The sequence below is a fragment of the Euphorbia lathyris genome, chromosome 5 (assembly GCF_963576675.1).
Source record: "Euphorbia lathyris chromosome 5, ddEupLath1.1, whole genome shotgun sequence".
Lineage (NCBI taxonomy): Eukaryota > Viridiplantae > Streptophyta > Magnoliopsida > Malpighiales > Euphorbiaceae > Euphorbia > Euphorbia lathyris.
The window spans coordinates 64,395,376-64,467,464 of record NC_088914.1 but is presented as its reverse complement, the minus strand read 5'-3'; the positions used below and the strand labels follow the sequence as shown (position 1 = coordinate 64,467,464).

General features: G+C 38.1%; 2 protein-coding genes and 1 non-coding gene across 4 annotated transcripts; 1 reads left to right on the top strand and 2 right to left on the bottom strand.

Annotated features, from left to right (window-relative positions):
* Positions 1-9,894: 9,894 nt before the first annotated feature.
* Positions 9,895-10,002, bottom strand: LOC136231654 (small nucleolar RNA R71). The gene has a single exon (XR_010690024.1). It is a non-coding gene; the product is annotated as a small nucleolar RNA R71 (small nucleolar RNA).
* Positions 10,003-45,073: 35,071 nt separating this feature from the next.
* Positions 45,074-50,878, bottom strand: LOC136230565 (kinesin-like protein KIN-14R). Its single transcript, XM_066019670.1, has 18 exons — positions 50,470-50,878; positions 49,840-50,135; positions 49,539-49,710; positions 49,369-49,439; positions 49,099-49,282; positions 48,850-48,959; positions 48,647-48,746; positions 48,477-48,563; positions 48,206-48,382; positions 47,848-48,121; positions 47,509-47,670; positions 47,189-47,404; positions 47,075-47,112; positions 46,810-46,973; positions 46,382-46,699; positions 46,148-46,222; positions 45,995-46,063; positions 45,074-45,874 (listed from the first exon to the last, which is right to left on the bottom strand). The coding sequence occupies exons 1-18, from the start codon at positions 50,663-50,665 to the stop codon at positions 45,380-45,382; spliced, it is 3,204 nt and encodes a 1,067-aa protein (XP_065875742.1). The 5' UTR covers positions 50,666-50,878; the 3' UTR covers positions 45,074-45,379.
* Positions 50,879-70,500: 19,622 nt separating this feature from the next.
* Positions 70,501-71,358, top strand: LOC136230448 (germin-like protein subfamily 1 member 7). Of its 2 annotated transcripts, none has more exons than XM_066019512.1 (2): positions 70,501-70,628; positions 70,823-71,358. In XM_066019512.1, the coding sequence occupies exons 1-2, from the start codon at positions 70,520-70,522 to the stop codon at positions 71,356-71,358; spliced, it is 645 nt and encodes a 214-aa protein (XP_065875584.1). In that variant the 5' UTR covers positions 70,501-70,519. The 2 variants fall into 2 exon arrangements, with proteins under 2 accessions (XP_065875584.1, XP_065875585.1); XM_066019513.1 differs by having other exon boundaries at positions 70,520-70,631; positions 70,817-71,358.
* The last annotated feature ends 731 nt before the right edge of the window (positions 71,359-72,089 follow it).

Genomic DNA, 72,089 nt, shown 5'->3' with positions numbered 1-72,089 from the left:
ATTCTCTATTCATATTATAGCACAAGATATAAATGAACTAGATTAATGCCTTTATTAATGTGACACAAATACATTTTATAAGAACCAATGCCTATGAACTAGGGCACACCAACATCTCCCTCATCGGTCACTAAGGTCCGGTCTCCCATTTCCAAAGATTCTAAGTAAGTGATATTAACCAAGTGTCCTTGTGCTAACATACAAATAAGCATTAAGCAACAGGAATCATTAATAAAGAAACCCCAATATGTGGTAGTTTTTGTGTACGTCCACTACGACATATACTGATTAGCTATTTTCGTTACGTCGGAGCACCATCGTGCCATCTTTGGTAACCATAAAATAGACCCAATCTTAATCTATTCTTTAAGCATGCTAATAACACTCAATCATGGATAGAAATACTTCATTCATTGATAAAAGATACTTACAGTCGCCATTTAAATGGCTGGCTAAGCCTGCAGAAAGAATTACTCACTCATTGTCATGAGTGAACAGCTTGGTCTTCCCAAGAACATTCTTCCGACGGAAAATAAAAGTAGAAAATAAAACTGGTGGTGGCGGCAATGCCGAGGTCTCTCTTATAATAACATTCCCTTCCTATTTATACTCCTTTTACATCAACCCTAATTACAAGGGTAAAGAGTCACAAAAAGGTAATTAAAAACAAGGACAAGTAAACAATCCTCCTACACTTGGCACAAGATGGAAAGATGTCTTGCTTTCCACGTTTTCTCTCTTTCTCTCTCCTGTAGCTTGCTCGACCCGCACGTTTATCCGTTTCCTTCCAAATGACCCGTTAATGCCATTGTTTAAGCTATTCTGTTCTACTGAGAGGCTATGAGTGAGGGTTCCTGCTTCGAACTGTAATTTCTGCCTGTTTCTTCCATTTCTGGTTGAAAATTAAGACTCTGAAGCTCTTTTCCATGAGTGATCATCCTCAATTATTTGATCTTTTTACTCTCATCAAATATCTATAATAGAAAGCCAAAAGTCAGCGGATGCAAGTCACACAGCCGGAGCTGAGTAGAATGCAACTCAGCTTTAAGAAAAGAAATGTCTTCTTCAGAAAAGCTTGAAGGCGAAGCCGCTGAGTCAAGCTGAGTAGTCGTCAGGTCAGCGTCAATGATCAGTCAACTTAGAAGACAAGGTCTGACAAATTTTCTGAAATAATCAAAAGTCTCAGAAATCTGTCTGGAAGACTTTTTCGAGAAAGAGCATGGACCTTCTGATATTTACTAGAAGACAAACCTGGCGTAAGAAGACAAACCTGGCTCATGTCGAAAACAGAGGACAGGATTGGCCTGCAGCACTGAGTGCTGACCAAGTGATGACGAATGAAGACCGTTTCCCCACAACGGCTATTTCGGGATTCAAATCATTGGCGCCTGAAAGATCACTATAAAGAGACCATTCCATCACTTGAATCAAACAAGACAGACGAGCATATCTTCATCAAGTCAAACTATTGAGTGAATACAAATTAGAAGCTCTGTCAAAAAGAAAAAGCAAGCTCTTACACCAACTTCCAATCATTGTGTAAAAGTCTAGAGTGATTTTATTCATCTAAAGTGTTCTTCACTCAGTGAGAACAAGTTTTGTATCATTTGTAAAAGGTTAGAAAAGCTGAGTACTCGGTTATAGTACTCAGAGGTAGAGAGAGGCTGAGTACTCGGTTATAGTACTCAGTGGTAGAGAGAGGCTGAGTACTCGGTTATAGTACTCAGTGGTAGAGATAGGATTGAGTAGACGAATAGAGGATGGTACTCTCGCATACTCAGTTGCTATTGTAAAAGGTTTGTGCTTTACCTTTAAAGAGCTCAATAGAGGATTGAAAAAGCTCGGAAGGATCCGGGGACTAGACGTAGGCGGAGAGGCCAAACCAGGATAACTCTGCTGAGTAACTTTTAACCCTTTCTCTTGATATATATATGTATGTGTTGCTTGCTTAACATTACTCAGTAAAATAATCTGTACACTCTGAAGTTGAGTAATTTGAGTGCTGAGTTGGAAACTGACTTAAGTGTTACTTCCCAACTCACGACTGAAACAGCTCTAGTCAGTGTCTGTCTAAAGCTGTCTTACACTATACTCAGTCGTGCTAATCTAAAACTGAGTTAAAGCATCAAATCTTAAATTAAGTCAGCATTAATCTTAAAAAGTTATAATAGTTCCTAACCCCCCCTTGGAACTAACTCTACTACGTTACACGGGACCAACCGTTTTTTTTATTATTTGTTCTATTGGCAATTTGAATATTGATAATGCATTATATGATTTAGGAGCAAGCATAAATCTGATGCATTGTTTAATTTATAAGATAGTAGGTTTAGGAGAACCTCAACCTACTAAGGTGTCACTTCAATTAGTTGATAGCTCAATATGATACCCTATGGGATTTGTTGAGGATTTTCTTATGAAAGTTGATAGAGTTATTTTACCCGTACATTTCATTGTCATGGACATGGATGAAGACTTACATGCACCTATAATTTTAAGTAGACGAGTTTTAGCCACACGAAAAGCTTTAATTGATGTTCATAATGGTTAACTAATTTTGGAAGTCCATGATGAAAAGGTTGTCTTTAAAATGAATGAAGATATGCAACGTCCTTCTCCAAGTGATGATTCATGCTATTTTTATACAACTGATGAAGTTATGTTTCAATATTGGCAGGAACAAACAGAAGAAAAATCAGAGGTGAATTCGAAAAAACAATCGAGTTTGGGAGGGGAATGATTATGTGGATACACACAACTTGTTCTTAAAACTTTCAACAATTAGAAGGCTTTCACACTTGTCTCAATCCCTTAACTTAACCCTACATTTCTTTTTCTCATCTTGATCCACTATAATGTAACTTGGGCTCAGAAGAGGGAAGGCATGAAACAACCAAATAAACCTTCAATTAAAGATCCACCACAACTTGAACATAAACCTTTACCTTCCTATCTCGAGTATTCTTATCATGAAACATAAGACAAATTACCTATCATCATTTCCTCTAAGCTCACTGCTAATAAAAAAAAGTAACAGTTACTAACTATTTTTCGAAAGAATAAGAAAGCTCTAGCTTGGAAAATTTCTAGAATTAAATTCATTAGTCCAAGTGTGTGTGTGTGTCCATAGAATAATTATGGAAGAAATTCATAAAGAAAATGTTCAACCACAAAAGAAGACTCAATTTAAACATGAAGGAAGTTGTTAAGGTTGAAGTCATCAAACTGCTTGATGCTGGAATCACTCATCTAATCTTCGATAGTGTTTAAACAAGCCTTGTCCAAGTTGTTCCTAAGAAGGGAGGCACAACTGTAGTAAAAAAAATGAGAACAATGAGTTGATTCCAACTAGAAGAGTCACAGACCAGAGAGTTTGCATTGATTATTGCAAATTGACTGATGCAACAAGGAAGAACCATTTCCCTTTTCCATTTATAGGTCAAATGCTTGAAAAGTTGGCTAGTTATTCATTTTATTTTTTTCCTTAATGGGTATTCTGGTTATAATCATATTCACATTCATCCCTTAGATAAAAAAAAGGCAATATTTACTTGTTCCTATGGCATGTATGCCTATAAGAGAATATCATTTGTTTTATGTAATGCACCTGAAATATTTCAGAGTTGTATGATGGAAATCTTTCCTGACATGATTGACTTGAGATATTCATTGATTTTTTTCATAGTTTATGGGAGAACATTAACAGATTTTTTGAAAAATTGGAAGTTTGTGCTAGAAAGATGTAAAGAATTGCCTATCTATTTTTGAACTAGAAAAGTGTCAATTCATGGTGAATTAAGCGATAATACTTGGGCATAATTTTTTTTTGAAAAAGGCCTTGAGGTCGATAAAGTAAAGATAGAGGTAATTTAGCAGCTTCATGCTTCATGTTTCATGATTACTGAAGGATGTGAGAAGTTTTCTTAGGCATCTAGGATTTTACTGAAGGTTTATTAAGAATTCTCCAATAATTCTCTTGAATGAACATTTGTGGGATTGTGAAGGGTCCTGACCATCTGGATCTAAGTTTTCTAGGGAACAGTTTGAGACGTGACTAAACAACAACAATTGTTGACATGGAAATAACTCATTGACTTGACTGTGTTTATAATGCCACCTTTTTGTTTTCTATTTGTAAAAATGGTTAGTTTTCAAATGAGAACAACCCAAAGTCTTCCAGTTCATTCAATTGTAACTTTTTATGGTACCATGTTGCATGTTCATCAAAGTTAAGAAAAGTTAAAGCTATAAGGTTTACATTCTAATTCAACAAGAAAATGACAAGCTTTGCTAAATAAAAGTCTATATGACGACATCCTTATAGGTGTTGGGCAATGTGTCCTCTAGACAATTTGTTTTAGGATATTCTATTTAATAAATATTGTTTTGGTTTAACATAGTTGTGATTTGAAATTACAAGGCTATAGTCTTTTATCACATCATAAAGATAAAAGGTCCATAGATTATCATCATTGCATATGGTGTTCATATAATATAAAGTGAGATGAAACTTTATTTTATAAATTAAATGATAATAATCTTAAATAAACCCAGGTCAATGCATTATACGATATGACTAGTATAAGGTTGTAAACACTTGCATGTAATATATTTCATGTTTTGAATAGGCAGTTGATCTCACAAGTTGTAGGTATACATATGCTTAAACAGTTGCATGGATGTTATGAATGTGTTCATAAGCATTTAAGATCCAACATGAGATTCTATATGGATAAAGAATCTTGAATGGCACTAGTTAATCTCATAGTATTTAGGTGTAACTAATCCCTAGACTTAAATAATCATCATTGTAATCTTGAACAATGAACTGTAATACTTTTACTTTCATCATAACACTCTATAAATAGGGTTAGCTCATAGGAATGATTGGGTATTATATGAAGCAGCTATAAGGTAGTTGAATGATAGATTAAGCATTCATCACTCTCATATTAAGAGAGATATATCTAGACCTCTTGCAGGAGATCTGCCCTAAATCCTTGCAAGTTGATAGATTCCATATTGAAATTGGAAATTTCATAAATCTATCTAGTTTCAACAACTCGACCTGAACAAGTAAACAAATGTCTCATATATGTGATTTCGAATACTCTATGGTCACAAAACTTACCGTCTCGGCTGGAGTGGTTTCTAAAATTGGTGGAGTTTTACTTTGGATATCATGTTTACGATATGAAATATATAAGCTATAACCATAGATTGCACGGTGGATTGGAAAAAGTGGCCAACAATTTGGGTGTTTATAGAGTATGTGGAAATAGTCATGAAGCGGGTTCAGATAGCTTGTTAACTCTCCAAACATTTATCCGATTTGTGTTAGTTTGATATTAATATTTGGTAAATGGACTGTACGTTTAGATTTTAATAGTATATTGAATGAATTTTTTTATATTGTTCTTTATATCTATGATTTATAAAAAGGGGTGTTACAATGTTAGAGTTAACAGATATAAATTTGTTATTAATAGAATATTAAATCTAAGCCACAACTAATTAACAGATTAGCAGTTATAATCTTGTTAGTTAATTAGTTAAGCTTTTTCTATAAATAGCTTTTACTAGAATGAGACAATAAATTTTCCAAAACATCATTTCAAATCCTAGCTGATTTTTAGTGAGATTTTTCACATATGTGGTTCGTTCGCATTCGTGTGGATCATCTCTCCTACTTTGGATGCTCGTTTGTTGATTACAACAACAGTTGTTATTTTAGAGTATCTGATTGAAACATGTTTTCCATCTTAGTGTATCGCTTTGTACAATAGTAGATTGCTTCAAGAGGTAAAAGCGAGTAAACTTCTTGTAAATTAGTTTAATAATTAATAGATATAACGTGACTTGTGGCTTTGTGGAATAAAAGTTTATAAATTTATGTTGTGCATGTTTTGCCTTTAGTACGCCTTTGTTCCTAACAATATGTGTCTTGGAAGTTGTTCTATATGCCCAAAGCAGGGTAAATTACATACGTGGTGTACAACCTTTATCATATTTCACACTTTGGTGTACAACCTTCAATTTTGTACACAAAAGTCTACAACTTTTTTATGACCTCCAACTAAAATGTACATCCAATTGTGAACGGTCAACATAAAGTCAACGCGCCATATTAGTAAATTGACCTCTTTAAAAGTCCAAAAGTTAATCGGTCAACACAAAGTCAATATGCCATGTCAGCAATTTTGACTTTTATGGAGGTCAAATTACTGACGTGGCACATTGACTTCACGTTGATCAGTCATAATTACCGGTTATACACTTTAGTAGGAGGTTACCAAAAGGTTGTACAATTTTGTGTGCAAAATTGAAGGTTGTACACCAAAGTATGAAAAATGACAAAGGTTGTACACCACGTATGTAATTTACCCGCCCAAAGTACATTATCCAAATTTTCAAATCAATCTTTTCAATAACAACCAACATATTTTTCTCTAAGATTCTTTTGATTTCCATGTTCGAGATCTCAACTTGTCCACTGGTTTGTGGATAGTAAGGAGTGGCTATCCTATGGGTAACATTATATTTTTGTAACAAATTTTCAATCTGGGATTGCAAAAGTGAGTACTTTGATTACTTATGATTGTTCGTGGGATACCAAACCTAAAGAACAATTGCTTTAAGAAATGAACAACTAATCTTGCATCATTTGTAGGACTAGCTAATGCCTCTACCCATTTACTCATATAGTCAACAACCACTAGGATATATTTGTTTCCATGGAAACTTAGAAAAAGACTTATAAAATCAATTCCTTATATATATAAAAATATCACAAACCGCAATCTTGTTCAAAGGCATGACATTTTTGGAAGAAATGTTACATGTGTTCGCTAACATTCATTACATTTGGAAACAAACTTGTGTGCATTCTTGAATAAGGATGGCCAATAAAAACTTGCTTATTACAAAACTTTGCATCAGTTTTGGTTTCTCCTCCTGCTTATTTGGTGTGGTAATGAATGACAATAGGGCCATATTCTTCTTATGTTACACAACTTTTTATCATTTGATCTACACAAAGTCTGAACAATAAGTTCTTCCAAAATAATATTTTATATCCGAAAAGAATTTATTCTTTTGGTTAAGAGATAAACTTTTGGGGGTGATTTTACATGCTAAATAATTAGCAATGTCAGCAAACCACGAAGCAGAAATACATGAACAACATAAAGTTTTTCATTAGGAAGTTATCCAGTGTGTCTGCCTGTTCTCTTCCAAATGGGATAAATAATCAACTCTAAGGTTCTTGACTATCTCTAATTTCCATATCAAACCCTTGAAGTAAGAGGACCCAATGAATTAATTGGGTTTTACATCTTGTTTGTAGAGTAGGTAATTCAATGTTGAATGATTTGTAAAAATAATTATTTATGACATAACAAGGTAAGATCTAAATTTGTTGAAAGCATATACAATATTAAGTAGTTGTTTTTCAGTTACCATATAAGTTTATCGAGTCTCCGTCAAAGTTTTACTTGCATAGTAAATAGGTTTGAAATGTTTTTAACCCGTTAACCAAGAGCAACTCCAATGCAAGTGCCACTTGCATCGCACATTCATTCACATATTAATTCCCAAGGGGGAGCAATCAGAACTGGTTTGTTAATGAGCTTGTTCTTTAATACCTCCAATGCATGAATCCATTGTTAATCAAATTTGAATTCAGCATCCTTATGAAGAATATCAGATAAGGGAAGAACAATTTTGGAGAACTTTTTAATGAACCTTCGGTGAAAACCTACATGCCCAATAAAACTTCTCACATCCTTCACTACTGAGGGAATATGAAGCTTCTCAACTACCTTTGTACCTTTGCTCTATCAACCTCAAAGCTTTTTCATAAATTTTATGCCCTACTACTATGCTTTTATTAACCATGAAGTGACACTTTTCCCAATTCAAGACAATATTGTTTTCTTTACATCTTTCTAATAGAACTTCCAAATTTTTCAAAAAATCCATGAATGTTCTCCCATAAATTGAGAAATCATTCATGAATATCTCGATTGTTTTCTCAATACTATCATGAAAGATTGCCATCATACATGATGCGAGTAAAAAGAGCAAATAATTGAGGATAATCACTCATGGAAAAGAGCTTCAGAGTCTTAGTTTTCAACCAGAAATGGAAGAAACAGGCAGAAATTATAGTTCGAAGCAAGAACCCTCACGAACAGCCTCTCAGTAGAACAGAACAGCTTAAACAACGATATTAACGGGTCATTTGGAAGGAAACGCATAAACGCGCGGGTCGAGCAAGCTACAGGAGAGAGAAAGAGAGAAAAACGTGACAAGCAAGACAGCTTTCCATCCTGCGCCATGTGTAGGAGGATTGTTTACTTGTCCATGTTTTTACCTTTTGGTGACTCTTTACCCTTGTAATTAGGGTTGATGTAAGGGGAGTATAAATAGGAAGGGAATGTTGTTGTAAGAGAGATCTCGGCATTGCTGCCACCACTAGTTTTATTTTCTGTTTTTATTTTCTGTCGGAAGAATGTTTTTGGGAAGAACAAGCTGTTCACTCATGACAATGAGTGAGTAATTCTTTCTGCAGGCTTAGCCAGCCATTTAAATGGCAACTGTAAGTATCTTTTATCAATGAATGAAGTATTTCTATCCATGATTGAGTGTTATTAGCATGCTTAAAGAATAGATTAAGATCAGGTCTATTTTATGGTTACGAAGATGGCACGACGGTGCTCCGACGTAACGGAAACAGCTAATCGGCATATGTCGTAGTGGACGGACACGAAAACTACCACATATTGGGGTTTCTTTATGAATGCTTCCTGTTGCTTAATGCTTGTTTGTATGTTAGCACAAGGACACTTGGTTAATATCACTTAGAAAATTTGGAAATGGGAGACCGGACCTTAGTGACCGATGAGGGAGAGACCCAACTCAGGAATATATATCTACTTCACTTAAAGATAAAAGTTAGGCACAGTTGTTCGTTAGGCGTATGGCTAGGTCTGTGCTTGTTCATCTTGAATTCATTTATCATATTATTCGTTTTCTTTGTTTGTGTGTATGTCAAAGTTAGTACTATTCATCAACTCAAGATCTGTATCTCACACTTAAGGTAACTTATTCTTCTCACTAAAGTCCAATCCCTGTGGAATACGACACTTGGTCTTACCAAATACTATAGACGACCTAGTACACTTGCTAGCGTCCGTATTTAACACACCAAGTTTTTGGCGCCGTTGTCGGGGATTGTTTAAACTAAAGTTTGGAAGAATTTGTATGCTTATTTTGTTACCTGATAACCATCTATTTGCCTAGTTTTTAGTTTTCGATTGCTAGTTTTATATGCGAAGAACATGTATTCCTATCCTTCCTATGGACATTGAGATAGAGAGAACATACAGAGGAAGGAGAAGACTACTTAGACAGGCTAGACGCATCAGAATGGATCGCGAGATCGAAATACCAAATCCGAGACAGGATGAGAACCATGAGGAAGGTCATGGTGAAAACGAAAATAACAATAATGGTAACCAGAGGTTGCAGATGAAGGACTACTCCAGACTATCCACTGAAGGCCATTCATCATGCATCGTTATACCAAACGAAGGCAATCGTATGTTTGAAGTGAAGGCTTCAATGATTCAGATGTTACAAATAGCCATGCAGTTTGGGGGATACCCAAATGAAGATCCAAATGCTCACATCCAAGATTTCGTCACAATGTGTAACCCATTTCGTACTCATAGAAATGATAGCGATGAGGTTATCCGGCTCAAACTGTTTCCCTTTTCCTTGAAGGATAAGGCAGAGAATTGGTTGAAGAATCTACAACCGGGGTCTATCACGAACTGGGAGGAAATAGCTACCCTGTTCTTGATGAAATATTTTCCTCCCAGACAAGCAATTAAGTTGAGGAATGAAGTCTCACATTTTTTTTCAAGAAGATGACGAATCCCTATCTGAAGCATGGGAGAGAAATAAAGAACTATTGAGAAGAGTACCGAATCATGGCATACCCATGTGGATGCAAGTGCAGAACTTCTATAATGGAGTGACCAATGCATACAAGATACAAATTGAATCAGTTGCCAATGGAAATCCGGAGGAACTGGAACCTCAAGCCTTGTATAAGCTAATTGAAAGAGTGGTCAATACTAGTTATAACTGGCACTCGGTGAGAGGTGATGGAAAGAGAGTCACGAATATTGCAAACAGTGAGGCAATAACCAAACTGTCCTCACAAATGGAACAGTTGGTCAATACGATGGGAAAGATGAACGTCTCAGCAGTCAACACGTAGTTCTCTGCCCCTATGGAGATACTATCACCCGATGGTTGTGATTTTTACAGTGGACCCTATCGACCTATAGATTGCCTGGGAACCAAACCAGGTGCATCAATGCAAGAACAGTGTGATTTCATCGCTCGCCAACCACCGAATCCCTATTCGAACACATATAACCCAAGGTGGAGAAGTCACCCGAATTTTTCTTGGCAGGATAATCAGAGGCAACCAGCTATGCAGCAGCCTTACAGACAAGAGCACCCACGAACAACATATCCACCGCAACACGGCAGCTCATCTAACCAACAATATCAGCGACAATCAAATGCTCAACAAGAAGGAAAGCCTGATCTAGAGTCCATGATGATGCAGTTTATGAAGCAGACACAATCATCCATAAAGAATCTCAAGACTCAAATCCAGCAATTTGCCATGGCCATATCTTCTAAGGAGAAAGGCGCCCTTCCAAGCAACACTATGACCAACCCAAAAGAAGAAGTCAATGCTATCATACTAAGGGAAGGCAAAGAGGTAAGGGACAGTGGAGAAAAATCTATTGCGGATAAAGAAGATGGAGCAAAGATTAACGATCACACACCTGTGCCTCAACATAGGAAATATAAACAGGTGATTGAAGACAAACCAGACGCACTTCATTATGAACCAAGAGTTCCATACCCAGAACGCCTGAAGCAGTTGAATTGTGAGAAGAGACACAAGAGCTTTCTGGAACAATTGACGAAGTTGCACATCAATATACCGTTCATTGAAGCTCTATCTGAAATGCCTATGTAGGTCAAATTTTTGAAGGACCTGCTGACCAAAAAAAACAAATTGGAAAGTGTAGCTATGGTGCAACTAAACAGGGATAGCTCATCAATCTTACAAGCCAAACAGCAACTGCCAAAAAAGCTCAAGGATCTAGGGAGTTTTTCTATACCTTGTTCAATAGGAACACTCACTATTCAAAATGCTTTATGTGACCTAGGAGCCAGTATTAATCTTATGCCATACTCAATTTATATGCAATTAGGTCTAGGAGAACCAAGACCAACTAAGGTCACTGTCCAGCTAGCGGATCGATCAATTCGATACCCCAAGGGTATAATGGAAGATGTCTTGGTTAAAGTCGGAAATTTCATATTGCTTGTTGATTTTGTTATAATGGAAATCTGATAGGGGTCAAAAACCCTATCTTTGGGTACGGTTTTAGGACGGGTTTTAGCGTTATTTTATGAATAAGCGAGCAATTCTCGCATTTATATGCTTTATGTGACCTAGTAGCAAGTATTAATCTTATACCCAACTTGGCGAGCTGTGATGCGCCTTCGGTAAAGAAGACTCACTAAGGGATAAGTGTACCCCGTCACTATCAAGTAATAAAATTCTGGAAAGTCCAGGTATCGTCCACAGGATTTATTTCTGCAAGTATCGAGTTACTTGGTTTCAGGTGTTATCTAGGCTTAGGGGGTTTTGAGTTGGTTTTTCTTAAGTTAATCTACTCCTAGGTTGAATTACACTACTCCTATCTAAGTTATCTGATTCTAACTAAGTTATTCTATGCCTAATTAAGTTACTCTACCCCTAATTAAGTTAAACTACTCCTAAGTGATCTTTTACCAATGCAATTATCCGAAGGAACATGAAGGGATACGATGATAATGAAAATAGGTTGTTTAGACAACGGATTTAAAACCTAATCTGAGTCACTTGTGTCCGAGGCGATTAACCCGACCTATCCTCCTAAAGTCCCTAGTTCGTGATTCCCTTGTAAGGCCAAAACTAGCTCTAAGGCTCAGCAATTTGGGCTTAATCTTCTATAGGGTCGTCAATCCTATAGGCACTGACTAGGTCAGATTCAGCTCGCAATATGTGCCAACTTAATTTTGGGATTATCGAATGAGTTAAACCAATCAAACAAAGCGTAAGACAAAGATTAAAGCAATAAAACAATTGAAGAAACAAAACTATAATATATATCAAAGATGAAAAGTATTGTCACGAAGTTACAATGAGCCTAGGATTCATAACATGTATCAGAGGCTAGACAGAATGTAAAAGAAGAAAAATCCCTTTCAGGGAACCTGTCTACCAGTGCAAGCATCTTCCTAGCACTTAAGGATGGAGCTTGAGCAATCCTCGGTGAACGGAGCTTCGGAGGTGTCTTCAATGGAGGTTTGAAGGATATGGAGGAGGTGGAGAGGATTTCTCAAGATGAAAAGCTAAGAAAATTACAAAAGATAAAAGATGCTAATTACATTGGAAAAAATCCTATTTATAGGCGTGGCTCGGGCCCTTTTCTTGACCTATTTCGTGTCCTTCTGCAGGTAGGAAGTCGTGGGGCCGATCGTGAAGTCGTGGGGGTGGAATTGGTCTTTTTGACCAATTCCCACAGGTCTACTCGCCGAGCAGGGCGAGCTGCTCGGCGAGCAGGCACTGCTCGTCGCGAGCAGGCACAGCCTGCTCGGCGAGCAGGAGCAGTGCCCGAGCAGTGCCTGGGCAGTGCCTGGGCAGCGTCTGGGTCGTGCCCGGGCTGCGCGCCGAGCAGCGCCTAGGCTGCTCACCGATGCTCAATTCACCGAGCGACTGTCGGGGGTCCTCGAGACACGATTTTTGCCTGAAATTGATCATGTTTTAACCTGCACACGCACATAAACTCCAAACAACATTAGTCCAAAGGCTAAATTGACCCGCCAATCGCTTATTTTGAGCAAACGCTTCGTTTGGTGCGACTTTTGACGGATCAATTAGCTTCAAAAGATAACAGAATTATAATATGCATGCCATTTTGGCCGTATTTGCCTAAATTGATGATAAAACGAGCCTAAACAACGAAAAGTAAATAAAACATTTCCAATTTCTAACTAACTCACACAAAAGCATTTAAATGCGAGAATTGCTCGCTTATTAACTAAATAACGCTAAAAACTGTTCTAAAACCGTACCCAAAGATAGGGGTTTTTGACCCCTATCAAACCTCCTCGCACTTAAAACTTTACTTGTCCCCAAGTAAACTAAAAAAACTAAACCCGCAATCACAAGCAAGGTAGAAAACCTCCCGGTTTGACTAGGTGCTTGACACAATTTCGAGCATCTGTAATTACATGCATTCGGAAATACAAAGTAGAGACACGATATCCAAAAGCCGCATTTCAATTATCATAGGTCATATGTTTTAAGAAAAAGGACACATGTTCAATTAAACGAGCTTGAGGGGATCGCTAAGTAAAACACCTCACCATATGTAGTTCACTCATTTCACACAATTTTAGTGGCTAAAGTGTTTACTCTCGGCTTATGTTCTTGCTTAGGATTACGTTGATTTTGCACGTTCATCCGAGTTCCTCTACTATGCTATATGACTCCGATGATATCAAAAACAGCCTCGAATTGGGGTTGTAATGTGGTTAGAGGGTTAAAGGTACAACAAGGGTTAATAGTTCTAGCGCTAGAAAAACAAAGTTAAAATGGCTTTAGTGAGTATAAAGTGACTGAGCTTTTTATTCGTTATATTTTCTTTGAGACGTTTTGATTTTAAGAACTGGGAGATAGAGTTCTCCTTCTTTTGTTCGTCTCTTTTCTTTTCTACTTTTTTTTCGGATTGCATTGCTCAATCACTTCTTAGCCTTTTGGCTTGCTACTATGATGCCATAAACAAGGATAAAGCGCTAGAAGAAAACAAAGGCTCAATCCGAGCTTTGCAAAAACCAGGTTAAGTAACAAACCAAGTGATGGTTTGCAAAAATTGGGTTAGGACGAAAGAAAAATCTACAAACTACAAAAATATAGGCTCAAAGGAGCTTCCTAGAGTGGATGAAAAAGAGAAAATAAGGTAAAGAAAAGGGTTAATTCTAATGAGGCTGATTTCATCGTCTACCATCTCAAATCATTGCATGTAGGTTCAACACAGTATTAGGTGCAAAATCTGTAATCTTTCCACAAGTCAAAGCATTCACACAAAAATGTCAAGAAAAAGAGCTTTTTGATGTTCGCTCTTGGGCTCAAATTCAACTCACAATTCTTTGGGTTTCAATTTTGTGTTTACTAGTTCTCCCCAAACTCAAGTTTAACATCACATGCCTTCAATTCTTAAGTTATCTACCTAAGTAATGATTTTAGCATTTTTTCAAAAGTAGGGTTTAAATGCAAACTTTAGCTCATGCTTTTACAGATACAAGGATTGTGTCCTACACCTAAACTAGTTGTCATGCAATCTTAGATTCGGTTCTCAGCCCTCAAGGACAAATAACGAAGTTTAGATTCGAAGGAGGTTCACGGTTTTAGGTCCTAAACATGCAAAAACATAAATAAAACCCAAAAACGCTAAACTAAACTAGACACGACGCTACAAAAATTTAAAAATTATACCAATTTTTGTAAGTTTGTCTACCCTTCCTCCTCACACTTAAAATATGCAATAAGTTCCAACATTGCATCTAAAACCATCAAGCGCATGTGCAAAAAGTTAGGGTGGAGAAGACAACTTACTGATTTTATCGCAATCGCCAAAAACTTGATGATTTGCGGTGCCAATTTTTTTTTTGTTTTGTTTTTATTATTATTATTATTATTTATTTATTTATTTATTTTTTTTTTCCAGCTCCGTTCGGGAAAAAATCCGAACCGTTGCTTATCTCGGCCGAGCAGCAGGCTGGGCGGCAGTGCCCAGCGGCGGGCTGGGCGCAGTGCCCAGCGGCGGGCTGGGCGGCACCGCCCAGCTCGCGGCGAGCAGTGCCCAGCTCGGCGAGCTGGGCCTCCTGGGGCCAATTTTTTTTTTAAAAAAATTTATTTTAAACCTGAACACTTAAAAAAATAAAAATAAAATAAAATAAAACTAAACAACTAAACTAAAATATCAATGTATAATAAAAATAAAATAAACCTGAAAAGTTTTATTAAAACTTGGGTTGCCTCCCAAGAAGCGCTACGTTATAGTCGGTGAGCTCGACATAGAATTCCCGCCTAGGTGTATGCTTCTACTCGCGTTAGGAACTCGAACTCCTTAATAAATAACTCGTACCTACAAAACGGATTAAGAGCCTCAAATAAGTTTAATGAAAGTAGGAGGCCGAATTTAAACATATTATGAAAAAGTTTGGTTTGCTCCCTTTTGGATTCTCTTGGTAGGTCGAAGAGAATGAAAACTTCTGAGCATGAAGCAAACCTAAACTTTTCTAATTTTTGAGGAAAAGGTAGTTGAGATACACAAGTTTTGATTTGATCTTTTATCTCTATCACATGATTTAGAATTTCAGATTTTGAACCGGGGTTGCTTACCGCTTCCGGTTCCTCACTTACCTCGAGTGATGCATGTGATAGTGGACTTGGTTCTACCTTTTTATCATTTCTCAAGGAGATGGCTTGAGCTGATTCCCTTTGTGGGATTCCTATGTTTTCCTTTATGCCTGGGAGAGCATCTCGGGATTGCTCTTGCATCTCATGATTTATTTGAGCCAATTGGTTGCTCAAGTCCTTGCAAACCTCCTCGTTGATTGTAAGTCGGGCTGATATTCCTTTCAAAAGGGACATCACCTCATCTCGTGAGCTAGAGGGTTGTGGAGGAACTTGGCTTGCTTGTTCGTAAGGGAACATTCCCAATTCGTTTTCCCTGTGCTCATTAACAAACCTATTTGGAGGCCTCAACATGTTAGGGTTCCCGTAGGACAGATTTGAGTGTTGAGGTCTCCTCCAATCACTACAATAAAAGCTGTAAGAATTGGGGTTAGAATTATACCTTCGGTGATTACCCACAAAACTTACACTTTCATTGGTGTTGAGGCTCAGTTTCGCCATCAAGATATCCATTTTGTCATTTAAGTCGGCCATGGAGGGATTGGGAGCCTCATTCTCCAGGGCATGAATGTATTGTCTTGATGGGATAGTAAACTTTTGAGCTTGCCACTCGACTCTTTCTTGCCAATTCATTGATCAGAGAATGCTGAGAAAAAGTGAAGTTCTAGCACAAAAGTTGATAAGTAAAAGTATATAGAACAAATACAAAAGATATGAACAAGTATAAAAGTTATAAAGAATTATAGATAAACAAGTATAAACGATATAAACAAAGGATATTCACAAGGAATGCCTAAACTCACAAATCGTCCTTTGGTTCGATATTGCAGAAGAAATAAATCCCCGGCAACGGCGCCAAAAACTTGACGCGGCCTCACGCGGTTGTGGGGTGAGGCCGATCTTAGGGATAAGTGTACCCCGTCGCTATCAAGTAATAAAATTCTGGAAAGTCCAGGTATCGTCCACAGGATTTATTTCTGCAAGTATCGAGTTACTTGGTTTCAGGTGTTATCTAGGCTTAGGGGGTTTTGAGTTGGTTTTTCTTAAGTTAATCTACTCCTAGGTTGAATTACACTACTCCTAGCTAAGTTATCTGATTCTAACTAAGTTATTCTACGCCTAATTAAGTTACTCTACCCCTAATTAAGTTAAACTACTCCTAAGTGATCTTTTACCAATGCAATTATCCGAAGGAACATGAAGGGATACGATGATAATGAAAATAGGTTGTTTAGACAACGGATTTAAAACCTAATCTGAGTCACTTGTGTCTGAGGCGATTAACCCGACCTATCCTCCTAAAGTTCCTAGTTCGTGATTCCCTTGTAGGCCGAAACTAGCTCTAAGGCTCAGCAATTTGAGCTTAATCTTCTATAGGGTCATCAATCCTATAGGCACTGACTAGGTCAGATTCAGCTCGCAATATGTGCCAACTTAATTTTGGGATTATCGAATGAGTTAAACAAATCAGACAAAGCGTAAGACAAAGATTAAAGCAATAAAATAATTGAAGAAACAAAACTATAATATATATCAAAGATGAAAAGTATTGTCACGAAGTTACAATGAGCCTAGGATTCATAACATGTATCAGAGGCTAGACAGAATGTAAAAGAAAAAAATCCCTTTTAGGGAACCTGTCTACCAATGCAGGCGTCTTCCTAGGACTTAAGGATGGAGCTTGAGCAATCCTCGATGAACGGAGCTTCGGAGGTGTCTTCAATGGAGGTTTGAAGGATATGGAGGAGGTGGAGAGGATTTTTCAAGATGAAAAGCTAAGAAAATTACAAAAGATAAAAGATGCTAATTACATTGGAAAAAATCCTATTTATAGGCGTGGCTCGGGCCCTTTTCTTGACCTATTTCGTGTCCTTATGCAGGTAGGAAGTCGTGGGGCCGATCGTGAAGTCGTGGGGGCGGAATTGGTCTTTTTGACCAATTCCCGCAGGTCTGCTCGGCGAGCAGGAGCAGTGCCCGAGCAGTGCATGGGCAGCGCCTGGGTCGTGCCCGGGCTGCGTGCCGAGCAGCGCCTGGGCTGCTCATCGATGCTCAATTCGCCGAGCGACTGCCGGGGGTCCTCGAGACACGATTTTTGCCTGAAATTGATCATGTTTTAACCTGCACACGCACATAAACTCCAAACAACATTAGTCCAAAGGCTAAATTGACCCGCCAATCGCTTATTTTGAGCAAACGCTTCGTTTGGTGCGACTTTTGACGGATCAATTAGCTTCAAAAGATAACGGAATTATAATATGCATGCCATTTTGGCCGTATTTTCCTAAATTGATCATAAAACAAGCCTAAACAACGAAAAGTAAATAAAACATTTCCAATTTCTAACTAACTCACACAAAAGCATTTAAATGCGAGAATTGCTCGCTTATTAACTAAATAACGCTAAAAACCGTTCTAAAACCGTACCCAAAGATAGGGTTTTTTGACCCCTATCAAGCTGCCCTGCGGGAATCAGTCAAAAGACTGATTCCCGGTCCCACGAAGCCATGATCGACCCCACGACTTCCCACCTACAAAAGGATACGAATTAGGTCAGAAAGAGTGCCCGAACCGCGTCTATAAATAGGATTTCGCAATTGTAAATTAAATATCTTTTATCTTTGTAAAAACCTAAGCTTCCACCTTGAGAAATCCTCTCCACCTACTCCATCTCCTTCAACCTCCATTGAAGACACCTCCGAAGCTCCGTTCATCGAGGATTGCTCAAGTTCCATCCTTAAGTCCTAGGAAGACGCCTACATTGGTAGACAGGTTCCCTGAAAGGGATTTTTCTTCTTTTATATTCTGTCTAGCCTCTGATGCATGTTATGAATCCTAGGCTCATTGTATCTTCGTGACAATACTTTTCATTTTTAATATATGTTATAGTTTTGTTTATTCAATTATTCTATTGCTTAAATCTTTGTCTTACGCTTTGTCTGATTGCTTTAACTCATTCGATAATCCCAAAATCAAGTTGGCACATATTGCGAGCTGAATCTGACCTAGTAAGTGCCTATAGGATTGACGACCCTATAGAAGATTAAGCCCAAATTGCTGAGCCTTAGAGCTAGTTTCGGCCTTACAATGGAATCACGAACTAGGGACCTCAGGAGGATGAAGGAAAGAAAATAGGCAAACATTTGGCAGCGGAAATATAAATTTTTTAACCTTTTTCCATTAACCCAAGATCCGTTAATCGTTATTTCATATAAAGAGGGATAGAAGGAAATACCTTTTGATGTTCTATCTACCGTTGCAATCGAAGTGCCCACAACTCTTACTTCGAGTTACCGAGTACAAGACAAAAACACAATTCAAAAACAAGTTAGAATTCAACCGTATGATAGCAATCAAGAATAGATTGCCTCTAATTAATCAACACAAGATCAAGGAATAGAGAAAGAGATTGTTAATCAATTGAAACGGAAGGAAGCCGTGAATAATCTCGTCCTCAACAAGGGGGTCTAAATTCTTCTCTTCGGTAGACTATGTGTTGGCCGAAATTCACATATATAGGGGGTATATATATTCTCTTGTATCTAAACCCTAGTTAGATAGAATTAGGTTACTGAATAAGAATTTAATTCGGAATATAATTCTTATTTATTATCTATAATTACATCTAAATATAAAGATAATAATAATAACCTTTTAGGATAATAATAGGAGTAATTTAATCTCATTAAGCCTCCTAACTTATTTATCCTTTAATTAATTTAATTCACAATCATAATCTAATTAGGATTGCTTAAAATCAAATTAATTTCTTTATGTATTTTATACATAAAAATCGCCCCCCTTACTTACTGGGCCTTAGTGGACTCTGTTGGGCTTCCGTCAATTAATTAACATCTGTTTCTCTTTTGGGATCCAAGTCTTATGTGTGACCCATTAGGTTCTTATTGCTTCTAGCCGTATGCAACTATTAAATTAAGTTTCTTAGAATTATATTTAATCTTTGCATAACGGAATGAGTACGCGAAATGTGATTAGCAAATCCGAAACATTCCCCCAGAGCTATAAGAAGACAGGTTGATTCTGTCGTTGACCTTTCCGTATTAGTTACAGTATAATTCGATCCTTTATCAACTACATCCTTGAACTGAATCTTATGACTATGGGCAATGTCAAGTCACATATAGCGAGACGTTCGTTTTACTTGTACAGGCCGAGTTGACTCCAATTAGATAGGTTAAGTGAAATCTGTATTTCAAGTCTTAAGCTATCACCTTGCAAGGATTTAGAGTCAAGTCTTCCACAAGCGATCCTTGGACGTATCTCCCATTTATCGGGAGTGACAAATGCTCAATCCAATGTATAAATATCCTGCAATTACTTCCCGTGATACCCAACGTCTATCGTTCACACCCCAGAGTCATCTCTGTTATGGATCGTGTTACAACATGATCAAAGCATCACATTCCATAATCCAGAATCACTAATTAACATTCCTTTGAGTCTGAGGATTACTTATACCTATTAATACCAATGAGATGAACAGGTGACAAGGATAAATCTACCCATCCTGTTATCTCAAGTTGGGTCCCCAATCCTAATGAACTCCCTTTCATTGGATCCATGTAACTGTCCAGATATCTACATATCTAAAGCTTGTGAGATCAGCTCTCTGTCTCGACAGAAGACATTGTTACATGCAAGTCTCAACTGTGATATGTCAATCCTATTTCTAAACATATTACTTGACTTGGGGTGGTTTGAAGTTTATTAGTTTATTATAAAGTTTCGTCTCACTTCATGCTTGTATGAACACTTTATAATCACTTTAAACAAACTTAGGGATTTTCTTTTATTAGACTTATTTAGTTCTTAAAAGAGGTTTCCTTTATATAGTTATGAAACCATATCTTATTAAAACAAATGATGTAAAGAACACTTCATTTGCATTAAGTTTATATCCTAGAACAATTGTCTATAGGACACTAAACCCCAACATACTCCTACTTGGACTAAAGCCAATTGTTTCTACAACTTATCCCAGTAGAACTTAGATGACGATCATGTTCTTTCTGGGCTAAGGGCTTTGTCAACGGATCTGCAACGTTGTCCTCAGTAGGTACTCTTTCTATTCTCACATCTCCTTTTGCCACAATCTCTCTTACAATGTGGTATCGCTTCAGGTAATGCTTGGATGCATTATGAGACCGTGGTTCCTTTGCTTGTGTAATGGCTCCATTGTTATCACAGTACAATGTAATGGGATTTACAATGTCAGGCACCACACCAAGTTCAGTAATGAACTTCTTAATCCAAACAGCTTCCTTTGATGCTTCCGCAGCAGCGATGTACTCTGACTCGGTCGTAGAGAAAGCTCCGCTTCCATGCTTGGAACTCTTCCAACTGACCGCGCCCCCATTTAAGATAAATAGGTATCCTGATTGGGATTTATAATCATTCTCATCTGTGAGATGACTTGCGTCTGAAAATCCTTCTATTTTCAGATCCTCTTCTCCGTACACTAGGAACATGTCTTTAGTCCTTCTCAAGTACTAAGAATGTTCTTGACGGCATTCCAATGCTCGTCTCTCGGATTACCTTGATAACGACCCGTTATACTTAACGCGAACGCTACATCAGGTCTAGTGCATAGCATAGCATACATAATCGAACCGATTGCGCTGGCGTACAGGATTACATCCATGCGTTTCTTATCATCTTCGGTTTTAGGACATTGATGATTGCTTAACTTTACTCCATGTACCATGGGTAAGTTACCTCGTTTCGATTCAAGCATGCTAAACCGCTTTAGCACCTTTTCAATGTATGTAGCCTGTGAAAGACCAATCAGCCTTCTTGATCTATCTCTGTAGATCTTTATACCAAGTATATAAGCTGCTTCACCAAGGTCTTTCATGGAGAAGTTACCTGATAACCATACTTTCACCGACTGTAGTAGAGCTATATCATTTCCCATTAATAATATATCATCCACATAGAATATTAGAAATGCAACTGAGCTCCCACTTGCATTCTTATAAATGCAAGCTTCTTCGCAATTTTGTTCGAAACCAAATTGTTTTATGGTTTCGTTAAAACGCTTGTTCCAACTTCTAGATGCTTGCTTGAGTCCATAAATGGATCTCTGTAGTTTGCAAACCTTGTTTGCATCCTTTGATGTGAAACCTTCAGGTTGCATCATATATACATCCTCAAGCAGGTTTCCATTTAGGAAAGCTGTTTTCACATCCATTTGCCAAATCTCGTAATCATATTGAGCGGCAATAGCGAGCATTATTCTGATTGATTTGGACATAGCCACATGAGAGAAAGTTTCGTCATAATCAATTCCTTGTTTCTGACGATATCCTTTCGCTACTAACCTAGCTTTGTAGGTGCTAACCTTTCCATCCATGTCAGTCAAGATCCACCTGCACCCAATGGGTTTTATCCCTTCGGGTGGATCAACCAAAGTCCATACTTGGTTGGTGTACATGGAATCCATTTCAGAATCCATGGCCTCGAGCCATGCTTTAGAATCTGGACTGGTAAGAGCCTCTTCGATGTTTTCGGGTTCGTCGTCTAACACGGGGACCTCATCATCATCTCCTAGAAAACCATATCTAATTGGGAGTTTGATAGGGGTATTTTACCCCTATCTCTTAGCGTGATTTACGGGTTGATTTTAGATAAAATAAATAAGTTTAATTACAAAAATAAAGCGTTTTGATAAAATAAAGAAATAAAAATAAATTTCGTACTTTCAGTTAATTTTCCGTGTTTTTTATTAGTTTAGGAAATAAAAACGTCAAGCTAACTCGGCTAGAAAGATTTGTATTTCAGGTACGAGCAAGGAGCAAAAATCTACTCAAATACGCGGGGCGTCTCATCCTTTACGCAGGGCATGAAACATGGTGTCAGCAATAATTGCCTTATCCGCAGACGCCATGTGGAATTGACTCAGCATACGCGGGGCATATGCCACCCTACGCGGGGTGTATGACACATGTCGGAAATAATTGGCCTAATCCTGAAAGTCAGACTGCACTATCTCCTTGAGTCAACTCTTCGTACGCGAGGCATATCACCATACACGCGAGGCGTACCGGGCAATTCCTCAATGATAAAAACTCAGAGACTCATTTACGCGGGGCGTGCTTCAGCTACGCATAGCGTAAAAGCTCCAATTCAAGCAATAAAACTTCAGAGACTCAAACACGCGGGGCGTACTTCAGCTACGCAGGGCGTGCTTGAGACAACAAGACATGGAATTGGTCCACATGCAGGAGATTTCTGACGGAATGGGCACTTACGCGGGGCGTAGACCACCTTACGCGGGGCTTATCATGGGATTTCTGCAGCAAATAATGTTGCTCCATACTTGTGCCTTATGAAGTTACAACATTACCCTTGCTTGATGTTTATAAATAGGAAGCTCTTGAACTTCATTAGAAACGAATTACACACTAGAGAGCAAAACTATACTCTTTTGATTATTGTAATTTAGATTCATATTTTGTAGTTAAACTCTCCCCCTCGAGAGCTTGTTCGGTTGTTCCGACGTTCCATCGAAGTTCCGTTCCACCACTCGTCACCAAGCTGGAGAGTTCCACCTCCACGACCTAGGAGACGGCTTTGAGTCCGGTTATCTAGTTCCAAGGGCGGATTCTCCCTTTTTACATGCTAATTAGCTTGTACTCTTCCTATGTACTAGGCTTGGTTGTATTTCATCTATTCACTTTCCATATTTATAATTTATGATTCATAATCTCTATTTCCCTTTACGTGTTAATGTTTATTACTTGTTTTGATATTCGTAATTGATTATTGTGTAGGAGAACGCGATTTCCGCCGCCATTCGGGCTATCCTTAGGGAGTTATATAGGTGTTGCCTTACCAGAACTGACAAACCGGAAACCGTAGGAATTGACAAGCCACGGAACTTACGGGCCCTAGTTTCTAATTCCCCCGCATTAGACACGCCTTGACTAGGAATCACATAGTCTAAGTGCTTCACGGGTCGGTCCTGTTACACTTAGTCATCTTTACAAGAGTAAATTATTATCCGTATACATTTAGAGTCGTTATTTATCGTGGTTATAACTTATCGTTATTCATCCTACTTCATAGGGTTTTAGCTACATAAATCTGTGTCGCCAATAGTTAGGGATAGTGTGTAGTTGCGTCTTATTTTACCCCAAAGTAATCACCGCTTAAATAACATACGAAACCTAGTCGTCTAATACTTGTAACTATAAATCCCGTGGATTCGATACCCGGTCTTAACCGGATTATTACTTGATACGACGGGGTACACTTGCCCCTAAGTAGTCGTAGTGTCTAGTGGAGTTAGAACATTTAAAAGATCACATCCATATTCATAGCACATTCACCGCAATACACATTTAGTCGCCATTAGAAAAGCTCTACCTAGACGCGCACGTATCAAGTTTTTGCCGCCGTTGCCGGGGATTTATAATCTCCTACAATATTAGACAAAAACGTTTCATTGTTAGTTTAAGCATTCTTTTTGTATAAATTGTTTATATATACTTTTACTAACATTACTCTTTCTTGTTGATAATTCTTTTATACTTGTTTTACTTTATGCACACCCGATCTAAGAGTGATTCTCTCGTACCTATTTATCTCGAAATTGAACGTACTCTTTGTAGGTTACGTAGAGAAAGAATGGCAAACCCCAACACCGAGGTCGACCAACCCAACGGAAACCAAAGGCCGCACGTGAACAACATCCGCGGGGGCAATGATACGCGTTCGATGATGGAGATCCTTGCTCCGCATCGTCCCCAAAATCGTAACGGCATTGTCGCTCCCACAATCCCAGCTAACACATACGAGATCAAGACCGGCATGGTCCAACTAATACAACAATGTGGTCAATTCGGAGGGGAACTCCATGAGAACCCCAACGAACATTTGGATAAATTTCTTATGTGTGCCGATACCTCTCGGAAAAATGGTGTTCCCGTTGAGGCTGTGAGGCTACAATTGTTTCCTTTTTCATTGACAGGTCAGGCGTTGGAATGGCTACACTCATTGGAGGCGGGGTCCATTACGTCATGGGAGGAGCTCGAAAAGGAGTTCCTTTCCTACTATTTTCCGCCATCCAAAACAGTCAAGTTACGGACCGATATCACGTCCTTCAGGCAGTTGGAATGCGAGGCCCTTCATGCAGCTTGGGCTAGGTTCCGGAAGTTGCTCCGAAACTGTCCCCACCATGACATCCCGAAGCACGACTTGGTAAGCACTTTTTACCACGGGTTAACCCCCACTAACCGTGCGACTGTTGATTTCGCTACAGGTGGGGATCTATTTCGGAAGTCAGCTAGTGAGGCCTACGAGCTCATTCATGAGCTCGCGAGGAAAAGCGTGCAATGGCAAGAGGATCGGCTTGCCGGCCCGTCGCGACACCAAATGTTTGCTGTGGAGAAAGAGGCTCCGAAAAGCTCCATAGCAGAAATGCATAAGAAACTTGACTCATTAATTGCCCAGCTAAGCCTCAACAAAAGTGCACAGGTCCTGATGTGCAATCATTGTGGTGGAGACCACGACGGACTCAACTGCCAAGCCGGTAGCCCTTTCGCCGGCGACATCGAGAGTGTAAGTTACGTAGGAGGAAATCCAAGGTATAATCCTAATCCGAACTCCTATCACCACCACAGTAATAATAACAACGGTTGGCGGCCTCGATACCAACACCCGAACTTTTCATATGGCAATAATAATAACGTGTTGAGGCCCCCAATCGGCTTTGAGCAAGAATATCGGGAAAACGGGCTCGGGCAATCACAAGCTGCGCCCGATAATCGAAATGCTCCACCTTCCAACAATGTACACGACCAATCGGTCACGTCTTTGTTGAAGGACATATTAACCCGTCTTTCCGATAGTGAAGTGTTTTGCAGGGATCTGAGCCGCCAAGTAGCCCACCTGAACCGTCAACAGCAGGAAAGGCCTCTAGGAACCCTCCCGGCAAACACTGAACAAAACCCGCGGGGTAAAAATTGGGAATCCGGACAAGCGATAACACTCATGAATAGGGGAAGTTCGGACCCGTCAGGCTCCAACGCGGGCACCTTGCAATGAGCCGCCGAAGGAGAAAGTCGAGCTACTTCGACTCAAAACGTAGCATCGGTTTGAATTTCTCGAACCACTTGTCTATATGTATTATAAACTTACTTTTATCTCTTTTCTCTTTTATTTATTTTTTCCCTTGAATTGTTGTTATTTTATTTTCATTTCCATCTTTTGCTCTACTTCCCATCTTTCCCGCTCTTCATTTTTATTTTATTTTATCCTATTTTCTTTTATTTTCATAAAATTAAAGGAAAAACAAATCCCATTTTTATCCAAGTTTTTGAAGTCACGCGGGGGCGTACACACCTTCATGCCCCGCGTATTTGTGTGTCTGCTCCTATTTCTAACAAAAAAGGCACACTACGTAGGGCGTACCTATAGGCGCACCCCGCGTATCGTCCCTAATTTGTCTTAATAAGAGCCACATAGAGGACACGCGGGGCGTACCCTAGGGTGCACCGCGCGTATCCTCGGGGAGTTGTGAATCACAACTCCCCATGACAGCTTTTTCTTCATAACCTCCCATCATTCCTCTTCCCCAAAAATCTTTCCCACTTCTCCACTCCACCTCTTCTCCTCTCCAATCAACTTCCACCTTTTCAAATTCAAATCCTCAACCTCCCTCCGTAATAAATTGTGCATTAACTACCTTCTTAATTTCAAAATTAAAACACACAAAAACATTAATTCAACATAAAAAAAACCATAAAAACATTAACACCTCATTAATAACATCATAAATCAAAACTCCCTTTAAAATATATATATATACATCTAAAAACCGAAAAAGATTGTTCCAAGTTCGTTTTTTACGCGCGGCGTACTCCCCTGTACGCCCCGCGTCCCTGCCTTTTTCTTCCATCCAAAAGGGCAGGAGGTGCCAACTCCTTCGCCTCCTACTTTAACATCCATGGCAATCCGCCTTCACCACAACCATAGTTCCCGTTTTTCTTTATGTTTTCTTTATGTATTTCCTTTAGATGTTGTTTTTGTTATTTCTTGTGTTATTTTTCATGTTTTTAGTGTACGATGTTTTCATTCTAATATATATCCTTCAGTTCCGGTTGTGTTTTATGCTTTCGTTGTGTTTGTTTTTGTTGTTTAAAATAACACCACGCAGGGCGTACCCCATGGTACGCCCCGCGTACCCTGCATTCTCCTCCTTAAAAACGTTCAGAAGCTCAAACACGCGGGGCGCCCTGTTCCTGCGCCTCGCGTATTTGAGTCTCTGACTCAAAAAGAGATAAAAGCGCCACCCTACGCAGGGCGCCCCCCTGGGCACGCCTCGCGTAGGGCCCCTGACCACTAAGGGTCTTCTTTTCCTTCCTTACCTTTATTTTTGTTTTTGTTTTGACTTCTTCTTGCGACGCCCTTGGAATAGGCGTCATTTTAAATAACGCGGAGGGTCGTGCAACCCCGCACTTAACGTTTGTTTTGCACTAACAAAAACACAAATAAAAATAAAATAAACACAAAAATAATTAAACTAATTTATCAATTCTTAAAATTTTTCCCGACACATTAACCCCCCTCGGAAATTATTTAAATGTTCCGTTGTTTGTCCTTAAATGTAAATATTGTCGGCACACAAAGGGGATGATCTAATTAAGGAATTTTAGTCTTGGTTTTAAAATTAGGGAATTTGTGCAAAGCTTAGGTTAGTACTAAACTAAGGCATTGAGTCTTAACCCAAATGTTATCTCCATAATGAACTTTGAAAAGGCAATAAAAACGGGATAGTTGAGAATTTAGCGAAGACTTGATAGTACACAATTTAAACCCGAATCTTTGTGAGGTATTTTTGAGCCTAAAGGAGTTCGTACGAGAACTCTAAGTCTTTCACAATTTTTCGAGAGTTTTGACTTCACTCGACTCATAGAATTTGCATCCAATACCGGGTTAAGTACACTTATTTTTGGTAAAAAGGCAATAGATGATAAACCGAACCCACTTAGGTTAATTTTTCTTAATTTATTTTTCTCGTTTTCATTAAACATTAGGAAACCCCTTCGAGCCTATTAACCAACGTTTTTGTTAATACCCCTTTTAACACTTAACCCCTTTTCCTCTTGTTCGAATACCGACAAAATCAATTTGCACCCAAATCACTCGGAAAAAGTCACGGCCTTAACAAACGAGCATCATAAACCTTCAAAATATTGTTTTTATGCCTCTATCAAAACAAAGGATACGATAAAAATAAAAAGGCATTCTCAAGCTCCACCAGAGCAATTTTGAAGTATGTTTTGTAAAATTCACCAAGGCCGAAATGAACAAAAACACGGTGCAATCACAAAACAGTATTTTTGAACTCGAGTTTCTTTAAACTAACCACTAAAAAAAGCCACCCACATTACAACCCCCCTCCAGGTTCATTTTTAATGTTGCATAACCATATTTTAGGAGGAAAAACCCGGATGAAAATGAAAATTCGACATGATCTCGAGTAAGTGCAAGGAAGAGTGCTAAAACACCGACCCACCTAAAATTGAGCGTAAGAGCGAAATCCATTAGTGAGGTACTATCGGGTTCTCAAAAGATAATCAACCCCTGTTAATATTGCCTATTAATCTTGATCATGGAGGTTTCAAACAAGTTTTGTACTCAATTGTTTGCGTAGGTACTTACCGAAAACTTTGCATAAAACCATGACTTTGAAATCACGCACTTGGCAAAACCAACCTTCGGTTTGTTTCTTAATTTTCTCAATCCCTTGTCTTTCGATTTCTTTTACTTGAGGACAAGTAAAACTTTAAAGTCCGAGGAGGTTTGATAGGGGTATTTTACCCATATCTTTTAGCGTGATTTACGGGTTGATTTTGGATAAAATAAATAAGTTTAATTACAAAAATAAAGCGTTTTGATAAAATAAAGAAATAAAAATAAATTTTGTACTTTCAGTTAATTTTTCATGCTTTTGATTAGTTTAGGAAATAAAAACGTCAAGCTAACTCGGCTCGCAAGATTTGTATTTCAGGTACGAGCAAGGAGCAAAAATCTACTCAAATACGCGGGGCGTCTCATCCTTTACGTGGGCCGTGAAACATGGTGTCAGCAATAATTGCCTTATCCGCAGACGCCATGTGGAATTGACTCAGCATACGCAGGGCGTATGCCACCCTACGCGGGGTGTATGACACATGTCGGAAATAATTGGCCTAATCCTGAAAGTCAGACTGCACTATCTCCTTGAGTCAACTCTTCGTACGCGAGGCATATCACCATACACGCGAGGCGTACCGGGCAATTCCTCAATGATAAAAACTCAGAGACTCATTTACGCGGGGCGTGCTTCAGCTACGCACGGCGTAAAAGCTCCAATTCAAGCAATAAAACTTTAGAGACTCAAACACGCGGGGCGTACTTCAGCTACGCAGGGCGTGCTTGAGACAACAAGACATGGAATTGGTCCACATGCAGGAGATTTCTGACGGAATGGGCACTTACGCGGGGCGTAGACCACCTTACGCGGGGCTTATCATGGGATTTCTTTACCAAATAATGTTGCTCCATACTTGTGCCTTATGAAGTTACAACATTACCCTTGCTTGATGTTTATAAATAGGAAGCTCTTGAACTTCATTAGAAACGAATTACACACTAGAGAGCAAAACTATACTCTTTTGATTATTGAAATTTAGATTCAGATTTTGTAGTTAAACTCTCCCCCTCGAGAGCTTGTTCGGTTGTTCCGGCGTTCCATCGAAGTTCCGTTCCACCACTCATCACCAAGCTCGAGAGTTCCACCTCCACGACCTAGGAGACGGCTTTGAGTCCGGTTATCTAGTTCCAAGGGCGGATTCTCCCTTTTTACATGCTAATTAGCTTGTACTCTTCCTATGTACTAGGCTTGGTTGTATTTCATCTATTCACTTTCCATATTTATAATTTATGATTCATAATCTCTATTTCCCTTTACGTGTTAATGTTTATTACTTGTTTTGATATTCGTAATTGATTATTGTGTAGGAGAACGCGATTTCCGCCGCCATTCGGGCTATCCTTAGGGAGTTATATAGGTGTTGCCTTACCAAAACTGACAAACCGAAAACCGTAGGAATTGACAAGCCACGGAACTTACGGGCCCTAGTTTCTAATTCCCCCGCATTAGACACGCCTTGACTAGGAATCACATAGTCTAAGTGCTTCACGGGTCGGTCCTGTTACACTTAGTCATCTTTACAAGAGTAAATTATTATCCGTATACATTTAGAGTCGTTATTTATCGTGGTTATAACTTATCGTTATTCATCCTACTTCATAGGGTTTTAGCTACATAAATCTGTGTCGCCAATAGTTAGGGATAGTGTGTAGTTGCGTCTTATTTTACCCCAAAGTAATCACCGCTTAAATAACATACGAAACCTAGTCGTCTAATACTTGTAACTATAAATCCCGTGGATTCGATACCCGGTCTTAACCGGATTATTACTTGATACGACGGGGTACACTTGCCCCTAAGTAGTCGTAGTGTTTAGTGGAGTTAGAACATTTAAAAGATCACATCCATATTCATAGAACATTCACCGCAATACACATTTAGTCGCCATTAGAAAAGCTCTACCTAGACGCGCACGCATAAGAGATCGCGAACTCTTTGTGATCTACGAATGGGTGGCACTTGAGTCTCATCTAATGGGACTGCTTCGGGTTCCTCAACCACCTCTGTTGTTTCAGTCAGTGTTTCTTCTTCTTGAACTTCATCAAGTTCAATCATGCTTCCCTTTTCTGTTTCTTCGAGAAACTCTTTCTCCAAGAAGGTTGCGTGCTTGGATACTATTACTTTCTGATCATCTGGATGATAGAAGTAATACCCTACAGTTTCCTTAGGATATCCAATGAAGAAACATTTATCAGATTTAGAATCTAGCTTGTCTGACACTACGCGTTTGACAAATGCTGAACAACCACATACTCTCATGAATGAGAATGTGGGTTTCCTACCAACGAACAATTCATATGGTGTGGAACTAGCGGATTTAGTTGGTACTCGATTTAGGGTGAAGAGGGCAGTTTCTAAGGCATAGCCCCAGAATGTCTTTGGAAGTAATGATATGCTCATCATAGATCGTACCATATCTAGTAAGGTACGGTTCCTCCTTTCGGATACACCATTGTGTTGTGGTGTATAGGGAGGTGTCCATTGTGAGCATATCCCACACTCAGTTAGATAATTCAGAAAATCATCTGAAAGATATTCACCACCTCGATCGGATCGAAGTATCTTTATTTTCTTTCCTAATTGATTTTCTACTTCATTCTTGAAGCATTTGAATTTCTCAAAAGCTTCGGACTTGTGCTTCATCAAGTAAACATAACCATATCTGGTATGGTCGTCTATGAAGCTTATGAAGTATCTGAATCCTCTTCTTGCTTGGACTGACATAGGACCACATACATCTGAATGTATTAATCCTAGAGTGTCTGATACACGCTCACCTTTATTGCTAAAGGGTGTCTTTGTCATTTTACCTTTTAAACATGCTTCGCATGTTTCCAATGATTCAAAATCAATTGAATCTATAAGTCCATCTTGATGTAGCTTAAGCATGCGTCTTTTGTTTATATGGCCTAAACGACAATGCCACAAGTAAGTCGAATTATCTAGCTTATGTCTTTTGGTATCAATTGCGAATACATAAATTTTGTCATCTAGCACATAAATCCCATTTTGTGATATTCCTGAAAAATAGAAAATCCCATCTCTATAAAACTCGCAAGACGGCTAATAGAAATAATTTTTCTGGACATTTCTGGAACATACAAACAGTTCCCTAATTCTATTACAAGCCCAGAGGGCAAACTTAAAGCATAATCTCCAACAGCGAGGGCGACAACTCTTGCTCCATTTCCTACTCGCAGGTTTATGTTTCATTTCTTCAATTCCTTAGTCCGATTTAGTTCCTGCATATTTGTACAAATATAAGATCCACATCCGGTATCAAGTACCCAAGATTCAGACTGTGAAATTGTATTTATTTCAATATAAAACATACCAGATGTTGAAGCACCGTCTTTTCCCTTCTTGAGGGAGGCTAGGTACTCTTTGCAGTTCCTTCTCCAATGCTCGTCTTTACCACATAAGTGGCACTCTCCTTTGGGCTTCTTCACTTCCTTTCCCTTAGCTCTGGTGGGCATGGCCCTCTTGCCTTTCTTGGGATGTTTAGGATTGGGAAAATTCCCTTTCCTCTTCTTTGATCCCTCTATGACAAGAGTCGGTATTGCCTTGTCTTTCTTTATATTGGGCTCAACTGTCTTGAGCATGTTTGCAAGATCTTCAAGAGAGGTTTACAAGTCATTCATCTGGTAGTTCATGATGAACTATGAATAACTCTCTAGGAGGGATTGAAGAATTAAGTCTATGCTTAGTTCGTTATAAATCGCGAATCCAATACTAGAAAGCTTGGTAATATAGCCAATCATCTTGACACAATGTGTCATTACAGATGTGCCCTCTTGCATCCCGCAACGATATAGCAATTTTGATATCTCGTAGCGTTCGCACCGAGTTTGTTTCCCAAACAACTCTTTCAGGTGTACGATGATGGAATAGGCATCCATTTCCTCATGTTGCCTCTGCAATTCCGGTGTCATCGATGCAAGTATGATGCATCCCACATGATCGTCATCAGCCTTATGCTTCTGGTAAGCATCGATCTCTTCGATAGGAGCATCATCAGCTGGGATAGGGGGTATCGATGTATCAAGTACATACCCTATCTTATCGAACTTCAAAACGATTTTGAGGTTGCGATACCAGTCGGTGAAGTTTGAACCGTTCAACTTGTTATCGGTAAGTATATTTTGCAGATTGGTTTTAGTCATGATTTTAGGAGTGTTTTAATTTAACCTGAGAGTGAGAAAGAGTAAACGTATGTCATTCATTTGCTTTAAAATACATCAATCTAAAATTATAGGTCTTTTAGTTTATTTTAGATTGCTCCCACTATTTTGCCAAATTAATAGCCCTCCATATTAATTCGAAGAATTTCACAAATCCTTTAGTGAGCTAGGATCCTAACTCCTGAGATTTCGCCTTGAGTTTACTCAACAAGCTAGTCTCATTTGTTAGGTAGATTCATGTAATCAATCACATCTTTAATGTGATTCCTAGGTTATTAGGTTACTAACCACATTAGTAACTAATATGCTATTCATATTAATCCCAACCATATTTCCCATTAGTTTATGATAACATGAGTTTGCTCATCCAATTATCATAATCTAATTTAAGTATTACCTCATATTCATGAAAGAACGATTTTTGATAATTCGGGTGTTACCATAAGACCCCGAGCTTGAGTTTGCTCAACAACCCAAAGGCCCCCAGTACTACCGGCTGAATCATAATATTAGGGAGGGGCAACCGATTTTAATAACTTGATTATTTACTTAACTTTTAATTTGTGAGGGATTTTTATTTTAAGTCTCATAATCTAACTTAGTCTTGATTTGCTTTAGCATACATCAGACACATACATTGGTGTTATGGACATATTATCTAAATTATTCCGTCGAGCCAGAGACGGAATAAAAGGAGGCCAAACCTAGGGAAATACTAACTATTACATATTTCTCTTTAGGTCCTCCGTCTTCTCCATGGCACCTTGAAATTACATATTAATTTCTATACTACTAAAGAAAACTTCAATTAACTTGAAGGGAATTAGATAAGAGGAGAAATTACAATAGATAGTAGAAAGGCAGGACTCGTAGGCCCTATTTCAAAAATACCAAAAGACTAAATAGAGGGTCCAAATATGTCCATAACTCCAAACATACATAGACTCAATTAAATAAATTTAATTGGTTGATTACATAAAATACTTATGTAATATTTAGGTTAACAACATTAACTCATTAAATTAACTTTCATCCAATTTTAATTCTAACAGTTTCGTATCTTCTATATTAACCTTTTAGATTAATACAACTATACAAAACTTTATTTATGCATGTCCCAATTATTTTGATTTTAATTCATTTAATACTTTTGATTTACAAATAGGTAAAACAAACTTCTAAATAAATTCTTTTTGTCTGATAATCAAAAACAGAAAACTATTAATTTCTGAAACATATATGTATATAAATATATTTAAAAACTATTTTAAAATGATTTTAAAATATGTAGGTTTCGGGCCGGGCCCGAACACGTGGCAGCAACCGCAGGACAACAGTCGGGTTGCGTCGTGAGGCGCAACCCGAGCTTCTGTCCAAATTTTTTCTTTAAAATAATATATATATATCAGTTTTAAAACGGTTTTAAAACGATTTTCAGAAAATAAGAAAAACCTATTAAAGATTTTCCGTTTTATCTTTAGATTTAATAAAACTAACTTTTATCAATCTAACTATAAAACTAATAGTTTTGTCATAATGATTATCAACCAAAATAATTAGGAACATATGCATAATCTATTTTAATTAACAATTAATTAAAACTTATTTATCTTTAAAATTAATTAATCAAAACAGTTTCGTTAATTAACCTAACTATAAATATTCATTCAATCTGATTGAAAAACTTCTTAATTTTCATATATGAAATAACGGATTTAACGCAGGCTCTGATACCACTGAAGGAAAATAGGCAAACGTTTGGTAGCGAAAATATAAAAAATTTAACCTTTTTCCATTAACCCAAGATCTGTTAATCGTTATTTCATATAAAGAGGGATAGAAGGAAATACCTTTTGATGTTCTATTTACCGTTGCAATCGAAGTGCCAACAACTCTTACTTCGAGTTCCCAAGCACAAGACAAAAACACAATTCAAAAACAAGTTAGAATTCAACCGTATGATAGCAATCAAGAATAGATTGCCTCTAATTAATCAACACAAAATCAAGGAATAGAGAAAGAGATTGTTAATCAATTGAAACGGAAGGAAGCGGTGAATAATCTCGTCCTCAACAAGGGGGTCGAAATTCTTCTCTTCGGTAGACTATGTGTTGGTCGAAATTCACATATATAGGGGGTATATATATTCTCTTGTATCTAAACCCTAGTTAGATAGAATTAGGTTACTGAATAAGAATTTAATTCGGAATATAATTCTTATTTATTATCTATAATTATATCTAAATATAAAGATAATAATAATAATAACATTTTAGGATAATAATAGGAGCAATTTAATCTCATTAAACCCCCTAACTTATTTATCCTTTAATTAATTTAATTCACAATCATAATCTAATTAGGATTGCTTAAAATCAAATTAATTTCTTTATGTATTTTATACATAAAAATCTCCCCCTTACTTACTGGGCCTTAGTGGACTCAGTTGGGCTTCCGTCAATTAATTAACATCTGTTTCTCTTTTGGGCTCCAAGTCTTATGTGTGACCCATTAGGTTCTTATTGCTTCTAGCCGTATGCAACTATTAAATTAATTTTCTCAGAATTATATTTAATTTTTGCATAACGGAATGAATACGCAAAATATGATTAGCAAATCCGAAACATTCCCCCAGAGCTATAAGAAGACAGGTTGATTCTGTCGTTGACCTTTCCGTTTTAGTTACAGTATAATTCGATCCTTTATCAACTACATCCTTGAACTGAATCTTATGACTATGGGCAATGTCAAGTCACATATAGCGAGACGTTCGTTTTACTTGTACAGGCCGAGTTGACTCTAATTAGATAGGTTAAGTGAAATCTGTATTTCAAGTCTTAAGCTATCACCTTGCAAGGATTTAGAGTCAAGTCTTCCACAAGCGATCCTTTGACGTATCTCCCATTTATCGGGAGTGACAAATGCTCAATCCAATGTATAACTATCCTGCAATTACTTCCTGTGATACCCAACGTCTGTTATGGATCGTGTTACAACAGGATCAAAGCATCACATTCCATAATCCAGAATCACTAATTAACATTCCTTTGAGTCTGGGGATTACTTATACCTATTAATACCAATGAGATGAACATGTGACAAGGATAAATCTACCCATCCTGTTATCTCGAGTTGGGTCCCCAATCCTAATGAACTCCCTTTCATTGGATCCATGTAACTGTCCAGATATCTGCATATCTGAAGCTTGTGAGATCAGCTCTCTGTCTCGACAGAAGACATTGTTACATGCAAGTCTCAACAGTGATATGTCAATCCTATTTCTAAACATATTACTTGACTTGGGGTGGTTTTAAGTTTATTAGTTTATTATAAAGTTTCGTCTCACTTCATGCTTGTATGAACACTTTATAATCACTTTAAATAAACTTATGGATTTTCTTTTATTAGACTTATTTAGTTCTTAAAAGAGGTTGCCTTTATATAGTTATGAAACCATATCTTATTAAAACAAATGATGTAAAGAACACTTCATTTGCATTAAGTTTATATCCTAGAACAATTGTCTATAGGACACCAAACCCCAACAGAGGATAGGTAGGGTTAATAGCCTCAGACACAAGTGACTTAGATTAGGTTTTAATTCTGTTGTCTAAACAATCTATTCTCATTATTATCGTATCACCTCATGCCCCTTCAGGCAATTACATTGGTAAAATATCACTTAGGAGTAGAATAACTTAGATATGAGTAGACGTAACTTAATTAGGATTAGGTTAACTTAATCAAAACCAATTCAAACCCCTCATAGCCTAGATATCACCTGAGACCAAGTAGCTCGATACTTGTAGAAATAAATCATGTGGATTCGATACCTGGACTTTCCATATTTTATTACTTGATAACGACGGGGTACACTTATCCCTTAGTGAGCGTTGCGGTGCGATTGCCGTGAGGCCCATCAATATCGCAGAAGATTTGGAAGTTCCAATAATCTTGGGACGACCTTTTCTAGCTACAGGAAGAGCTGTCATTGACGTACACAAAGGACAGCTCGTTTTGAAAATCAATAACGAAGAAGTAGTGTTTAAGATGCATGAAGCTGTTCGCTATGCATCAGTTTCTAATGACTCATGTTATTTCCTTGATATGCAAGATGATAATCTTTTCTTGCAGGAAAAGTTTGATATGGAGAAACATAAAGAGGAGGAACAATTGTTTGACTTTGACTAAGAGGGAGGTAATACTGAAGGCACAAACCATGAGGAAGAACAGGATACTCTACCTGAAATAGATATCAGATGGGGAAATGAAGAAAGATGCCCTGAACTGAAACAGCTGCCCGATCATCTAGAATACGCATTTTTGGATCCACCGAATAGTAGACCAGTGATTATTTCGGCAACATTTATAAAGGATCGGATGAAGCAATTGCTTACCATCATAAGAAGGCATAAGAAGGCTCTAGCATGGAAAATAGAAAATGTAAAGGGAATCGGCCTGACAATTTGTATGCACAAAATTTTAATGGAAGAAGATCATCAACCAACTGTGCAACCGCAAAGAAGGCTAAACCCGCATATGAAAGAAGTTGTGAAGGCAGAGGTGATCAAACTCATCGAGGCAGGAATCATTTACTCTATTTTAGATAGTGTGTGGACCAGCCATGTCCAAGTTGTTCCTAAGAAAGGCAGAACCACCGTAGTCAAAAATGACAAAAACGAGCTCATCCCCACCAGAACAATCACAGGATGGCGAATGTGCATTGACTACAGGAAGCTCCATGAAGCAACAAGAAAGGATCACTTTCTGTTACCATTTATTGATCAGATGTTAGAGAGACTAGCTGGTTATCAATTTTATTACTTCTTGGATGGATATTCAGGGTACAACCAGATTCACATCTACACCAAAGACCAAGAAAAGACCACGTTCACCTGTCTGTATGGGACTTTCGCATACAAACGCATGCCATTTGGGTTGTGCAATGCTCCAGCAACATTTCAGAGATGTATGATGGCCATATTCCATGATATGATTGAGAAAACAATTGAAATATTCATGGATGATTTTTCTGTCTACGGCACATCCTTCGAAGTCTGTTTAGAAAACTTAGAAGCTGTTCTGGAAAGGTGCACGGAAACACAGTTGGTCTTAAATTGGGAAAAGTGCCATTTCATGGTGACAGGGGGCATTGTGCTTGGACATAAAATATCAAGCAAAGGGTTGGAAGTTGACAAGGCTAAAGTGGAAGTAATCGAGAAACTACCTGCGCCCAAAACGGTCAAGGACATTCGAAGCTTTTTGGGACACGCTGGTTTCTATAGATGGTTCATCAAGGATTTCTCAAAAATCGCACAACCACTCTCCACACTACTACATAAAGAGGCTGACTTCATCTTCACTGACAAGTGCAGCCAAGCATTCGAACATATTAAAGAGCTGTTAACACATGCACCTATACTCACTGCACCAGATTGGGATGCACCATTTGAGCTCATGTGCGATGCCAGTGATCTCATCGTAGGGGCTGTTCTTAGACAACGAATTAACAAGCAGTTTAAGCCTATACACTATGCAAGCAAAACTCTGAATGAAGCTCAACAGAATTACACAACCACAGAAAAAGAATTGCTTGCAGTGGTCTTTGCTTTCAATAAGTTTCGCCCCTATCTTGTCCTTTCCAGAGTAACTGTTTATACCGACCATTCTGCATTGAAATACCTATTCACCAAAAAGGACGCTAAACCACGCCTAATACGATTGTTGTTACTGCTACAAGAGTTCGATTTAGAGATCAAGGACAAAAAGGGGTCCGAAAATCTAGCAGCTGATCACTTATCCAGAATAGAAGCAACCACGGAAATCGAACAACCCGAGATCCTCGACCATTTTCCTGATGAAAAACTGTTTGCTATCTCCACACTCCCCTGGTTTGCTGACATTGCGAACTTCTTGGCTTGCAAAATAAAACCTTTTCGATACTCTACAAATCAGAAACGGAAGTTTTATTCTGAACTTAAATATTACATTTGGGAGGAACCTTACCTATTTAAATTGTGTGCAGACAAACTCCTACGAAGATGCGTGACCAAGGAAGAAGGAATGGAGATCTTACACAAATGCCACGTCGCAGAGTCAGGTGGACATTTTGGGGCCAATCGAACAGCTGCAAAAGTATTTCAAGTAGGTTTCTTCTGGCCCACCATATATAAGGATGCCCAACTGTTCGTTCAACGATGCAACGACTGTCAACGTACAGGCAACATTTCTGCCCGAAACGCCATGCCTCTAAACAACATTGTTGTTTGCGAAATTTTTGATGTATGGGGCATCGATGTCATGGGACCATTCCCCATCTCCTTTGGGAATCAGTATATCCTGGTCGTAGTGGATTATGTGAGTAAATGGGTGGAAGCATGCGTATCCTTCAAATGACGCAAAGATAGTGATTAAATTTTTAAAACAGTTGTTTACCATATTTGGAGTACCAAGGGGAATTATAAGTGATCAAGGTACTCATTTCTGGAACCAATTATTTGAAAAACTACTTCAGAAATATGGTGTCACACATCATATAGCTACACCATACCACCCCCAAATGAGTGGACATGTTGAATTATCCAACAGGGAGCTGAAGCGAATTTTAGAGAAAACAGTCAATTCTTCACGAAAGGACTGGTCTCTGAAACTCGATAATGCACTGTGGGCTTACCGAACAGCCTATAAAACACCCATAGGGATGTCCCCTTTCCGGCTCATGTTCGGAAAAGCATGCCACCTCCCTGTTGAATTAGAACATAGAGCATACTGGGCACTAACATTTCTAAATTTTGATGATCAAGATATAAGCAGAAAAGGTGTGCTCAATTGAACGAGATGGATGAATTTAGACTGTTCGCCTATGAAAACGCACTTAAATATAAGGAACAGACAAAAAAGTGGCATGATCAGCGTATTCAAGCAAAGCACTTTCAAGAAGGCGAACGAGTCCTCCTCTACCATTCACGCCTGTGCCTGTTCCCTGGTAAACTTCGCTCGCGATGGTCCGAACCATTCACGATTCACCGTATATTCTCCCATGGGGCGATCAAAATCCAGAACACCAATGGAGAGATATTCAAAGTTAATGGACAGCGCCTGAAGCCTTACTTGGCGCATGAACCTCCCAGAATAGTGGGCATCACCCATTGTTTAAGAAAACCATGACAAATCAAAAAGTTGGGGGTAAATAAAATTTCAATTTATTTCTTAAAATAGTTTAATTTTAAAATTCTGAACTTAGTCATTTTAATTTAGTTTTTTCTTAGTCATTTTTTTCGTTTTATGCTAACCTTTCCTATTTTAGTTCCCTTTTTGAATAAATATGTTTCTAAGTACATAAGGAAGTACGAACAATCATTCCTCTCACCAACCCGCACCACACGCGAGACAACCACCGCCCGAGCCGTCTTATCCTTTAATGCAAATTTGTCAGATGGCAGGCCCTCAATTTCAACGGTCACAAGCATTGATTTGGCTACCCCTCTTTCCAAATATGGCCATTTGATTCCCTATTCTCACGGCGGAATAAGAAAAGTGATTGGTCCAAACGGTTCCAACCATCCTTGACGGTTCACTCTCCTTCTCCATCCTGTATAAAGGTCTCACCTTTCTACTAAACCCACACTTTTCCTGACCTAGAAAACCACTAACCGCCTGTTGATAATCCGCCATGGCACGAAAGAACACAAGGTCCGCCACTGCCACCAAGGGCAAAGAAAAGAAGCCGGATGTAAGCTCTAGTACCCAAACCTCTCTTGTCCTTTCCAAGCAGCTCCTTACTTTCTCCGATGAGGTTGAGCAAACTAATTATGAAACTTTCCAAAAAACGGAGTTGTGCGCCACCAGACAAATCTGTTGGGAAAGTTTGCGAGAGGTAGGTCTTGACACAGAGGTCAAGCAAATGATTGAAGGCGCTAATCTGGCTAAATTTCTGGCCATCGAGGAGTTCACATACCACGAACTCACAATAGAGTTCATTTCCACCTTCCAACGCGATGTCAAGTACACTGACCCTAATCATCACAAACACTACCAATTCGGCTCATGGGGAACCACATGAACTGCTCCATCAACAAAATGAATATTTTCCTTGGCCTGGTCGACCAGACCAAACTTGAGGAAGAGCCTTACCTATCGGCGTACAGAGAGATCCCCCAGGACTTCGATGCTAATGCCTTTTAGCATGCAATCACTGGTCACACCGATTATAACCCCAGTTCATCCAAGGCCTCAGGTATCGAGAACTATTCACTGAAATATTTGCACCGTATACTCGCTGGTTCACTTTTTGGCAGGGTCCATCAAGCAACAGTACCATCCGCTGACCTGTTCGTGCTAGCCTGTTTACGAGACCGGAAGCCGCTGAATGTGGGGTATTATTTTGCTAAGTACATTGCCTCACTACAATAGAAGAAGAATGTCGCTGGCCTGTTCTGTGGACCGTTCATAACAACCATTGCTCAGAACTTAGGATTTTTCGATCCCAAAATCACTACGCTAACCCTTGGTCCAGTTATGGAACCATTAAACTTACAGGTGATGAAGCGGATTGAAATCTGTTGCGATATCAAAGGAGTTTGGTACCTATGGCGCGAAGCGGAGCAACTCAAGAAAAAGGACAAAGACGCACCTGGTCCATCCAAAATACGAAGGTCCGAAGATTCCATGCTAGAACCTGTTCATGTCACCCCAATACGCTCCGTCCTAGAACCCCCACCAACCGATGATGATGACAAAATCTACCGCATTGCTGCTCGGATGAGCATGGAGACCATCCTTATCAATATGCGTGTGATGGAACAACGAATCAATTCTTACGAGCAAGAAGTGGAGATCTTACGAGCCAGAATAGCCATTCTAGAAGGCAACAACCATTCCGCACCAAAGCCCCATATATCTGATGAATCACAGAAGAGCCCCATCAAAAATGAACCAAATGAAGAAGTACCCACACCTTCTGCTGCAAAACCAAATGCTGATGAGGAGGCTGAGTCCTCCCAGTCCCCAACAGTGTAAATGTCTCACTCTTTTTCTCTCTGTCCTTTGTTTGGCTGGCTACTGCTGTTGTTTTCGCGCAATGATGTTGGCGTCTGTCTCTTACCCAATTGTCTTACATTGAGGATAATGTTTTGGTTAAGTTGGGGGTAGGGGAACATCGTCTTAGCAACTGTTTGGCTGTTCAATTTTGCTATGTTATTTTTCCATGCTCTGTTATTTTATTCCCACTGTTAATTTTTGCTTGGTCCTCGTTTCACATCAACGCCACACCACAAAAAGAAAAACAAAGCACAAACACCATAATCACCCCGTGCGCTTCAACCGCAACTCACCCATTCATATTCATTTTGGGTTGAATTGACCAAACTTAGAATAGTTAAGTTACCATGCAATTTTTGTTATCTTTGTGACAATGTGATGATTCGATGATGAGTAGTTAAGGTTGATTAATTAGTTTGTGAAGTCCCTGATCAGGTTAATTGTTGGCTAAGTACAAACAACCAGTGAAGCTTGTGCCTAAATCTTGCATATTGTTGCAATAACATTATTGAAGAGTGGGCTTTGCGTATTTTAGGTAAGTTAGATTTTGCCTTGTTTGCCTTTCAGTAGAAAGAAATGAATCCTGGCATAATAGGATGAACATCCAATCATCCACCACCATACGAACAGCTATAGCTGGAGGCTGGTTAGTAAAAGAAAGAGGCCCTGTTTCCCAAAACTTATCAAAGGGGACACAATCACTAAAGAAGAAAAACAAACAGCGAAACACTTTCCCATTTAAAGCATTCAAAAGGAAAATGAAACAGGAAAGCCTGGAAATAAAAACAGACCAGCTCTCCAAGCTAAACTTATCCATTCACCACAAAACACCTGCCCCAATCATAATTTCCAACCATTCCACCATTCAAACCACCCCTCACCCTTGTGATGATTTCGAGGTGCCAAGAGAAATTTCGAGTATTTGTGGGACAAAAAGGCAGGTCAAAATTTATTCTTTGTATGCATAACTGTCGAGTGACTTAAACACCCTACAAACAGAGAGCAAACATTGTGAGAGACGAGCGAAATCCCAAAAGTACTAGGAAAATAATTAATTTTGGATCAGGGGATTCACGAGCTAGTTGTATCAGCTTAACTAATCATCATATGAATATTACAATCATTAGAGAAACATTAAATGCATTTACTTAGCTGTTCATTTGTTTGTGATAATTCTACCTGTTCCTCCATTTAATATTGATGTGTTGCTTGAGGACAAGTAAAAGCTTAAGTTGGGGGTAATTTGATGCGAGTAAAAAGAGCAAATAATTGAGGATGATCACTCATGGAAAAGAGCTTCAGAGTCTTAGTTTTCAACCAAAAATGGAAGAAACAGGCAGAAATTACAGTTCCAAGCAAGAACCCTCACGAACAGCCTCTCAGTAGAACAGAACAGCTTAAACAACGACATTAACGGGTCATTTGGAAGGAAACGGATAAACGCGCGGGTCGAGCAAGCTATAGGAGAGAGAAAGAGAGAAAAACGTGGAAAGCAAGACAACTTTCCATCTTGCGCCAAGTGTAGGAAGATTGTTTACTTGTCCTTGTTTTTACCTTTTTGTGACTCTTTACCCTTGTAATTTGGGTTGATGTAAGAGGAGTATAAATAGGAAGGGAATGTTATTGTAAGAGAGATCTCGGCATTGCTGCCACCACTAGTTTTATTTTCTGTTTTTATTTTCTGTCGGAAGAATGTTTTTAGGAAGAACAAGCTGTTCACTCATAACAATGAGTGAGTAATTCTTTCTGCATGCTTAGCCAGCCATTTAAAAGGCGATTGTAAGTATCTTTTATCAATGAATGAAGTATTTCTATCCATGATTGAGTGTTATTAGCATGCTTAAAGAATAGATTAAGATCAGGTCTATTTTATGGTTACCAAAGATGGCACGACGGTGCTCCGACGTAACGGAAACAGCTAATCGGCATATGTCGTAGTGGACAGACACGAAAACTACCACATATTGGGGTTTCTTTATGAATGCTTCCTGTTGCTTAATGCTTATTTGTATGTTAGCACAAGGACACTTGGTTAATATCACTTACTTAGAATCTTTGGAAATGGGAGACCGGACCTTAGTGACCGATGAGGGAGAGACCCAACTCAGGAATATAGATCTACTTCACTTAAAGATAAAAGTTAGGCACAGTTGTTTGTTAGGCGTATGGCTAGGTCTATGCTTGTTCATCTTGAATTCATTTATCCTATTATTCGTTTTCTTTGTTTGTGTGTATGTCAAAGTTAAGACTATTCATCAACTCAAGATCTGTATCTAACACTTAAGGTAACTTATTCTTCTCACTAAAGTCCAATCCCTGTGGAATACGACACTTGGTCTTACCAAATACTATAGACGACCTAGTACACTTGCTAGCGTTCGTATTTAACACACCAATACACCTCTGAAATGTTTCAAGTGCATTGCAAAACCAAATGGCGTTCTCCAATAGGCATGTGTCATGGGCACAAGTAAAGGTTATCTTCTTTTGATCTAAATGATGAATGTGAATCTGATTATAACCAGAATACCCATCAAGAGAACAATCAAATGAATAACCAACCAATCTTTCAAGCATTTAATCTATAAATGGCAAAAGGAGATGGTCTTTTCTTATTGCATCAGTCAATTTGCAATTATCAATGCAAAATCTCTAGCTTGTGACTATTCTGGTTGGGATAAGCTCATTGTTCTCATTTTTTTACTACAGTCATGCCTACCTTCTTAGGAACAACTTGGACAGGGCTTGTCTAAAAAGCATCAAAGATTGGATAGATGATTCAAGCATCAAGCAATTTGATGACTTTGACCTTAAAAACACTCTTCATATTTAGATTAAGTCTACTTTGTGTCTGAACATCATGCTTTGTGAATTTCTTCCATCATTAGTTTGGGGAGTCCTTGAGTATCTGCTCCCGTTTAAGGTTATTTCAACATCTCCTATCAAAGTAAGAGTAATTAGAGGGCCTACATCCCCGCCTCGAAGCCTTAGGAGCACTATCATTCATTGTTCGAGTAGATAGTTCCAAAAACTTATTAGGTACATATTGATTCCACAATCATCATACCAAATAATTAGACATCATACCAAATAATTAGAGGTCTATTTTGACAAGGATCTTGGCCTAGGGTGGACCCTTCAATGCTAAGGTTATTGAGAGATTAGAGAAAGAAAGTGAATGAGTTAGTTGCATACCTTTGATGGGCTGGCCTTTATATACCTTATATTTGTGGTGGAAGTAGATTATGCCCTTTGGTAGAGTGGTTAGCTCTCTAACTTAATATAAGATGGTGAGCTTTCTAACTTGATATAACAATTATAGATCTCTTGTGACTTGGGCTTTAATGATGATATTGGGCCTTTGACATTTTTCTCTTTAAACCCAATCCGAATTAGAAACTCTAATGCTTATAATAATCTCCTCATCAAATATCAGATTGAAAAAAGTAATAAAACAATAAATAATAAACAAAACAAAGACACAAGTCATGAAAATAAGAAAATAAGAAGTCAACCAATTGGACATACTTCAAATGGTACACCTATACGAGAACTCAAATGGTACACCTATACGAGAACTCCATCCCCAATTCCTTATCTTTAAAAGCTCTCTTTAAAAAAATGAAGAGAAAGAAACCCTTAAGCTACATCTTGCTTTGCTACACATTCTAATGTGTAAACGAAATTCCATCTAAAGAGGATACAAAATATTGTCATTTGATGTGGTATGCAATCTATAGTTGAGTTGAGATTACATAATCCCATACACAAACAGCTATATTTGCAGGATAAAATACATATGTAAACAGGATAAGAATACAAAGGAAAAGATTAAAAAAGTAACACCAAGCCAGTGTTGACCGTAGTTAACTGCTGCTATCTAGACCAAATCTTTTTCTTGGCATCCCTCTCTCTGATAAGTGCTGCTCCTTGTGCCTGCTCTTTCATAATCCTCTTATGACTCAAAGTTCCATTCGTAGATGTTACTGCTACCCCCTTTGATGTTGATGTTGTTCTCATAACTCTACCAACAACCTTAGGCGGATCGGATTTTCTACTCCTGCTGCTGTCATGGAATGGAGCTGGTACTGGTATCATGTTGTTTTCTATTTCTGAACTCCTAGATTGTCTTTTCTTTCTAGTCTCATGTACATTATCATTTCCTTTCGCTAATCCAGACCCCTGACTTAATGGTCGCTTCATCGAGTTTGAACTCTTTAAGACATGAGATTCTATGTCCATCAGGAATTCATCATGTCTCATGCAAGTTTTTCCTTCATGCGGCGTGGCTCTTACATCCGAAAAATCATGAGCTTGCATACTTTGCAATTGATTCTCTTGCTCTCTCAGCTTCTCCTCCAGCCCCTTAATCTGCATTACAAAAGGAAAATTCCATAAAAGTGTCACCTAATATAGTATTTAATTCCATAAGCATCATGTTCTTGTGACCATCTACTTAAAGTGGAGATAAGAATAAAAATAAAAAGAGACCTTTTGATGAAGTAACAAGGTCTCGGGATTCTGTTCCTGCTCCTTCAACTTTCTCTCGAGCTCCTTAATCTGTAGAAAGTAAACAAATATGTTAATCTAATCATGCACAGTATGTATCAACAATAAGTTTCTGATTACAATAAAGTATCTAACCTTTTGTTGAAGTGCAAGGGAATAAGATTCGGAGTCTTGCAGTTGCTCTTTAAACTTGCTCTCAAGTTCCTTAATCTGTTTGCAAAGGAAAAAATAGCATTTCAGCTTTCCTTTTAATATAAATGAGAATTCTACCTTATGGAAGTACAAATTCCACATGTAAATACATTAATATGTTCCGAAAAGATCAAGTTACGAATTTCGAAATAAAAATTAATTGTTTAAGAAACCAACCTTCTCTTGAAAAGCAGCAGAATCCAACTGTTGTCTATCCCTCATTTTGTTCTCCAGTTCCTTGACCTTTTGTTGGAGACCATTGCAAATCTCTTCCCGCCCCTTCAGTTTATCTGAAAGTTGTAAAACTTGCTTCTCTGTTTGGCTATGCAAGTTAGACTTCAGATCAAGATGGCCTTCAAGTTCTTTGATCTTCTCTTGCTGGGTTCTGTAAATATTATCCTTGTCTCTCGCCTTGTTCTCAAGGTTCTGTAAGTTCTCTTCTAACTTTCTCAGAGAATCATCTTTTGATTTGGATGATTGTCTTGCTTTCTCAAGCTTCACAAGGAAGAAAAAAAAACAGTGAATATATTATTAGATATTGAATAGTAGAACTCGTATTTTTTTATGGATGGGATCTTTGACAGCCTGTGAACGACAAAACCTACCATAGTTTTCATCTTTTGAAGCTCACTTGAATCAATCTGCTTCTTTGCAGGACCCAACTCAACTCCTCGAACGCGAGTGGCAAAATTTAATGAACTCACAGTCTCACTTAAGTCCTGCTCTGAAGGGCTAATTTGAACAAACATCAAAGTTTTGGAGTCACCCCCTGTATAACACACATAAAACCTCTAAGCCACAATGACCAAACATAGAAAAAGTTTGGCAGCCCTCCAAAATTATAGAAATCCCACAGTACAAGGTATTTACCTAGTGAATCTTGCAGTAAATGTGTTAACTTGGAGTTCCTGAAACCATATTAAGTAAAATGTCATAATTTTGCATATAAAATCACAGGAGGAGAACCCAGAAAAGTTTACTTACCTGTACGGAATATGACTGCTTTTAGTTGCTAAAGCATATATGACATCTCCAAGAGCCGAAAGAGATCTATTAATATTTTGAGCTTCCTTCAGTCGTTCCCCTTGCGCATCAGTTTTTCCCAGCCTCTCACTGCCTGCCAGATCGACAAGCCACAGCTTGCTGTTGGTGCATTCGCCATTCATCAAGTTCTTTGCTTTCACCATTACACTTAGCATACTGATTCAAATGGACATCATTTTTAGACGATAAACCACGGAAAGAAAGGAATCATGACACAAATAACTAAGCCAAAGAAAGACAAAGGAGCATGAAGTTGATACCAATGGGATCGGCTACTGTGTTCATTGACATTATTGGAACCAACTGCTCTAGCATTGCTTCCAGCCTGCAGTACATTCCAGACTTCTCTCAGGTTGTCAACTCTAGCTTCTACAATCCCCGGAACATGATGAGACCCTTCAGAAGATTGTTTTATCTCCAATCTAGTAGTACAGAAAATGAGAATCAGTGGAATTTGAATTTGCTTGTTTTACTTATAAATTCATCTATCAGCCTACACTGCATATATCATGAATCAACTCTTTTCAACATCCAAAAGTTTACCAGCTCACTTAAGTAGAGCAATGAGTTGAGCATGTAAAAGAAATACCATAACTTACTTCTTTGATGCGGGAGCTGTAGCCAACAAGTCCCTGATTTGCTCGTTATAGACTTCAAGCACGCTAACAGATAAGCTATATGTAAAAGTTTCATTTCTTTCCTTAGCAACTTCAAATAATTTCTCAAGAGTCCTGTAGTTGACTCCTCTGTTCTGCTCAGTACCCTCCATTGTGAATGTCTTACCTGTTCCAGTTTGACCATATGCAAATATACAAACATTGTAGCCATCTAGCACTGAAAGCACCAACGGAGAAGCATCCGCAAAGACATCAACTGTCAAGACAAAGCAACAGAAGGTTTTCATACGAGAAAAGCTACACTATACGGACCAAATACTCATGATAGCTCGACGAATACCTTGATTATCTCTTGGTGAGTAAACCCTGTCAAATTTATAAGGCTTTTTGGTAGAGGCACCTGTTAGAATCACAAGATCTCCATCCTTTGCTCCATCAAAGTCAACAACTGTTGCACACCCAGCAGATATCTCTTCCTTGTTTAGAGGACGACACCGACAGAAAACCCTAATATTTCCTGATATTCAAAAGAGAAAGTTATTAATTCCTCCCTTTTCACACAGCAAATAAATCTCTATATCAATCAGGAATGGGAGAAAAATAAAACATACCTTTAGCCTCCTGAATTTGATTATATAGCTCCTTTCTCTTGGCTTGCTCTTCACTATACTTTTCTTTAAGATACTCGCATTGCGCGACTGCAATAGATTGTATAAGTCCTTATATTGTTCAAATGACTGCAAACCATTTTAACTACACTTGGTGGTAAAGTCATGCTTACCCAATGCTTGAACTCCTGAGACCATTTTATTCAACTCAGGTACTGAATCAGCACATTCATGAGCCTCATAAGAGAGCTGAGCATGCTCCTTTTTCAACACCTACGCATACATCAGACGAATTATTGAAACCATTTAATAAATAGAGAATGAACATTAAGAGGATAAATTTTGACTATTCACTTCAACAAAAGCCATTGTTTACCCTAAGTTTCTCTTGTAAGTCCTGGATTCCCGCGGACCAGTACTTTTTATCACGTTCATACTTGCTGGTAATACTCCTCAGGTTTTCAGCTTGTTTCCCTACAGTTTCATCTGTCATGGGGAAAGACTATATTACTAAATTTTACCTAAAAGGAGCCTACAATAAATGGAAGAACCAAACTTAATAAATGGAAAGTACTAACTGATATAACTTTTTCTCCCCTATAAGATCAGCAATGGCTGAAATTACCTAGAGAACGTGTCTGAAAGGTTTTGTTGTCAAGCTCCATTCTAACCTTCTGCAGCTTTTCGTCTGCTTCATTCAACAACATCCATGCCTGAGAGCATTCATTTGTCTTAAGCTGACACTCAGTCATGAGTTCTTGTATCTTTTTTTCATATTTGTCTGTAGCTTTCGTGCGCATGAGTTTCTTCTGCTACCCCAAAATGAAAGTATATATATAAATAATATTTCTAATGCTCTGAAGTTGAAATTCTTTCTGTATGGGATGCATCGAACCTGATGTGAAGAAACTTCTATTTCAGCAGTACAGTTGTTGCATTTAAGATGATCTTGTGACAGACGAGGAACTGTATTCATTCACAAATGCCATGAAATTTAACATATTCATCCCTAAGGATATGAATTAGCTATGAATTAGGCAGCAACAAAAGTAATATCGTTTTTACCTGATAACTCCGTTGCTTTCCTTATACAAATTCCACAAACAATTGGGCTTCCAATCATCTCTTCAAATCTTATTACAATTATCCCATCATCCTTCACTGAAACCCTTGAGTCAACTAATTGTAATGGTTTATTTGCTCCCACAAGAGAAAATATATCAAATTCTGACAAGATCTGCCATTTCCCAAAAAGTAAGGAAATTTCAGCATTTATATTTGTAAACCCATTGAAGAATGAATACCAAATATAAGAATGAGAAAAATTGCAATTGAAAGTATTTTTAGGTTAATTAAATTGACTTGCCTTCTCCTCCTGCACGAGTACATTAAATACTCTGAGTCCTCTAGGCCCATTTGTGTTTATAATCTCAGCAAAATGGAGATCAACAAAATAGCTACCAGGAGGAAGATTAAACTGATAACAGAAGTGACCGAGTCGTGCAGACTGATAGATAAATGGGTGATCTCCAGCCTCATTTATCAGCTCATTCGTTCTTACAATATTTCCCCCTTCAAAATTAACGTCACCCAGAACTTTCACAGTAGAATCCGGTTCAATTAAAGCTTCACCTCCGGAATTTACAAACATTACAATTTCATCTGAATAAAAAAAAAAAGACCATCCATGAAAGGGGTTTTCAGAATTAAGAGTCTTATAGAATAATTGCAAAGTATATCACCTTAATCTTCAAATTACAATCCTATAAAACTACAGAATGCGTTAAAATTAGTGAAGTAGACTTCCAAAAAAAAAAAAAGATGAGATTTTTGGAACTCAAGAAAACACAAGTTATTCTCATGAGTTTCATTATATTTTAATTCTTATGAAGATATTAAGAATTAAGAAGACCCAGAGTTTGATTGTCATTCATTCTCATCAATAAGGAAGAAAAAGGGAAATTGCAACGAAACAGAATTGAATGATAATTCTAACCTGTAGAATGTGAACTGGAAAACCCAGATGGGATTAGTCTGGCATTGGAATCGCAAAGCATAGAATCAACCAAAGAATCCCAACCTTCGTCCATAGTAGAGTCTTTGATTTCTTGATCCAACTTCAAATTTTCCTCCCAATCAAAAACCCTAGAATCAGAGGAAGCTGGTACTAAGAACACGTTATTATCCTCCATAAAGATAAAAGCTTTTTGGGCGTTTGTAAATGGGTTTGGACAGTGTGTGAAACGAAAAAAGCTCAAGGGCAGCAAGAATCGGTTAAGGTTTGAAAGAAAAGGAAGGAGTGAAAGTCTTTTGGCTATTACGCTTTTGTGTGTGGCGCTGGCCTGGGTCGGAGAATGTTCAAATTTGAATTATAATCGACCGTTGGGAATTCTTACCGTTATGGTATCATTTGCAAGCCTAGTTAATTGAATTGCACATCTATTTCAATTTGGGCTAGGAGAAGAGGGGTTTGGGTCCTTATTAATTCCTTTATTATAGTATGTCATTATTTAATTCTGAAAAATTATAAAATTGCGAATAAATCAAATCATTAAATTTAATTTTGAATATGTTATCTAATATTTTTTTTTAAGTATTCTATATACCCTCGATCTCTAATTTATAAACGCGAATTCTTAAAATAGATTAAAAATAATGATTTTATTAATTTGATATAATTCAAAATTATAACTTGACATAATTATAGATAGTTTTTTTGAAAGTGAATTTATAATGATTTTATTAATTTGACATAATTCGACTTAATATAATTGTAAATAGTTTTTTAAAAGTGAATTCGTACGTAAATTTCTCTATATTACTAAGATTTAGACATATTGTAATGGGATAGTTACATGAGTTAGGCTATGCTTATTTTTATTTTATTTTTTGACAACGGCTATGCTTATTTTGTTATTTCTACCATTGGATGAGCTTACTTTATCATTGGATGGTGATGAACTTTGACAAAGTAAGCTCATCCAATGGTAGAAAAAACAAAGTAAAGCTTACTTTGTTAAAAACAAAGTAAGCATAGAAGGCATCATAGTTACATAATGTCATGAATGCTTGATTTAATATTGCTTTTTTAGGGATCATATTGTAATTTCTGATTAAATAATTATTGAAGTTTTTGTACTTATATTTTACAACAATCCCTACTATTTATTTATTTATTTATTTTTAAGTATTGTTTTTTTATGAAAATGCTTCTATATTTATTAGATGAAAAACACAATGAGTGTTTGTTTGTTTTTTCTTTCCTTTCCTACCAAAAAAAAACACAATGAATAAAACCTTACAAAATCCACGAAGGGACAAAGACGACTACAAATATAATTTTTAAGTATTGTTATTTTAATTTATATGAATATCAATCTCATGATTATATCCCTTCGCTGCTTCGGAACAGATTCTGTAAAACGGGGAGGGTGATTCGCGGCTCACAATTTACTTCCGCAATTTGGCATTCGGTGAAACAATCATTGTCTCAAATTCATGAAAACAGTTACTGGCTTTTCGGAACTCAGTCGCTTTTGAATTTTTGGAGTGATAATTGGTTACGACCATCTTTAGCTGATCAGCTTGGTCTCTCGATAGCTGAACAGCGTCGTCGCAGCTCTACTATTAGCGAGTTTCGCAACGAAAATGGCTGGAATACTTTACCAATTTTACCTTCGACAATGGAAGCGGAGGTACGACGAGTTTCTGTTGCAGACACGGAGGTGGATATTTGTTGTTGGGTGCGCTCAAACAACGGTGTTTTCACTGTCAAATCAGCTTTTAATTGGATTCGTCGGAAGAATTATAAAGTAGATTGGCATTCTTTCATTTGGAAAGAGTTTTTACCTCCTTCAAGATCTTTGATGGCTTGGAAGGCTATTCATGGCAAGCTCTCCACGGCTGGAAAATTGCAGCAACACGGGCTCAGCCTGGTCTCATATTGTTTTCTCTGCAAAAACGATGCTGAGACTCATGATCATATTCTGGTTCAGTGCCTATTCTCTAAACAAATTTGGATTGCTATTAGGAGGATCTTCGGTGCAAGGTTGGACTGCTCATCCAATGTTTATAATCTAGTTTTAAAGGCAATGCTTGTACCTTTTAGCTCCCAAATTGCTAATCTTTGGTGTGGAGCTATTGTTAGCGCAATTTGGATCATTTGACGTACTAGGAACGATGCAATTTTTAATAGCATCAATCCTAATATTTCCACGGCGCTACGTTTGGTTTGGAAGTCTATTAAAGAAATCGACTTCTTTCGGAAAGGTTGCATTGGAATTTTTTTTTCGGACAGAGAAATCCTAGGAAAATTCAACATTACTGAAATTCCTCGTCCAATGAGCAGAGTAATTTCATTTTTTTGGCAGCCCCCACCGACTTCCTGGACCAAGGTTAACACTGATGGTGCTGCTACTTTGACAACAGCTGGTTGTGGAGGAGTGTTTCGCACCTGTAGAGGTTTTCCTAGAGCTTGTTTTGCTATTCCTCTAGGGAATAAAGAAGCCTGGTTTTCAGAATTGAAGGGAGTGATTTTCGCAATTAAAAAAACAGCAATTTCTAATTGGTTTTCTCTTTGGGTGGAATGCGATTTGATCTATGTAGTGAATCTTTTTGCTTCGCGGTCCACTGATGTGCATTGGGAAATTAGAAAGGATTGGCTATATTGTTTGCAACTTTGTCACCAGCAAATCATACGAATTTCTCATGTTTACAGAGAGGCAAACACGGTTGTTGACTCCCTTTCTAAACATGCGCTATCACTTTTGGAGCCCCGTTGGTGGAACTCTTTTCCGGACTTTTGTGCTCCTTTTGTCTATAAGGACGCCAATAGAACAGAATACTTTAGAATCTGTTAAACTTTGTTATCTTTTCTCTTTTCGCTCTGGCTTGTTTTGATTGTAACTTGTACCTTTTTTCTTCTCATTCTTTTTAATATATTTGGTTCGGGTTGTTTTGTGTTTGTCAGTCGATTTGCTGCTCTCACTTATCATCTCGGTAACCAACCTTTTAAATAAAAAAATATGAGCCCCTAATGCAAATAGTACATGTTTTGTATTCAAAACTTTTTATATTTTTTTCTAATGATTTTCTCTTGTTGATTTATTTTTGAAAAAAAAGTAAATTATTTTAGAGAAAATGAGTATTTTTTTGGGTAAATTATAAAATTAGATCAAATTGGAGGTCCATTTATATATTAAGACTCATTACACAACACATTACATATCTAGAATATTTTACCAAATCTAAAATACTAATGAGTGTGTATATATACATATTTAATTACGACTTTGATCAAATATTAATCCAAGCAATGTGTATATATTAAATATAATTAATATATTTTATCAAATCTAAAATACTAATGAGTATAGCCAGCCGACACAACCTACTACCCTTCATCCCACCTCGATCGCTCACCACTTTCCTTCATCATCCTATGACTCACCAGTTCCAATCGATTCACTTCCCTTCATCTAAATCGTTCACTTCCCTTTGACGACAGAAGTTCATCGTCGTTGATCCTGTTGAAACACATTTCCACATGATTTTGATTTAACAAAATTATTTAAGTTAATCCATGATTAAGGGGAAATTAAATTTAAATACTTTGATTTAATTGTACTAATATGTTTGTTCAATGTTGAGTATAAGTATAAATGAAAACAGAAATAAAAAGTAAGACAGGACGAAGTCAGCATGAGAACACAACATAAGCTGAGTGGAGTACAACTCAGCATAATAGAAGAAAAGTCATCTTCAGAACAAACGCTTGAAGATGAAGTTGACCAAAGAAGCTGAGTGGAACGCAACTTAGTATCAAAGAAGAGAATACTTCCTCTAAACTAAAGCTTGCAGACGAAGCTGACTACGGAAGCTGAGTAAGAATATGACTCAGAAACAAAGAACAGAAGCAACGTCAATAAAGTCAAGCTGAGTGTTCGTCAGGATAGCACGAATGATCCGTTTGCTAAAAGACAAGATCCGACAACTGTCTGCACCAATAACAGAAGCTTTGGAATTACGCACAGAGTCAATTTCGAGATGCATGGGTCAACTGTCCATTAGCTAAAAGACGAAACTGGCATTAAAAGACGAACCTGTAGGAAGAAGACAAGCCTGACGCCTGCGGAATTCAGACGACAGGATTGGCCTGCAAATCTGAAGCTGACCAGAACAATGACGTAAGAAAGAGCCGTTTGAATTCAACGAATAGATCCAGATTCAAATGATTGAGCTTCAGATTTCAACTATAAAAGGACAAGTTCATTCTTGGATCCTTTGCCGATTGCCGAAAAAAATTACAAAAGAAAAAGAGCATACATACAAAGCACATTCAAACAAGAAAAAGATCTTACACCAAAATTCTATTTTTGTGTAAAAGCTAGATTGTATCATCTAAAGTGTTCTTCATCTAAAAAGAATAAGTCTGTATCAATTGTAAAAGATTGAGAGAGTGGTGCTGAGTACTCGGTTTTAGTACTCAGCGGTAGAGAATCTGAGTGTTCGGTTATAGTGCTCAGTTGGAGTTGAGTAGACGAATAGAGGAAGGTACTCTTGCATATTCAACTGCCTTGTAAACGGTTTGTGCTTTACCTTTAAAGAGCTCAGTATTGGATTGAAAAAGCCTTTAGGGATTCTGGGGACTGGACGTAGGCAGAGAGGCCGAACCAGGATAAATCTTGTTGAGTAATTTCTAACCTTCTTTCTCAATATATATGTATGTGTTGCTTGATTAAATTGCTCAGGATATAAATTGTAAAAGCTGACACTGAGTAATCTTGGTGCTGAGTTGGAAACTGACCTCAAGTGTTAATTCTCAACTCACAAGTAAAACAGTTCTAGTCAGCATCTGACTAAAGCTGTCTTACATCTCTCGGCCGTGCTGACCTAACCTAAGATAAGTAACTTAAATAATCGATTAAGTCAGCATAATTAACTAAAAAGTTACATTAGTTCCTAACCCCCCCCCCCCTTGGAACTAATCACATGGGACCAACAAGTGGTATCAGAGTACAGTAGCTCACTACTCTAAGATATAACTATCTTGAGCTGATCCCAATAAATGGCTGAGAACAGCACTCGTTTCCTTCCAGGAAATCAAACAACACAGATTCTCCCTAGGGGATTATCAATTAGTAGGCCTCCCTTATTTTTCGGATCAAACTATACATTTTGGAAAAACAGGATGAAAAACTTTATTCAAGCTACAAACATGAATGCGTGGCTTGCAATAGTTCAAGGCCCATATGTGCCTTACAAAACTGTTGACAACGAAAAAGTTGTTAAGAGTGAAACTGAGTAGTCGGAGGATGACTTTAAAAAATTGCAAAATAATGCTTCGGCTATCAATATGCTTCACTGTGCGTTAGATGCTGCAGAGTACAACAAAATTTCAGGTTGTGAGTCAGCACATGAGATATGGAAGAAGCTGGAAGTGACCTATGAAGGTACAAGCAAGGTCAAGGAATCAAAGGTGAATCAACATATGAGATTATACGAGATGTTCGAGATGAATGAGACTGAAGACATCTCGGAGATGAACTCAAGGTTCACAAACGTCATAAATGAGCTTAAATGACTCGGCAAGATTTTCACAGAAGAAGAGCAGGTGAAGAAAATCTTAAGAAGTCTGCCCAAAAGCTAGCAAGCTAAGAAAAAAGCCGTGGAAGAAGCTCAAGACTTGACCACGTACAAATACGACGAGCTGATCGGATCTCTGCTGACCCATGAGATCTTTATGAAAAACTTTGAAGCCAAAGAGAAGTCAGAAGACAAGAAACAAAAATCACTTATCATGAAAGCTGACTCAATCGAAGCTGACTCATCAGACGATGAGGAAATGGCCATGTTCACAAGAAAAATGAAGAAGTTGTTAAGAAAGAATGATAAGAACAGCAAAAGGCCATTCAGACGAAGCTACAAATACAAAGCTGAGTCCAGTGACAAATACAAAAAGGACAGCTCCAAGCCTGTCACGTGCTTTGAATGCCACCAAACTGGGCATATTAAATCAAGCTGTCCAAATCTGAAGAGAGAAAAGAAAGGTAGCAGAAAAGCTATGGTGGCCACATGGAGTGACAGTGATGAGTCAACCTTATCAGAAGCTGATGCAAATGAGACAACAAATATATGCTTCATGGCCGACGACGCTGCTGCCATTGCCGATCTGAGCAAGCTGACCTCTCAGATGACACTGACCAAGAGGACCACTCCAATGAGGTAACATCTTTACTCTTCCTTAGAAATGAAATGGTTACGCCCTGAGTGATTTATACACACTAACTAAAAAGTGTAACAAGAAAATAAAGGCACTCAGTAGGCGATGTGATGAGATTGAAGAGGTCAAACTGAGTGACCTCCGATATCTTCTCCAAGACAACACCAGGCAAGATGAAAATCTAAAAGTCATGCATGGTTTTGTCTCGGAAGTCCAAACTGAGTCAAAGAAGCTAAGAAAGGACATCACAACCATACAGAATCAGCTGAGTAAATCGGCTAAGAAAGAGTTCTATCCCAATGCTGAATATCAAGGTACTGGTCAGCATAGACGGTTCACTCAGTGTGACTGTTGTGGGAAAAGAGGACACACTATAGATGTGTGTTGGTATACTCGGCGGAATGTCCAATGCGACTTTTGCGGAAAGAAAGGCCATACTACTAAGGTATGTTGGCATGCTCAGCACAATTATGCTGACCAGAAACAAAATAACCCTCAAAGGGTAACCTATTGTGACTTCTCTGGTAAAGCTGGCCACACCATAAACATATGTCGTCGCAAATTAAAATATGATGTTTCACCTGTTCATGCTAACAAATGAGGACCCAAAAAGAATTGGGTACCTAAAGATGAATAGTTCAAAATGCAGGTGAGCCTGAGGTGCGTGGAGAAGTCAAAGCTTTGGTATATTGACAGCGCATGCTCGAGGCACATGACTAGTGATGAAACTCAATTCATCACACTTGAGCGTAAACGAGGAGGAAGTGTAAGCTTCGGAGATAATAAGAAGGGTAAGATAGTCGGTTCAGGTACTATCGGAGGTAACCCTACTATTGAGTCACTCTCCTTAGTCAGGGGTCTCAAATATAACCTATTGAGCGTAGCTCAGCTGTGTGACAGCGGTAGAAAGGTTGTATTTGATGCCACTGAGTGTCAAATACTCGAGGGAAAAACAAACAATTTGATTTTAACTGCCCCTCGTGTTGACAATGTCTACATGTTGAGTTTAGAAAATAATTTTTCAAAAAATATATGCTTAGTATCAAAGGAGGACAACTCCTAGCTACGGCATAGGAGACTTGGTCATGTAAGCATGGACCTCCTTGCCAAACTAGCAAGAAAGCAATTAGTTGAGGGATTACCTAAACTTAAATTTGAGAAAGATCAATTATGTAATGATTGTCAGTAAGGTAAACAACCGAAAAAGTCTTTTCAAAATAAAAACATTGTCTCAACCAAGCATCCATTGGAATTACTACATTTGGACCTTTTCGGACCTGTCCAGCCACTCAGCTTGGGCGGTAAGAAATTTTCCTTAGTCATTGTAGACGATTTCTCTCGGTATACTTGGATCATCTTGCTGAGTAGAAAGGATGAAACATTTGAGATGTTTTCCACATTAGTTAAAAGGCTTGAAACTGACAAAGACCTAAAAGTAGCTCATATTAGAAGTGATAATGACGGAGAATTCAAAAACCAACAGTTTGACGAATTTTGTGAAATCAGTGGCATTGACCATAATTTTTCTACTCCTAGGACTCCTCAACAAAATGGGGTTGTTGAAAGGAAGAACAAAATAATAGTTGAAATTGCTAGGACAATGCTGAGCGAAAATAGGCTTCCAAAGTATTTCTGGGGTGAAGCTGTCCACACAGCATGCTATATACTCAATAGGGCTTTAGTTAGACCTATACTCAAGAAAACCCCTTATGAACTTTGGAAAGGACGAAAGCCCAACATCGGCTATTTTCGTGCCTTTGGGTGTAAATGTTTTATACTCAACACAAAAGAAAACCTTGCTAAATTTGATTCTAAAGCTGACGAAGCGATCTTTCTAGGGTACTCAACTAACAGTAAAGCATATAGGGTGTATAATAAACGAACTCAGGTTGTAGAAGAGTCTGTACATGTTGAGTTCGACGAAACTGACCCTGTAGGAAAGACAACTCAGTCTGCCGAAGATGACCCAAGCTCAGCTTCCGCTGACCAAAATGGAGCCACTGTGTCATCACCACACGGGCTGACCAAAGGTAAACACGAACCCGAAATTACCTTTGCTGACCAACCTACTCCTGCAGATATTGTAGAAACACCTATTCCTGACAACTCAACATTACCCAAAGAAATCAAGATTCCAAGAGGACACTCGGAGAAGTCCATTCTTGATTCTGCTGAGAATAACCTGATGATAAGAAATCAACTCAGCAGATATCTTAGCAATGTTACGTTCATCTCAGTTTATGAACCAAAGAACTTTGCTGATGCTGAGCACGATGAATTCTGGATCAACGCTATGCAAGAAGAGGTTGATCAATTCAAGAGAAATGAGGTATGGGATTTAGTACCAAAACCTAGGAATCAAAAGACCATAGGAACTAAGTGGGTCTTTAGAAACAAACTAGATGAGCAAGGCAATGTAGTCAGGAACAAAGCCCAACTTGTAGCCCAAGGCTATAGTCAGCAAGAGGGCATTGACTATGGTGAGACCTTTGCTCCCGTTGCTAGGTTAGAGGCTATACATATATTATGTGCATATGCTAGTTTCATGAACTTCAAACTATATCAAATGGATGTCAAAAGTGCTTTTCTTAATGGATTTATAAACGAAGAGGTATATGTTAGTCAGCCTCCAGGGTTTGAAGATCCAAAATTTCCAAACCACATTTATAAATTCAAGAAGGCCCTATACGGCCTAAAACAAGCACCACGTGCTTGGTATGAGAGGTTGACCAGTTTCCTGCTGACCAGGAACTATGTCAGAGGCAAAGCTGACACAACATTGTTCATTAAGAAAAAGGGTAAAAATACCCTGCTAGCATAAATTTACGTAGATGACATAATCTTTGGTGCTACTGATGAATCTATGTGCAAAGAATTTAGTAAACAGATGCAAACTGAGTTCGAGATGTCAATGATGGGGGGGACTCAACTTCTTCTTTGGACTATAAATAAAGCAAGGGAAGAACGACATCTTCATCAGTCAGTCTAAGTACGCCAAAGAAATGTTAAAGAAATTCGACATGGAAGAATGTAAACCCATATCTACCCTAATGGGTACTGACACTGTCCTTTGTGCTGACGAGAAAGGTAAGTCAGTAGACAATAAGTTATATCGAGGTATGATTGGCTCTCTACTTTATCTTACCGCTAGTAGGCCTGAAATTTAGTACTCAGTATGTTATTGCGGAAGATACCAAGCTGACCCCAGGGAATCTCACCTTATAGATGTAAAAAGAATTTTCAGATATTTGCAGAGCTCAGTTAATGCAGGTTTATGGTATCCAAATACAAATGACTTTACACTCATTGGATACACTGATGCTGACTATGGACGAGATAAGCTAGAGCGTAAGAGTACTTCAGGAGGGTGTCACTTCCTTGGAAGCTGTCTAGTATCTTATTTCAATAAGAAGCAATCGTGAGTGGCCCTGTCAACAACTGAAGCTGAGTACATTGCTGCTGGAAGCTGTGTGGCCCAGGTCCTATGGATTAAGCAACAGCTTGAGGATTATGGTGTAAAAATAGAGACCATCGAAGTCAAATGTGACAACAAGAGTGCCATTGACTTATCCAAAAATCCAATCCAACACATCAGGATGAAGCATGTCAGCATAAGGCATCACTTCATAAGGGATCATGTACTCAAGGGTGAGATCAAGCTGACCTATGTTCCAACAGATGAACAACTTGCTGATATCTTTACGAAGCCTCTAGCTCGTGAGCAATTCAACATACTAAGGGAAGCTATCGGTATGTCTAATCCTCTTCAATAAAATTCTATGTTTAAATTGAATGTTGAGTGATTACCATGCTGAGTGATTGGTGCTAAAATAGTAACTATTATATGCTGAGCTAAATATGAAATATATCACCCTATGCTGAGTAGACATACATATTGAGTGATTATCATAAACTAAGTTACTAAGCACACGAACATTCCTTCTATGTAAAACTGACTTTCTAGAATCTCAAACGATTAGGATTCTCGAAACTGAGTAAAACTCTCATGCACAATAAATGCTAGCACGCGCATTAATAGCCACCTAGGATGACGTAAGCGTAACAATTAGAAAACACATGCACCGATTGTGTCATAAATGCCAGAATAATTGTCGATTGATCATCTCGAGGTAAAACGGCTATTCCAACCCTTCAGATCAACTTGGCATCCTTATAAATAGTGGACGAATTCCCACTCATACCTCTTTACATTCAAAATTTCTAGCATTCAATCTCTCTCTCTCTCGTTTAAATTCCAAAACTCTCAGAATGTCTCTGGTGCCGGTTACGACGACAACCGTTCCGATGAAATTCCTCCTTCACCTGCTCAGCATGACTATGATGAGACCTCTACTGAGTCTCATGGACATGGTCAGCATGACCAAACTAAGGGTTCAACTCCAAGCAAAAACCTTCAAGCTGACCAAGTAACCCCTTCGAAGAAGAAGAAGGAAAAGAAAGACAAGCAGCCAAAGGAAGATGTATTCCTTCCTGTGTACAACAACGTCAAAAGTTGTGAGGTACTCCGGTGTCGCTGGTTCTCTAAGGGATTCGTAGAGGCTGAGCAACCCTTCTGTGAGTGGATCTCCAAAAATGGCTGGTCTGAATTCTTCTCTCTCCCCGGAAATACCTTCCCACAGTTAGTAAGGGAATTTTACACAAACCTTAGGGTTAACAAGGAAAATGTTGATCATCTGGTAACCAGTGTCAAAGGCAAGAAAATAGCGATTACTCCTTCCTATCTAGCAACTTTGCTAAAGCTGCCGGCCAAAGGTAAAGAATTCAGGACCACAAATGCCAAACTTGACTACCCTGTTGAGTTTTGTAAACCGAAGGACCACAAAGGAGAAATATCAAGCACGTGTATGGGTCAGAATCAAAAATTGGCTCATTACATCCTGACCAACTTCATCTTCCCTAAGGTCAACTCTGCCTCATCTGCCTCAAACTTCGAGCAGTGCTTCATTTGGCACATGCTGACCTACAAACCACTAAATCTGCCCGTCTTTCTTATCGGTGCATTTCAGCGGAGTACCGGGAAACTCAGGATGGGCTCCCTCATCATGAAAATTCTCCAGGACCACCAGGTGAGCACTGTCGGGGAAATAGAAATTTGGGGTACAGAAATAACAACGGCTCTGCTGTTCGGGTTAGCATTACAACCAACCCCTGAAGTCTAAGAAAGCAAAAGGGGTTATTGAAGAAAATGAGGGAGAAGTTAATGCTGAGGAAGGAGCACAAGCTATGCTGACCAAGAAAGGCAAGAAAGTGGTGGTGAACAAGGAATCTGCTGACCGCACTAGACAGGATAAAAAGAGGAAAGCTGCCCAAACCTCTTCCAAAGATATTAACTCAGCACCGAAGAAGATTCGGTTTGTATCAAGTGCGAAGAAAGCTGATGCTGAGCAAGGTCAGGAGGAACCTAAGTCAGCAGAGAAACGAAAAAGGCAAGTTGAGCCTGAGGAAGAAAGTGAGGAAACCCCCGAGCAACCTTTGCAAAAGAAGAAGAAAACTTCTGGGTTAAAACCGCTTGATGCACCTCCTCTTGACTTTTTAGTCTCTGAAGACTCACATTTTATGAGAAGTCAAGAAATCGATCTCGAGAAACCTCCCACTTACCAAGGAGAAGAACTGGATAATATTGAAGGTCAGTTTGTTGGTGAAAAGACAGATGATGTTGAGCCAAGTAAGGATGTTGATGCTGAGCAAAATCAAACAGTTGATGCTGAGCAGACTGAGAATCCAACTGAGCAAAGTAAGACAGTTGATGCTGAGTCTATAGCAAAAGACAAAGCTGTGAGTGATCTCAATGCTGACCTTGGGCTGAACTCCTCTTTTGAGTCTCTTGACTCAATTGCTGTTGATCCCTCTCCTCCGATAAATAAACTCAACACAGGCAAACGACTCAAACGAAAGGCTCAAAAATCTCCAGTCATTGACCTTCTGGACGATTCTCCCCTAAGGGAACCGATCTCTGACCTTACTACACTCTAGTTCCAATTCTTCTGCACCATCATTGAGCCAACCTCGGATCAACTTAAGGAAAAGCAAGCCTCTGTTTCTCAAGCTGAGGAACAAGCCGACCCCAAAGCTCCATAAGGTCCTGTTTCTGCCGAGCAAGAGCTCGAAGTTCCTGCTACTCAAGACAGAGAGTTAGTAAAGGAAAATCCTGCTCAGGTCAGCACTGAACTACCTCAACCTTCACAAACTACTCCAACACAGAATGACGCTGAGTAGGTCAATATATCTTTCGATCCACTTCTTCCAAATCCTTTATCGCAGAGTGATAAACAGTCAGTTACTACTGGTGATCTGAACAAAAGACCAGCTGCTGACCACGCTGGCACATCTAATTCTAGACAGCACCAAACACCTCCTCCATTCGGTGCTATTCCAATGACGGCCTCTGAACCACAAACTGATGAATCCTATACCTTCTTGCATGCCACTGAGTCTGGACGAAGAATCATCGACTCAGCTCAAGCCCTACTTCAGGATATTCATCAGCCTCATGCCGATGCTGCTGGGTCTGCTAATGTTGAGCCAACATAACTTTCCTCTTTCACTCAACTTTTAACTGAAATCAAGGGTCTCAAGGACTTGATGAGTGTCATGACATCCCTCGCATCTCAACAACCCAAGCAAGAATCTATAGTGAAGCTGGCTGAACTCCAGCTGACCATGGTAAATCATATGAACTCTATCCAGGGCCAACTCAACACTTTGTCAACTGGGAACTCAATCTATGCAACCTCTGCTGAGGTTAATCAACTTTTTACCCAGCTAACTTCTGAGCTGACCGGAACTCGTGAGTTAATCTCTTCCTCCTCCCAGTGTTCCATTGAGCAAATTAGTGAAGCCGTTCGACTACTCAACTTGAGTAAAGAAGAAATGGATACTGACCAAGTAAAGACAAATGAGATTCTGAAGTACTCTCAAGCCACACTTAAACATGTCCGGCATACCAATGCTCAATGTCAGTTCTATGATGCTGCGTTGCTCAAAATGTACCATCAATCTTATGCTAGGCTGACAGACTCTATCACTTAGATCGGGAAATCACAGGAGTATCTTTTGAGTATGCTTAGTTCCACCATCAGGATACCTGCTTCCACTCTGGATGATGGCATGGCAGTCTTCGACGGTCTTTGGGAGAGTACGAGTCAACTCCAAGCATACTCATCAAAACTGACTCGTGCTATTCTTCACGAAACATTTATTCCTCCCTCATCTGATGATGGCAAAACGGGGGAGAAAGACAAGCAAGCTGCTGGAACTCAGTAGAAAATGGGAGAGGCATCTGGTTCCGCAACTCAGAGTCAGTAACAAATAAACGCCAAAGGCAAAGGATTAGCTAACCAAGCTCAAGTCAACAGGAAGAAATAGATTGACTAGTCTTAGTACTTGACTTGTAATTTAATCTGGCGTGTTTTATTTTGTTAATGCTGACCATCTATATATATATTTATGCATCCTTTATTCAAATTGACATATCTTATGTGATGCTTACTTACTTATTGTGCTTTGTGCTGATCTGTCTTAAATGAACAAACAAACAAAATTAAAAAGGAACATACTCAGTACACATTAACTCTGATACATCTTTTCATAACTCTGATACCTAAACTGACTATGTATCAAACTGAGTAACATATGTTCCAAGTATTGGCAAACTTCTGAAAGCTGACCTAGGCTCATCTGAATTAGATCTTGAAAGGTCTAGAATTGAACTAAGTCAGTACAGGCATGTCTTAATTTTACTCGATTAAATCTTAGAAGGTTTAGAGTTAATTTAAGTCAAATAGATGCAACCCTTACGGGGGAGTAACTTCAGAAGTATAAAAAGAACTTTAATCATGGGGAATCTCAATGCTGAGTTTCATAATTAAATATTTTGCCAACATCAAAATGGGGGAGTTTGTTGAAACACCTTTCCACATGATTTTGATTTAACAAAATTATTTAAGTTAATCCATGATTAAGGGGCAATTAAATTTAAGTGCTTTGATTTAATTGTACTAATATGTTTGTTCAATGTTGAGTATAAGTATAAATGAAAACAGAAATAAAAAGTAAGACAGGACGAAGTCAGCATGAGAACACAGCACAAGCTGAGTGGAGTACAACTCAGCATAATAGAAGAAAAGTCATCTTCAGAACAAACGCTTGAAGATGAAGCTAACCAAAGAAGCTGAGTGGAACGCAACTCAGTATCAAAGAAGAGAAGTCTTCCTCTAAACTAAAGCTTGCAGACGAAGCTGACTACGGAAGCTGAGTAAGAATATGACTCAGAAACAAAGAATAGAAGCAACGTCAATAAAGTCAAGCTGAGTGTTCGTCAGGACAGCACGAATGATCTGTTTGCTAAAAGAGAAGATCTGACAACTGTCTGCACCAATAACAGAAGCTTTGGAATTACGCACAAAGTCAATTTCGAGATGCATGGGTCAACTATCCGTTAGCTAAAAGACGAAACTGGCACTAAAAGATGAACCTGTAGGAAGAAGACAAGCCCGACGCCTGCGGAATTCAGACGACAGGATTGGCCTGCAAATCTGAAGCTGACCAGAACAATGACGCAAGAAAGAGCCGTTTGAATTCAACGGATAGATCCAGATTCAAATGATTGAGCTTCAGATTTCAACTATAAAAGGGCAAGTTCATTCTTAGATCCTTTGCCGATTGCCGAAAAAAATTACAAAAGAAAAAGAGCATACATACAAAGCACATTCAAACAAGAAAAAGATCTTACACCAAAATTCTATTTCTGTGTAAAAGCTAGATTGAATCATCTAAAGTGTTCTTCATCTAGAAAGAACAAGTCTGTATCAATTGTAAAAGATTGAGAGAGTGGTGATGAGTACTCGGTTTTAGTACTCAGCGGTAGAGAATCTGAGTGTTCGGTTATAGCGCTCAGTAGGAGTTGAGTAGACGAATAGAGGAAGGTACTCTTGCATATTCGACTGCCTTGTAAACGGTTTGTGCTCTACCTTTAAAGAGCTCAGTATTGGATTGAAAAAGCCCGGAGGGATTCTGGGGACTAGACGTAGGTAGAGAGGCCGAACCAGGATAAATCTTGCTGAGTAATTTCTAACCTTCTTTCTCAATATATATGTATGTGTTGCTTGATTAAATTGCTCAGGATATAAATTGTAAAAGCTGACACTGAGTAATCTTGGTGCTGAGTTGGAAGCTGACCTCAAGTGTTAATTCCCAACTCACAAGTAAAACAGTTCTAATCAGCATCTGACTAAATCTGTCTTACATCTCTCGGTCGTGCTGACCTAACCTAAGATAAGTAACTTAAAGAATCGATTAAGTCAGCATAATTAACTAAAAAGTTACATTAGTTCCTAACCCCTCCTTGGAACTAATCACACGGGACCAACAGATCCTTCATCGCAAAACTTCAGTTTTTAGTTCCATTTTTGTGAGAAATCATGCAGTTAAGGTTAGTTTCCATTTTAATAAATTATCGAGTATGGTTTATGATGCGATCTCCTTATTTCTCTATTATATAAATAAAATATCATCTCTCCTATTGGAGTGTTTAGGTCTTTTCTTATGAGATATGTTAACCCTAATTCAACATCCCTAATCACCGTCTAAATCCTCAGCCACCATCAAACCACCTGCCTTTGTCGAAGTACCACCAGCAATAGCCATCCCCTTCTGTTAACTTCCTTTCTCCAGTTGATGACAACACCTCTATTTAACGTAAAAAAATATCCCATCTAGGATTTCAGCTTGTCGTCATCGGATTGGAAGCTTGCATTATAGTAAGCACTAAAAACAAGCTCTTCCTCACCTCCATCCACCAAAAACTTATCCTTAGTCCTCTTTACTTCAATATCATTTGACAATACTCTAATGGGCCTCCTCATGGTCTTTTTGGAACTGACTCGTTACACTTAGTGTATATGCAACATTTGGTTTGGTATAGAGCATAACATACATAATAGATTCGATAATCGAAGCATACAATGTCTTATTCATGATTTCCTTCTCCTCTTTGGTAGAGGGCCCCATCTTATTTTGAAGACAACACCTTGATGCATGGATATGAGCCCTTTCTTTGCCTTGGTCAAACTGAACATAGGTATAACACTTTGTCTATGTACCATTCGTGGCATATGCCTAGAAGCCGTTTGGATATATCCCTATAGATCCTGATACTAGTATTGTCTCGATCTCACCTAAGTCTTTCATTGTGAAGCACTTCCCTAATCACTCCTTTATTTTTTTGAGGGTAGGAATGTCATTTTTAATGAGCAGGATATCATCGGCATAGAGAATCAGGAACACTACAATGCTCCCACTAGCCTTCTTGTACACACAAGGCTCGTCTTCGTTCTTGATGAAGTCATATTCTTTTACTGCTTCATCAAAATGAATATTCTAACTCCGGGATGGATGTTTTAGTCCATAGATGGACCTCTGAAGCTTGCAAACCCTCCCAGATAAAACCCTTTAACTGATTCGTATAGACATCCTCTTTGAGGTGTCCATTCAGGAAAGAGGTTTTGACATCCACCTGCCATATCTCATAGTCATGGAATATAACTATAGTAAGAATTATCCTTATATATTTGAGCATGACGATTGGGGAAAAAGTTTCCTCATAATCTATCCTATGGATTTGTTTGAAACCTTTAGCCACCAAACGTCCCTTGAAGGTGTTATCAACTTCCAATGTGAAACATCACTTACTATCGATTGCCCTCGCACCTTTTGGTTGATCAACAAAGGTCAAAACATGGTTTATCGTACATCGATTGTATCTCAACTTTCATGGCTCTAAGCTATTGAGACGATTCAGTGCTTTCAATAGCCTCATTATAAGTAGTTGGTTTATCTCGGTGATTTGCCAAAATTTCACCACTTTCTTATATAAGCAGACCATACTTTACATGCTCTTCACAAATCCTATCCGACCTTCTCGATTCTTGTGTAACTAGAGCTGGCACCATATGACTAGATGGTCCTGTTATAGTTTCCAATAGGTGCGGGTTTTCAAAGTACCCATGTCCTCCTCCCTATGACCATAGTCCGACGGGATGTGAGGTTTGGCGGCATCCAAGTTTCAGACGCTTTAAGGTTCAAAGACCTTTATCGTTGCAACAGTTAATGTCTTTACTAATAATAAATAATTAACAACAACAAATAGTTAAGAATAATAATAAGTAGTTATTATCAACAACTAAGCAACTATCCCAAACATATGTTAATAAAATATATAAAAAATTATAAATTTAAAAAATTATGTCAGAATAGATAGGAGGTATAGCAAATCTTAATCTTGTGAAATATGTTTTCCTTTTTTAACAATAATTATTTTAACAATAATTAGTTCATCTCACCTGGTTAGTGACTGACCAAGTGAATTTGGTCAGTTACCGTTAGATCTGGACTTGTTAAGATCTTATGGTAGAGATTAAAATCATCGTACGACTTAGATTTACACCTCTCAGATCTACGGTGACTGACCAAATTCACTTGGTCAGTCACTGACCAGGTGAAAACTACTATTAGTTCATATAAGAGCATCCCTAGTGGATGTCATCTCCTTGTAACTTTAGAGGAGAAAATAGTAACCAAGCACTAAAGAGGTTGTGAATAATTATAGTTTGTTACTTTATTTAGTGATGAACATTAAATTTTACCCACAAAATCCAAAGAGAGGAGGGTGCAGCACACGGAGACGCCGGATGCCTGCATCTGGCGCGCGTGTGACATACGCCAGATGAGGCGCGTCTGGCGCCTCAATCTGTTGTATCTGTTGAGTTACTTTTAAATGGTAAATTATCAGTTCAGTCCCTCATGATTTTCTTTTATTTTTTTACCCTAAAAAGTGGCGAAGTTACAAAGCCTCTACACAATGTTATTTTCGAATGTGATTAGTGTCTATGTGGCACAATTTTGTTGTTAACAACACTATACATGCTCTAAGAAAAACTGATGGAAGAGTATAGGTACCGTTGTGATAGCTCCAAAATCCCATAATAATTAGAAGTTGGGTTCTCAAATGGTATTTCCCTAGGGATGGCTCTAGGCGGAGCCGACCTAGGCCCCTAAGGGGTCGAATTCAATTTTTTTTATATAGAATTTATAATTTTTTTAATTACAATACGATAATTATTGAGATCTGAATTGTTAAAAGCTATCCATATAAATAATTATTATCTCGTATTTGAATTCAACATTAATTTTCACGTGGTCAGCGACTTATTAGGTGAATTTGGTCAATCGCCATTAGATTTAAGCTTATTAAAATTCTGTGGCGGAGACTAAAAATATCGTAAGACTTAGATTCACACCTCCTAGATTTAATGGTGACTGATGAAATTCACTTGGTCAGTTACTGACTAGGTGAAAACCACCGCTGAATTCAATAGTAATCATATATAGAAAATAAGAATGCACTCTAGTAATTTAAAACAAAAAAATCAACAATAATAACAAGACAAATTGTCTCTTTTTGCTTTTCATCATCTCTTAAAAACAATAGCATAGAAGATAAAAGAGAGTCTCAAAAATTTACTTGACAAATTATCTCCTTAATACACAAGGGTGCCTTGAACTTGGTCAGTAAAATTGATTGCCCCCTAAACTTTAAGGGTATATATCTTGTTAGCACCCCGAACTTGCTTAAAATGTTTTATTAACCTCTAAGTACAATTGGCAAGTTAACAAGAGATTTGGACAAGTTAAATGATGTATCACTTCATAAGCAAGTTCACGAGGTTAATATAGATATGTCAATTTAAGTAAGTTTAGGAGCCAATATGTCATTATAAGCAAATCCAGGATCTAAAAGAGCATCCTTAAAGATTAGGAGGTCAATCTGTTTTTCTAACTAAGTTTCTGTCTCATAATAATTATATAGTTGTTACTTGCTTCATTATGTGCAAATTGTCTCAAAATTTTGATATTTATTTGGTTTTCTCAATGAAATCAAGAAATAATTAAATTTAAATTTATATAAAAAACTAGATTACGAAAGTTGCCTAGATCTTTAAAATACTACAGCCGCCCCAATATTCTCCTTATAAATAGGCACATCTCAGACTAGTAATTAGAAACAGTTTAACTTTTTTACATCTTTACCCGTCCAAAAATTGTAACAGGGGAAATTATAATTGGTCTAAAAGTGATGTGGATTCTACTGTTATTAAAGAGGTTTCAGGATGTGATAAAAGACAGTAGTCATAGTCTATGAGTCATAGAATATGATTAAATTTAACAATTTAAGTTATTAATTATTTGTTGAATATGCTGCTGTATCTACGTTGTTTTTTTCCACTACAACAATACTGTATCTTTTGCCTTTGACCCAGTAGTAGAACCCTGTCAATTGTGATTGACTAAGTCTAGCATACCTTGTCACTGCATCGCCATAAAATAATAATAAGAGAGCGTTATTCTTATTAATTAAATGGCTAATACAATTGTTCTGTCGGGAATACTAAGATAAATATAATGCCACCTTATCCATTTAACTTAATTTAATCTTTCGACTATAATAAGTTAGAATTCCTAGCTATACATATATATCTGCAGTTGTTCATATTGTCTGGCCTTTTGCTGCATAAAATTAATACTATATAATGTAGTAGTAGGACTGCTTCAAATATGAAGGACTAATTCCGAACAGTAAATAAGAACAACACAGAAAAAAACAATTGACGATTAATTGATTACTTTTGTGGATAACAAATCAAGACTAATTCAATGAAAGCATGACTCTTATATATATATCCATATCATATGTTTCCCACCAAATACTATTACCTCTCAGTTTCAGTTCAGACATTAATTCTTCAAGATGAAAGGAATATGTTTCCTTGTGGTTTCTGCTATTCTTCTGGGTATGGCCTCTTCCATGGAGCCTAGTCCACTTCAAGACTTCTGTGTTGCTGTCACCGATGATCCTCGTAAGTTGTCTCTATAGTTCTAACTGTTTTTAGAGTCTTATCTTTTATTTCGCCAGCAACCCATAAATTATCAGAATCGACCCTGGTCTTAATACTCTGAAAAAAACATAAAGTTGAGTATGGTAGTGTAGTTTACATTTGTTAAATACTTCTTGATGGTAATAACCTAACCTAATTATATATTGTCTATGCAGTTTTGATGAATGGAAAGTTTTGCAAGGATCCAAAGCTGGCAACATCAAATGATTTCACATATTCAGGACTTGATATTCCTGGAAACACAAATAACAAACTAGGAGTAAATATAAGTGTTATAAATGTAGATAAAATAGCAGGACTTAACAGTCTTGGTATTTCATTAGCTCGTAAAGATTATGCAGCAAACGGAGGTCTGAACCCACCTCACATTCATCCTCGTGCCTCGGAGATATTCTTAGTTGTTGAAGGGACTTTTTATGCAGGCTTTGTCACTTCAAACCCTAATCGTCTCATTACAAAAGTATTGAAAGCAGGAGATGTTTTTGTTTTTCCAGTTGGGCTTATTCATTTTGAAATGAATATTGGGAAAACTGATGGATTTGCTATTGCTGGATTGAGCAGTCAAAATCCTGGAATAATAACAGTTTCAACTGCTGTATTTGGATCAAATCCATCAATTAATCCTCATCTTTTAGCCCAAGCATTTCAATTGAACAAAACTGTGGTGAATTATCTTCAGAAGGTATTCTAGACCAGCAGCAACTTGATTTGTTCATGTAAATTAAACTCTAGCTGTACTTTGATAAGTTCCAATTTGCTTTCATGATGCAACCCATTCTTTTTCTCCTTTTTTTTCTTTTTTTGTGATTGGGAAAAGTTATAAAATAATTAAAAGCTTAATTTTAAGGATTATTCATACAAAATCTAATCAATTAACGTACAATTTAATTAATGAAATTTGAAGTTGAATCAATAATCAATAATCAATTGAATTGTTGGATATATCAGTCCAAATTTATAAATGTGGTAAAATGCATTTTCTTAGCTTAGTTAATGCGGTTTTTTTAAAGGAAAAAGATACTACACCCCCGTTCATATTACATGTCTTTCTATAGACTCTTTTTTGTTTCATTATACATATTATTTTATATGATCATTACACGTTAAGTCATTTTTTTCCTGCTATAAAACGCGAGTTTATGAAAATTAATTAAAATAATGATGCCTTTAATTGTGTGTTGGATGTTCCTCCTTCTAACCTTTGGAAGGTTATTTGGTCCTTAAAAGTTCCTTATCGTATTAGGAGTTTTCTTTGGCTTTGTTCTAAAAATAGGCTCCTGACGAATGTTGAAAGGAAAAGATGTCATTTGGTGGACTCTGATACTTGTAGTAGATGTAAAGCTCATGCGGAATCTTGCTGCCATGTTCTTAGAGATCGTGTTGATAGTAAGGCCGTGTGGAGGAAAGTTTTTCCTGAAGAGT

Bases quoted from the DNA above. Each gene is read 5' to 3' on its own strand.
- LOC136230448 (XM_066019513.1), top strand. From the start codon at position 70,520: ATGAAAGGAATATGTTTCCTTGTGGTTTCTGCTATTCTTCTGGGTATG. The intron at 70,632-70,816 runs AGTTGTCTCTAT...TATATATTGTCT, and splicing joins TGTCACCGATGATCCTCGTA to ATGCAGTTTTGATGAATGGA.
- LOC136230565 (XM_066019670.1), bottom strand. From the start codon at position 50,665: ATGGAGGATAATAACGTGTTCTTAGTACCAGCTTCCTCTGATTCTAGG. The intron at 48,747-48,849 runs GTAAACAATGGC...ATGTATGCGTAG, and splicing joins ACTTACAAGAGAAACTTAGG to GTGTTGAAAAAGGAGCATGC. The intron at 47,113-47,188 runs GTAAGTAAACTT...ATATGGTTTCAG, and splicing joins AGCAGTCATATTCCGTACAG to GAACTCCAAGTTAACACATT.